General features: G+C 35.1%; 4 protein-coding genes, 1 long non-coding RNA gene and 2 pseudogenes across 5 annotated transcripts; 3 read left to right on the top strand and 4 right to left on the bottom strand.

Annotated features, from left to right (window-relative positions):
* The first annotated feature begins 1,050 nt into the window (after positions 1-1,050).
* On the top strand, positions 1,051-2,828 carry LOC143531615 (uncharacterized). The gene is made up of 2 exons (XM_077026876.1): positions 1,051-1,137; positions 2,154-2,828. The coding sequence occupies exons 1-2, from the start codon at positions 1,096-1,098 to the stop codon at positions 2,763-2,765; spliced, it is 654 nt and encodes a 217-aa protein (XP_076882991.1). The 5' UTR covers positions 1,051-1,095; the 3' UTR covers positions 2,766-2,828.
* A 2,255-nt stretch (positions 2,829-5,083) lies between these two features.
* On the top strand, positions 5,084-5,867 carry LOC143531614 (transcription factor MYB77 pseudogene; annotated as a pseudogene).
* A 3,179-nt stretch (positions 5,868-9,046) lies between these two features.
* Positions 9,047-9,535, bottom strand: LOC143531613 (uncharacterized). Its single transcript, XR_013135049.1, has 2 exons — positions 9,358-9,535; positions 9,047-9,241 (listed from the first exon to the last, which is right to left on the bottom strand). It is a non-coding gene; the product is annotated as an uncharacterized LOC143531613 (long non-coding RNA).
* Positions 9,536-12,864: 3,329 nt separating this feature from the next.
* Positions 12,865-13,704, bottom strand: LOC143531612 (RING-H2 finger protein ATL66-like). Its single transcript, XM_077026875.1, has one exon. It carries the CDS (start codon positions 13,591-13,593, stop codon positions 13,132-13,134), a length of 462 nt encoding a protein of 153 aa, XP_076882990.1. The 5' UTR covers positions 13,594-13,704; the 3' UTR covers positions 12,865-13,131.
* A 7,380-nt stretch (positions 13,705-21,084) lies between these two features.
* Positions 21,085-22,526, bottom strand: LOC143531611 (uncharacterized). Its single transcript, XM_077026874.1, has one exon. It carries the CDS (start codon positions 22,378-22,380, stop codon positions 21,427-21,429), a length of 954 nt encoding a protein of 317 aa, XP_076882989.1. The 5' UTR covers positions 22,381-22,526; the 3' UTR covers positions 21,085-21,426.
* Positions 22,527-28,686: 6,160 nt separating this feature from the next.
* On the bottom strand, positions 28,687-34,621 carry LOC143531641 (alcohol acyltransferase 9 pseudogene; annotated as a pseudogene).
* Positions 34,622-52,336: 17,715 nt separating this feature from the next.
* On the top strand, positions 52,337-58,397 carry LOC143531610 (large ribosomal subunit protein uL11c-like). Its single transcript, XM_077026873.1, has 4 exons — positions 52,337-52,708; positions 53,385-53,557; positions 53,648-53,711; positions 58,109-58,397. The coding sequence occupies exons 1-4, from the start codon at positions 52,474-52,476 to the stop codon at positions 58,315-58,317; spliced, it is 681 nt and encodes a 226-aa protein (XP_076882988.1). The 5' UTR covers positions 52,337-52,473; the 3' UTR covers positions 58,318-58,397.
* The last annotated feature ends 1,278 nt before the right edge of the window (positions 58,398-59,675 follow it).

Here is a 59,675-nt window from a genome sequence, read left to right as displayed (position 1 = left end):
GTTTATTTGAAATTTATTTTTTGAAAATGAATTTAAATTCGAAACAAATAAGAATTTTGGTGATTAGAATTTAGAATGATGATTCAATTTGAAAATTAAAAAACAAAAAACGCACTTAGGATTTGTTTGGTTTCTTTAATACCAATTCGAATAACATACAACTTTTGGTTGCAATGTATAGTCATCTTAGAGTGATTAAGAAGGTATAATTGGCCTTTTGTAAATTGACTATGATTTTTATCATTTTAATTTGCTAAATTAAGGGACATTTTGTCATCTTCATAACTTTTTTTTTTTTTTTTTTTTTTTTTTTTATAAATCTAACCAGAATTGTTGCAAACAAAAACAAAGATGCAATGTAGAAAATTTTTAACATTGGATGCTTTGAAAGCATCTTACATTATTATTCCCATTTAAAGTTTAAACAATAAATGCAAGAGATAGTTGCATACATTCTACACTTACTATCTAAACATCAGTTTTGTTGCAACAAGTTTATCTTATCTTTTAAAAGGCCAATAGCGTTAAAAAAAAAAAAGACCACTTACAAGAAGCAAGAAGTCCGAAACATATAAGGAAAGAAAAGTACAAAATAAAAACCAAACAGGAACCAACTTATAAAGGGAAATTCATAAAATTAAACTTACACCATTTACCCCAATCCAAGCTCGAGCGTTTGCTTTTATGCTTCACCCAACAAAAGAAGACCGATTTGATATCGTTTACCACTTTGGACACCGTAAAGGGGACACTATCAAAAATAAAACCGTTCCTTTATTTCCAAGTCATCCAACACGTTATAGCTGATACGGACATTCATCGAATCAAAATTAACCAGTTTTGGTATCTTAACCCGGTCGTGGATAATCGATCACAATCATATATGTATCTTATAGACCAAAAATGTAAGTAAGTAAAAATACAAGGACAATATTGTGAAGAAGTGGAAATAATAACAATTTATAATCTGTTAGCTAGTAAGGGTGTGGTTGGAACACTTTAGCGCCACAGATTCATTTCTTCTTCTTCTCCCAAATCTAAATAATATTATTAATTAATTAATGGTTGGAACGTGAATAATTGAAATCTAATCCAATGGTTATTTCGTTTAATTCACTCGTCGGCTTCACTTCCACGGTATCTTCATCTTCTTCTCTCTTATCTCCTCGTTTAATTTTTCATTTATTTTAGAACGAGTAACTAACTGTACAGTTAATTTGAGTAGTTGTAAGTTAGCTCAACAGGTGTCGGTACTGATTCAACTGTTTATCATGTTTGAATCTAGTTTAGTAATCGTACGCTTAATTTCAATAGTTGTAAGTTTTGCTATGGTGATTTGAGTCATCTTTGAACTTAGCACCGGTGATAGATTACGGCTCATAAAGGAGTGTAAATGAGCTTCAGCCGTCTCGCGAGCCTAAACGAGATTTATATTTAATATACATACTTGTATGATGATAACTAATATTACTATGTATATAATTATTATAAAACTTACTGAGTTATATATGTTAAATTATATTTAAAAATTAAAATTATAAATATTAATATATCTGCAAATAACTATAACATTATAAAAATAAAAAAATTAAATAGTTAATAAATAATAAGCGAGCCGGTCTGAGCTAATGCTTGAGCTTAAGAAACTACTCACAAGCCGAGCTCGAGCTTTAAATATAGAGCTCTAAATGAGCTCGAACCCAATCCCTCTGAAGTTAAAACGATCCAAAATCGAGCCATAACAAGCTCTGAATCGGGTGGGCTCGTTTACACCCCTAGGCTCATTAGTTCAACAGGTGTTGGTGATTGAACTATTTTTAGTGTTTGATTCTGAATCTGATTTGATGAATTTGTATGAGCTTCAAAACAGTTTATAAGCAATTTCCTGTAGGTGTTAAAACATCAATTTTTTACATTGATAAACACATCATAGTTCTTAGATCTACAGGCTGCTATTGAATTTAAATTTTCAACACATGTACAATCTATTGCAAACACAGCCTTTTTGAATAATAACATTTAAGCAGTAAGTATCAAAATCCAAAGTAATCTAGAAGTTTCATAAATTATCAAAGATCATGACTTCACTTCATCACTTGATATCTAATGTTGAAGACAGTTATAATGATGTAACATTTGAAAACTGTACACAGGCTAACCATCAAACCGCCCCACGAGTGTGCATAGGAGTTCCAATACTCAATCCCAAGCATTTTCCGACCCGTTCCAGAACCCCTCTTTTCAGTAAACCAACACTTTTAAAATGTGTAAAACCTCTTTTAGTTGCAAACAGTGACCGCGTTACAACAGAAACCAGTGACAAAACTTCAGATAATATTCAACCGTCACCTACTTCTGAAACCGAGCTTTCTGAACCGAAACAAGCCGCATCAAATGTAGACACAAACAGTTCTCCAAAACGATTGAAATTGACTGCACGAGAAAAACTAAAGGCAGCAAGGGTTCGTAACCGTGAGTCAGAACCAAAAGCCGATAAGAAACCAGAACTTGGGAGCAAAGTGCTAGAAGCGTTAAGGGAGACTGATAGAATCACAGGGAAAAAGAGATCCGGGCTTCCAGAAGCACCGACAAACATGTTGGATGACAGTAAACGAGGGATGCCGAAAAAAGGTTTGACCTTTGAGCTACCGGTTGGGTGGGATGTGTTTCTTATTATCACTTCTGTAGTTGTCATCAGCACCATAATGTTTACAACAACTTACATTGTTTGGAAAGTGGGTGCTATTCATTTTAATGAGTATTAGGATATTGTATCTTGTTTAAGTTAAAGCAGATTTTATACTTGAATTAATATAAGCTTCTTTTCATCTTTTGGTTCATAGATAAAATTATGGCTAAAACAGTTTGTATTTGGTACATGTATTTGATTTCATTAATATCAAACTTGTCAAAAAAATACACAAAACTTTAGTTTTTAATTAAATATGTGATTAGTGTTTAGTTTACAGAATGTCTGGATAGAAATTGGAAGATAATATTTTCTCATCCAGTCTGGATATTGTTAAGTTTCAAAGAACTTTGGCCTGGCAGTATTGGTGCCCGTGCTCTCTTACGTCCTAAGATCATGTACAGTGGATAGAACTCCTATGTGGCCGTTATGCGTTATGTGACGCCACGTCACCATTGGAGCTTTATGGCCAAAAAGGGTGTAGTGGATGAAGCCTTTCAAATCATTACCTCATTATTACTTTATTATTATTATTTATCAAAAAAATAATAATAATATACAATCTACCAATCACCTTCCACCCTACACCCCTCACCGGCGCTATGTGGGAAGCACACCCCCCCCCCCCCGGTGCCCCTAGCGCCCCACTAAGCGTGATCTCATGGTTGAGGGTTTGCTCTTATTAATAGAGTGTTAGATGGATTTAATAGGTGTAAATTATGAGCTGGCATTAATTAAAAATGTTAAATTGTTGACTATTTAGTCTATTTTATTCTTGGTATCTTTAAAAAAACTAATTTTTTTTGAAAAGGAACTTTTAATATTTGTACAAGAGGAGAAAAAGTCAAACATACAAATTAAATAAACATGTTAATTGATAATCAAGTAGTGTAATTATATATACAAATATTGTAATTATGTAATTACATCGTAGTGTAATTACACTATGTTGTATATGTAATTACACTACTTGATTCTCACAATTAACACGTTAATTTAGTTTGTATTTGATCAAAACCATTGTATAACACGATGAAAATGTGAGATTCCATGCATAGTTGCTATAGATCGAACCATTTAAATCAAAACAAATTGATTGGTTTGAATATATACGGTTTAGTTCTTGTATTGTCGGAAGCTCGGAACCGACCTTATATACCGAACTGACTATTTAACATTTGTTATTTTTATTTTAGGTATATGATGTTACATATAAGTATTATATATATGATTTATTATCTTTCTTACGCTAACGCTTTTGACCACAAATAGGAAATAAGTTTTTCTTTCCCTTTGCAAAACAAAAATAATACAGTATATATCAATATATGTAAACGTGCATCAACTAAACCCAACCAATATATAAATGCAAAAAAAGTATGATTACTTTGGGTGTCATATTGGTGTTTGGCCGTTATAACTTGCACAATCAGTTGCAACAAACATTAGGTAACTATCAGGAATATGCCTCTTGATTTTTTGTTATATTATTTATACATTTCGTGGAGTCTTCTTATTGGTTGTAGGTTCACATAAATTTATTTTCCATCTAGATTTTCTTGAACAATTTCAAACAACATTAAAACTAAAAATATATGTGCCTATAAAATTGTCTATTGGGGTTTTTATGAAATTTCTAATTGTGAATTGTGATTATTTTATGTGATATGCATAACTTGGTATTACCGGTTCAATCGACTGGTATAAACCGGTTTTTAAAACACTGATTCTATGAACATCCATTTTTATAAAACTTCTACATCTACTAGACTCAGCACATTTTGACTTACAAGAGTTCAAGCTGTTTCGAGCTCATTTTCTAAAACTCGAGCCCGGCACGTAAGTCGGTTTTTTAAGCTCAAGCGCTGCTTGTTTATCATTTGACAGAAAAAAAAAACCTTAAATGAGCCTAAGCTCAGCTTGAGCTTGAGCTCGAGCTCTTATATTACCTTAAACAAGCCAAAGCCCAGCACGAACTCAACCATGCAATGTGAAACTAATAAATAAAAGTCCAAAAAAGTTAAAACTTAAAAATACACAACTTATAAGATTTGTTAAGGCTCGCCTAGCCAAAACAAGCTTTTCATACAAGACTCGATAACTAAACGATCTTTATAAAACACTTAGACACGTTTCAAGCATTTTTATTAATCCGCTTGAATTGCTCACCAACACCTCAACTCATATACACCCCTACTTATTTGATGTATTTTTCTTTTTGGTCTTTTACATTAATTGATCAAGTCATATATATTATCGTTATGGATTTATTTTCAGTTTCAACTTATAAAAATAAATACGAACAAATAAATTAAATTACAAAACAGACGCACGAGAGAGAGCAGTTTATGGGTCATGCCAACTACTCTCCTTCCGAAAACGGTTAAACTTCTTCTTCTTCTTCTTCTTCTTCATAAACACCCACTCAACCGTTTCCACAACAAACTCCCATCTAAATCCAATGACGTCACCACTCTCCTCCGGCAAAACCACCAAAGGCTCATGGACTCCACAAGAGGACGCCACACTAGTCAAGATGATTAATCAGCACGGCCCCAAAAACTGGTCCTTAATCAGCTCCACCATCCCCGGCAGGTCCGGCAAGTCATGCCGCCTGCGGTGGTGCAACCAGCTCAGCCCCTCCGTCGAACACCGTCCGTTCACTCCCGAAGAGGATGACGTCATTGTGAAGGCTCATGCCGTGCATGGCAACAAGTGGTCCACTATCTCCAAGCTTCTTCCTGGCCGTACGGACAACGCGATTAAAAACTACTGGAACTCAACTCTCCGGCGACAGCGAGTTTCCGACGGAGATGAGGTTTTGAAACGGTCAACGAGTGAGTCAACGGTGAAGAGGCGGTGTTCGCGTGTGTCGGCGGACCACGGTAGTTGTGGTGGACCGGAGACGGTGCTCACGCTGTTGCCACCCGGGGAAGTTGTTGTAACTGAAAAGATGGGTGACGTGGAGGATGACGTGGATGAGAAGTCGACGGTTGAGATGGGGGACACGTGTCTGGTGACGGTTATGAAGCGTATGATAGCGAAGGAGGTGCGGGTTTATATTGATGAGTTACGGGCCCATGAAAAGGTTTGTTTTGATAATGGGCCTGGGTTTGGGCCGAAGGTTCATGATTGTGATCCGATCCAAAGTTTAGCCCCAAAAGGTTAGAGTCCGACACTTTTTATTAGGTGTTTTGGAGTTTGTTTTTTTGAATGACATTGGAAGTTGGACAAAGTTAAATTTTATTTTTATTTTGATGAAAATTTATATTTTGTTTTGTTTGTAAAGTCAGTTATTATGTTATTTAGGGTGAGAAAAAACTGAATCCTGACTGAAAAACGAAATGTTAACTGAAATTAACCATAACTGACAATACTGATTGGTTATGTTTAGGTGAATTCGGAAAACTGACCATTCAGGTTTGTTTACGGTAAACGTGTCTTCGTTAGCCGGCTTTACCAAAACCGAAATGAACATTGTATGTTTGTTTTTTACAAACTTTGTAAATCTATTGCTGTTATTTATATCTCTATTTTTAGCCTTTTATTGCTTCACACATTTCAATTTGTGTTGAGACAATGAGCCTGTAGCTTGGAACATTATAATTGAAACAATCTTCAACTAGACCAAAGGAAAATAAATTTAAACAAAGTACATTGGAGTATTGGACATTTATCCGAAACTGGCACCCTATGGTTAACCAACCATTTTGTTATGGATATGGTTATGGTTATGTTTAAGCCCTCATAACCTAACCAAACAGACTTTGTACACCCGACTCATAAATCGTGTCATTGCCATAAGCGCAAAGACAAACTTCATGAGAACTCAACTCAACTTTTTGTGGCATCTCTTCTATCCCATGTGGGATGATTTTCTACTTTCATATACTGTGTAGTTTTCACAAACCGAAGGTATGCAAATTGTGCATTAGCTATGATATTTACGAGATAATAGTAAAATGCGTGCGTTTGATTCACATAGAGCTGTTCAAAATACTCGTGGCTCGCTCGATAAAAGCTCGAATAAACTAGCTACAAAATTTGATTTCAAACGACTAGATCCGAGCTAGCACATTTTTGTAACCAAGCCTAATCTCGCCTTGGCTTGTTGGCTCGATCTTAGGCTCGTTTAACTTCGAAATCGTGCTCAAAGTTGATCCGAGATGCCTCGTTTAAATTCGAGGTTGATCTCAAACCCACGCCGGCTCGACTTGTTTGCAGCCCTAGATTCACATAAGTTTGTCTGATTAGGACCTTAAATTTGAAGGCATCCATATTTGATTTTACTGATACAATTTGATTTCTCTGTTACTTTTTGTAAACTCAAACTATATAGCTAAACGTGATTGTTTGTTAGAATTGAAACCGACTGACACGAAACATGTGAACGTTGTGTATGTTAGTGTCATGTGTCTTGTTGTGTCAGAAACCCGCCAACTTTTTAAGTCATACATAAAGTGAACAAAATTACATAAACTAAACCCAATATTCTTGTTTGAAAATGTCATATTGTGCGCTATGGGGTATTTGCTCGTCAAAACTGCATAAAATTTGTTGAAACGACAAACAACCAAAAGCATCTAACACCATTTAGACTTGGTATAAAGATCCGTTAGTTGTAGACTTGTATATCTAGCATTCCATACCAACCACTATTGTAAGTTTTCGCCACAACAAGCTAACAGATGCGTTAGTTGTAGACTCCCAACAGGTCACTCACTTGGATTCTTTCCACCAAGCACACTTAAATTTAAATGTGTATTTTCTCTTATTCACAACCATTGCAGTCGAAATTATTTTAAAGGTGTAATACATTTGTATAAATCATCTCTACTATCAACATCTCAACAGAGACTTGCTTAGAGTTTACATTTGTGATGATTCAGATGACCTGAGCGACCATACTTTCTAGTGTTAACAACTACATGAACACATATGAATTGAACTTGTTAACTATTACAGTTCCCAAATACAGACAACTCAGAAATAAAACAGACACGGCTGAATAACATTCTGGACTAATTATACCAGTTAGTGATACACCTGTCCTAATAAACTCAATTAAAGAAACTACACTTGTACAGAGTTGGTATCAATTTGATCAGCAAATGATATCGGTACCGAATAGATAATCGGTGGTTCTAGGAATGATGAGCAAATGATATCGGTACCGAACAAATAATTGTTAGTATCAATTTCATACCCCCACCTTATGAGATTTGAGGATCCATACTTTTTATCTTCAAATACCGTATACCGTATCAGTACCAAACCGGTGAGGTATCAAGAACTTTCAATTAAAGTACAAAAAACCCACACTATGATTTTTGAGATCGGAACTTCGCTCATCCCTAACAGCAACGTTTAGATGAGCTTAGTAACAATACCAAAATACATATATACCAGCAGTCACTACAAATGAGTGCTTATACCGATACCAAATAGCTTTGTATAAAACCGCTACTGAAAGCAAAAAATTTGAGAAAATACACTATACCAAATCAAAAATACCATACCGATCCCAAAACCTCAAAACATCAAAGGTAGCAATTTCAATACCAGTACCTGGTTCTATTTGATCATCCCTATATTTGGATCTAATTCAGTAAGAAATTTGAATTGTACAATATTAAAAAATTCACTATTTAAACTCCTGACCAACAGCGCACTCAAAATCGATCTTGTTAATCTAAACTTAAAAATTGATCAAAGAAAGTTTAAGAAAACAATCGTTTTTGGGGTTCTGGGGATGAGCAGATGATACCGGTTCCAAACAGAGAATTCTCATTACCAATTAATTACCACCATTTTAAGGTTGAGTATCGCTACTTTCAGTACATGTATTTTATTATTTTTCCCCTTCAAGTATCATACTGTATCAGTACAAAACCAGTACCATATTGAGAACTTTCAATACCAGAATACGTTTCCCATTCATGATGCATTCAGTACTTTCTAATCCTTAAGAGTAGAGATGACGAGAAATACCAAAAATTCATCATAAATGAGTCCATATACTGGTATCAAAAGATCTCAGTATAATACTGCTATGAAAAGCAAAAGTTAAATAAAATACTGGTACCATACCAAAGCACATACCACCAGTCCACCATTCAAATCAAAAATATTGGTACTAAATTGATATCAACACCACCAGTTTTGTTACGAGTACCGGGTCCATTTGCTCGTCCCAATATTCTGTTCTATATCAGTATGCAATTCAAACTATAAAATACTACACCAGCACACTAAAAAACAATCTTGTTCAAGCTCAACTCAAGAATATAACCTACTCTATGCACATAATAACAACCAACACATAAAAACATATAAATAAATAAATAAATATAAATAGGCAAAACCAACCGATTTAATAAAAACTCATATCACCAAAATCTGGTATCCAACAAGCAATTCAACTAAACAGTACGACAAATCAAAACACGAAACTAAAACAATATTATTAATAAAACAAAGGGATGATTACTTAGATCTCTGTCTCATCTTTCGACGCTTCCTCTTCAATCTCCTCATTCTCTTCTTCTTCCACTAAAACATCACAAATACAAATTCAACCAATTTCATTAAAATAAAATAAACTTATTAACACTGATATAATATGAAAGATAATAATAATAACAACAACCCAGTTCTTGAAAACATACCTTGGCTCTCATGGTGATCGGAAAACGTAAGTCGGGTCTTCTCTGGTTGGATTAAGGTTATGAAACACCAGCCGCCGGTGTGCAAATGTGAAAGTTGTCTGTGTGAGAGAGATATTTAGGGAACCCTAAATATTATTGGATTGATGGGTCTGGGCTTGTAGTTTGTTGGGTCACATTTTCATGTTGGGCTTTTTCATCCATTTTTATTTGAACGGTTAACGAATCATCTAAATCGTCTACCGCCTAAATTGAACACATCAGGATACACTCGACAACCCCTCATCCAAGACCAATGACAGTGAACACTCTCCTAAAGGTACGATAGTGCGGTAAGGTAAAACTTGTTCGGTTCAAAGATTCAATGTTTATCTCTTAAAACAAATACTACTTTTTTGACGTCTAACTTTCCAAAACTTATTAATCGGACAAAAAATAAAGACGGATCTTTTTTACAAAGTAAGCCACACGTTTCGTTTAAATTTTCACAAAGAACCGGTAGCTTGCTAGTGTAATGATTCAAAACGTTGGTGGAGGGTAACACAATTGAAACTGAGGGGGGTGTTTGGCCTAGCTTTTTTAACCAAACTTATAGCTTTTTTAGCTTTTTTTACAAAATAAGCTTAACTTGGTGTTTGGCTTAGCTTTTTAAGCTTATGCTTATTAGTTTATATAAGCTCATTTGAAAAGGCTTAATTGAAGATGGTTTTTTAGCTTATTTGTTAGATGCTTATTTGTTTAAAGGTATAAATTACTTATTTGTTCTCAAATGGTGGTGGATTAGTATTATTACTCTAACAAATTAAAAAATGTTGGATTTAACAACTTATTAAAACACATAATTAATTTATAAAATATAAGCTAATCCAAACACTTAAAAAGAGCTTATCAAATAATTAAAAAAAAAACTATAAGCTAATTTAATATATAAACATAAGCTTAAAAATAGAAGCTAGGCCAAACACCCCCTGAATCAAAGTAAACTATTGGAAGCTGAAGTGACACATGATGTATCATGTTCCTCAAATTTTGCTATATTAACTAGTGAAAATGAAATAACATTAGCACCTATTTTCCACAATTGAATGGAAATTTTTCACGTAAAGAACCTTAAGACTGGGACACCCACAATGGGTGGTCTAGTTTGAATTTGAATGATACGTGTACACGTAATAATCGGCCATCTACGCATACATGATATATGTTCGGTCATTTGACATCTTCGTCTATCAACATTAATTGAAAAGTAACTGGAATTTTCACGGATAGATTTATTCAGTATATATTATTACCAAAATGGCTTTTGTCTAATGATATTAAAATGTTAGATAAAGTCATAAAACTTATAAATTGTGAGAGTTAAAATCCCATGGATGACAAATAAAAAAAATATATCGTGCAAAAGAATTTAGTAATCAATTTATGCTTTTAAATTGATGTGTTTGCGAGAGTTGATTTATGCTTCCATTGTTGTTAGTTTTAGGGTGAGCAATAACTAAACCTGAACCGTATAATTGAACCGTAAAGACGTAAACCGAAACCGAACCGAAAACCGACGACACGAATTGAATTAACCGAACCGCAAAGAACTTTTCATTTTATTCATAGTTTTAAACTTTTTTTCTCTATTTCATGTATTATATGTATTAATAGTTTAATATTATTATTTTCATGTATTCATATCTCTATTTCATGTACTAATATCTCAATTTCATATATTTATATATTTATTTCATTTAGTTATACTTTCATTTCATGTATTTAAGCATTAATTTTATGTATTTTTAAGAAAATTTAGCTCAAGTTTAATATTGGTTATTAACTGAATCAAAACGACACTCTTTGCTTTAGTTAGTCTACTAAATAAATAAACTTAGTTATTTTCATGCCAGTTTACTATTATATTGCTGGTATAGCAATGTGGAATCATTCTGAAAAATAAATCACTCATACGTTTGAGAATAAAACGTGATGACACAGTTCACTCATTAAAGAGGAAACCCAATAACCCATCATAGTAAAACCTTCTCGCTCTACCCAATATAATTGCTTCATGCAAGACTCGAACTCACAATCTTCCATGAAGAAAATCATGGCTTACGACTGAACTAACTTGCCTTCGATGGTTTATTTTTGCTTTATGAAAATGTCTTATTTACATACATCGATACATAATACATAATTTAAAAAGTGTGGTTTTACTTTTTACTAGCCAGTTGTCCGCGCGATGCTGCGGTGTATGCACAACGTAATTGGTGTTAGTATGTTTGTAACCTCACAACGGTATGTACGTAACCCGACGGTGGTATGCATTTAACGTGGCATCGGACGTGTAGATGATGCTAGTAAGCGTGTCACATAACGTCTATATGTGAACAACTTGGTATGTCATCCACATAACTGATGTTTAAACGCGCGTAACTGGTGCCAACAAGCAAGAAGCAAAGATGAAATGTATAGTAATTTCAAATAAACTATTTTTTAACCCGATCCGTTTTGACGGACCAGTACCGACCCGAATTCCGTTTTGACATAAACCATTTCGATCTAAACTCATCCCAACATGAACTAAATTTACCCTTTTTGTATTAACATGTTCCAGTCTAACCCGTTCCAACACCATTAGCCGAACCTGTCCGACCAATCGCGATAATAAATGGTAATCGCGTAACATGTTAGTTTTTTAAAAAATAATAAACTATAGCAATACAATACTCAAGTTAAAGAGAATAAAATACTCGTTTTTATGGTGAAATTTTTTAGAAAAAATATTAAAGAGTTAAAAAGTTACGGTCGTTAAAGAGTCGTGGGGGTAGTTGGTTTAGAATTAGGGGGATATGTGTAACTATTTAATAAATTAACAAAACTTGATTGAAGTTGAAGGACCATTATTGTAACTTATTTTTGAATGAGCAAAGACTAATTTGCCCCTAAATTTTCAAAATTGTTTGCATTACTACTTGTATACATACAATAAGAGGGGTACCTCTTAAAATTCAAGAGGTCCCTAACTCTTATATTATATAGAGTAATAGATATTTATAACAATTAAAAGGAAAATACATTCTTTCCTTTTGAGTAAATTAAAGTGACTTTGATACCAACAATGTTGTTTTAGTACGAACATCTATACTGACATTGTCCCATGGTTGTGACTTGTGACACAAATAAATGAATAATGACCTTATAGCTAGTATAATATTTTGAGTGAGTACAACACGACCAATGAAATAATAATTAAGGAAGAAATTGAATGTCGTTACCCGCCTAGGTATATATATAGTGTTTGATACGCAGACATCTATAGCGACATTGTCCTATGACGTTGTGACATAATTCATGACCTGACTATCTTTAGAGCTAGTATAATAAACACGACCAATAAAATAAGAGTTAAGGAAAAAATTGAACACCGTTACCCTAGACTTGGTATATATTTACAAACGTCCGATTTAGCCGATTACATGAAATAATTATAGAAAACACTATAGCAATTAGCAAGTATAGATTCATATCATTGTACCCTTTTACATAGTGTCACTTTTTCTTTCTCCAATTTAGATAGGCCTTTGCTATTTTTATTATTTATTTATTTTAGTTGCTTTGGCCTACATAGTAGAATAATAACTTTAATAACAAAACCATGTCTTTTTTTCAAAACCAATAAAGTCACTTTAATTTATCCTTCATCTATTAAAATTATATATTACATTACATACATTGGATACTAACAAAATAACAAAAATAAAAAAAAAAAGTGAAACAGAATTAACCGAGTCAAACAGGTGAGTCAACCAGGATGCCCGCTCTACAAATCGGACAACTCGAGTGAGTCGTGAGCCACTTATCTATACACTCACAATGATAACCATGACAACAACTTGGCAAAACTTTCACTTTCTCCCCTTCTTCTATCACTCCAAGACATATACAGCACTCCGACTCTCCACCCGTCGATACCCGAGGGTGGAGAGTGATCGGGAGGCTCTCGATCACGGCCGCATCCAAACCATGCGGCCGTGAAAACGGTTGCACGTGTTGGGACAACGTGGTCGTATCGGATACGGCCGAAGAGGAAGATTGGCATATCCAATGAGCGTAGAGGAACAAAAGTGTTATTAACAAAATAACCGAAAATAGTACGATGATGAAGAAGAGTGTACGCCCATGTATTTGGAAGTTCTTGTCGTCGAGCTCGTCGTATCGCCATTGGAATGTTTGAGAGTCTTGTGTAGTCATTTTGACGTAGATTAATGTGGGACCAGATCACTTGATAGAGCTTTTTGTATCTTATTTAGAATTACTGGTTTAACCCAGACAAAAGGTATATTATATGGGAGTTTTAGAGAGTATTAGAAGTATTGTAGCTTTGACGGAGTTAAGTGTATGTGGCGAGTAGATGGTATGGATTGGGGAGGAGGAGAGTGGTATAAATAGTGATAACGAAGGGAGTTGTATAAATAATAAAGTGAAAGTGGGAAAAGAACAAAGAAGAAAGTGAAATGACAAGTTGCATAAAGTAAAGGGAGTGTAGGTGTAAATAATAACGAGAATAGCGTGAGTGTCACAATATGAGAAAGCCAACATGTGATCTTGAAAGTAACTCACATATGTCTTTACTCTCACCATCAACTACAATATGAATATCTAGTTAACTTAATATTTATCACACTTAAAACAACAAAATATAATTTTATTAAAATAATAAAACCTAAAGTCACGTCATTGTAATTTAATCATGGGTCCTCATTAACTTTTTATTCAAAAATACATGATAATTTATCTAAACACCGAATTATTATTTATCATATTTTTTAAATAACAATGTGTGTACAAACATATGACTGGCTAGGTTAAAAATGTGTCTCCACCTAGCCCCTCAACATGTTAACTTGTTAGTGTATATGGGGTTGCTTCTTCTTTGACACCCCTCTTTAACAATTGTGCAATGCTTGGCCGAAGTTTTGTGGGTGAGGTGCAGGGACGCCACCCCACAACACATGTTCTAAATGTTTGTGTCAATTATATGAGTGTCTCTTTTGAATATTTTTTTTATATTGAATGTTAACTGGTTTGAATTGATTTTCAAACGATATAAATATACATATTCTTCATGTGTTGTTTTACAAACGTTATTGAACTTGAAACTTTTATGATATGTCTCTACTCTCTCCATCATCGAAACGCTTTCTTAAGACAATATGTATACCTAATTAACGTATAATCTATTGCAATTAAGCTTACTTTATATCTCTTTCTTCTTATTCGCTTTCTTGTTATTGTTGGTTTTGTATTCAACGTTAGGCATTAATACAACATGTTCTACATGTGTTGTTTAACGGACAATATTAAACTTTAAGCTCTTTATTATGGTTTCTTAACTTTTGCTTTTAGGCTTCTATTAGTGTATAGTGAAACGTGATCTAATTGAGAATAATAATAATATGGTATGTAAGTTGTAGCTACTTTTGTATTTTGTATGTTAAAGTATCATCAAGTTAGGCGAATCTGAAGTGATTCGGTTAAAAGCAATTATGCCAAGATATTTTTGGTTTATAAAACATGTTTAAGCACTCATCCTTTTAGGACAAATATGCTTCCAAACATCATTTGAATTGGGTGACCGTTGAAAAAACATATATTTTTATTAGTTATAGTTATAAGTATTATAAATTTTTTTTAGTATTAATTAGTTATACTAACTAAATATTTTGTATCAATTGAATTTCTATTACAATGACATGGGACAATGGTTAAGACTTGAGATCTTTGATGTCTCGAGTTCCAATTGGACAATGGTTAAGACTTGAAATCTTTGATATCTCGAGTTCCAATTGGTTTCCCTTTTGATAGTTTTCATGTGCGAGTCAGGTATAGAGCGTCAACATCAGTATAAACGGTTGACATTTCGTCTCCGAAAGAGTCACTAAAGTATTGAGTTAGCTCCAAACGCTATTAAAAAAAACAAAATGTCGTGCGATAAATAAATAAAAACTAAAAAACTTTCAACCAATCAATAATGAGAGGGAGTAAAATGGAAAAGAATAAATAAACAAATAAACAAATACACACGAGATAACTATTAGTGATATGATACGTGTCAAATATTTGACGGAGTTTGGTGATGCATCCCCTATTGGCATACGGTCATTCAGTAGCTCACCACTATTGATGATTACCAATGTTTTTAGACTTGTCCCGAAAATTCATCTGAAAGCCTTAGCGGATCAAAGGTCGGACTGACTCGAAAAGACAGAACGGTGTTTGATTCGGACGACGCCATAAATAATTTAAATATATATTTATTTATATATATAAGGTATTGGATCATTTCAGAAGTTTTTTTACAGCGAGAAGTGCGAGAAGTGAAGGTGTAACTCCATTAATTCCTAATTTCACTCCAATTCTTATGCGTAGGTGCGTTATGTAGGTGCATATGTACGTGTGTAGGTACATATGTTTGTATATGTGTACATATGTTTGTATATTTGTATGTGTGTAGGTACATAGGTTTGAATGTGGCTCGGTACATTTATATGTTTGTAGGTATGTTTGAATGTTTAATTACGACATAAATACAACCAACCTACATATATGTATGTAACAACATATGAAAATGAGTGAAATTGGGGATTAATGAAGTTATACCTTCACTTCTCGCACTTCTCATTGTAATATCACTTCTCGCAAGATCCATCTCCATATATATAATTCATATACATATAAAAAATAATAATAACCAAAAATAAATAATAACAAATTTTAATATTTATTTATGTTTCATACATTATTTTTGAATTACATCACAATGAAAGAAGTATTAAACCAATCTAAAGCGGTCATATTAAACATTATTTAGTTGGCCGTTCCAAAAGATAATCTCATCTAAAGTGGTCATATCAGGAGTGTGGAACAACATAGTTAAATTTAATGAATACTTAAACATAAGTAATCTTTCAATTACAATTCTATAGAGGGTGTGGTGGGTGATGGTACATAGAAACCATATAATATTATTTGTAGTTTCATGACCTAATTAATGTAAAGGTTATTGACAGATTCTGCCGATAACTTGATATCAATTTTCAGTGGATTCCATGCTGATTTTATTGAATAAGTGGACACCTTTTGAGTTTTGCCCCTCGCTTTTATGATTTTCATTTCATTAATAATAAAATAATACCAAATAAATAATAAATCTTGCTAAAGAAATCGACCATCATATCAAACTATAGAAGGTATATAAATTACAAACAAACATATATATATAGAATATAACGTGTTTTATTAAGATCAACGATATATAGCTGAGTCAACCCTGACTCAAGCTCGATCGATTTTGCTTTAAAATTAGGCCAAACTCTTTCGGAATGAGCTATGAGTCCCGAACTCTTTAAACAACCTAAACACACGTACATATCATGTAAACTTATAAAAGAAGATTAAAATATAGTTTAGTTATGTCTTCTCAGCTTTTCTTTAAAATCAACCGTTGATTAGATATGTTTTGAGTCTCCTACAACATATTATTATGTTTCGGTGATGTCACAATCCAACTTATTTTGTGGGCCCGGCATTTTGCATGACGAAACAACTCAACTAGTGAACATGTGTTTCTCCTAGCTATCGTGTCATGTTGTGAGTGAACGTTAAAGCAACAATGTTTTTCTTTAATTAAATACAAATTCCTAGAGTTTCTTTACGACAAAATTATAATAATATATAAAAAGTTTACGGCCCATTTGATTTTGTTTTTGTTTGATTTCAAATCGTTAAAGCAATTAATATTAAGCAAGTTGAATTTAAAATATATATTAAACAATTTAAAATTTCAATATAACTAGAATAAAGTATAATTAATGATAAAAAAAGCTTTATCCAATAGTAACATACTTCCACCAGTGTTTTATTGACTTCACATGAAGTCCTTGTTTCAAGTTTTAAAGTCACTTAAATTTTATTAGTTCTACTCTTATTTTACTTTATTAGCTTATAGCTACTCTATTTTTTGCAACTTTACTACCCCCCAAAATATTAACGTTTGGATCTAATGCCCTAATAACTAAAGAAACATTGATCACGACATAGATCTTTTTATATTCTGGGATAGCCTTGCTTCCATTACAGATCCGTCAATGTATACAACTAGAGTTATGTTTTACTACTTAGGAGTTCCATAAATAGTTTTGGCTTAAGATTTATTTAACTAAAGAGCATCGGCTCTTTGAGACACTATATGTAAATAGGTTGTGTACACAACATTGAACAATGAATAACTCAATCCAGATTTTACATCCACACGAGGATCAAATTTCTGAAATGGAAATTGATTTATCCCGCTATTCATTTAAGAGTTAACGAAACGCACAGTATTTACAACACTTGAATTTGAAGATCAAGATTGAACTTTTATTAAGCGTTTTAAGAAGTATGTGATCTCAATGCAACGTTGACACGTTCAAGCAAACATAAGCAAGCATGAACAAAGTTAATTATTAGATGCGATATCTTGAATAAGTGTGCGATTATTGTGTGGTGAAATTGTCTGTAAAGAATATAGTGTGAGAAATGATCCTATTGTGATTGGTTGTGTGTCTTGATCAGGTTTGTAATAATCCAATACTTTGTTCGTTAAGATGGTTTGTTTTGGTTTCTGTTAAGATGAACTTTTGATTTGTATGCATTTTTTATTTATAATTATGATTACCTAAAATCCGTATGTGTTCAGTTTTTTAACTGTGCATGTACGTGCTGAGCTCAACCTGAGCCAAACAAGATCAACTTGATCGACTAAGAACCTCTACAGAACTGAAAAGCTTAAACTTGGCTCGTTTATAATTAACTCAAGCTCACTCACGGATCAGAGGCCATACAATTCGTTTTGGGCAAATTCAGTACAGAAGATTCATTGATACGACACTTGGATATGCACGATTGGTGGAAGAGAAGAGAAAAGAGATGAATACTCATAATGTTACATGTAATAGAATGTTTGGTGAATGGATTTTTATGGTATTTTCTTTCATAAAGTGGTTGATGGACGAGTGAATTAACATCTTTTATTCTCCTACTACTTATTATGTTTTCCAGATGTCACAACCCTCACTATTTTGGCGTCCCGACGTTTTGCATGATGAAACATGAGAACATGTGTTTCCGACTTTCCGTACGTATCGTGTCTCATTGTGAATTTATGCTAAAACAATATTTTTTTTTCATAGGGTTATTGGATTTTATTAATTTTAACTTTAACGTACATTTGCCGGATTTAATTTCAACTGAGAAAATGATATGGCTATGTTTTGATTAACCAATTCTTTATGCATGGTTAACTGTTTTTTAATGGTTGGTGATCTTTTAGTTGAAGTTAAATTTCCATTTATAGTTTATATTATAGGAAAAATCCATGATGTAATATAAGTTTTCAATCATAAACACGAGCAGACCTACACGGTAGGTACGTAACGGTTTACGGGAACCCATTAGTTTTGGATTTTTAGTAGAACACCTATGTATACCTAATAAAGCAAATTGATACACTTAGACCATGCGTAGTCAAAACTAGTTACATCGTGGCATTTTACACCATGTGATACCTAGTATGCTTTTAGGCATTTTACAAAGAGTGTGTGTAGTGGGAAAAATACCCCAAAACGCCTCTCTCTCACAAAACACTCAAAACTTGTATCTTAGCGTTTTCTACGAAACGCTTCTTCAAAACGCCAAACCCAAAACTAGGGAGGCGGTGTGGGCCAGCGTTTTGGGCTCAAAAATATTTAAAATGCCATCTATTATGGTCTTAGTTTTTTAATAATTTACCATATTTAATGCATGAGACATACCCATCAAAGCATGTAACATAAGAGCAAAGTTGTCCCGTATAAAATATGTTGCATGTGAATCTCAATATGTTTAAAAAATAGTTACAAAATTGCTCCTTAAACTTACTATCCTTTTGTAAATTTAAGAAATATTTACAAACTTAACCTTTTCTACTTTTAACTATATATTCCTTTTAACTTTATTGTTAACTCAACTTCTACCCACGATTTTCAAACGGTAATAATATTTTTATACATCCATGTTTTTTTAAACTCTACTCTCCATCATAGCATCTACCATCCGACCAGCAGAAGGCCAATATTGTATAGGTAAACTGCAATAGTCAAGCAAAGGCTAAGCAATATTGTACCATCAAGTTTTGTAGCACATGCATGCCACTTAAAACAGGTTAGCCGTTTCCTGTGTTGTGTTATTGTGCTAATGCCTTGTGTTCTAAAAGTTTAGGTATAAATTCTTGGTTTTATAGTTAGTTTACGGACTCATATACTATATCTACGCTTCATATTTATCTAGATATCAGGAGAAAGTTAAAGATTTGGCATTGCTAGACAAATGGGATTGTCCTAATTAAGTGAAAAGGTGTATGTAATTGTAGCATTTATATGCAAGTTTACAAAGCTCTTTTTATCTATATATATATATATATATGACTTTTGAGTTAAGATAAAATTCTAAAGAGTTGTTTTAACTGTCAGGAAAAAAATCCGGTCACCAACCCACTGGTATATGGATACACACCAATGGCAAATGTATGTGGATTCCTGTTTTTATGACATCGTTTTTTATTAGTTTTTTATTGTATTTTTGTTATGTGATTAACCTTATACGACTTAGAAATTTTTATGTTCAGGCCTATGAAATCGGACCATTTGAAAATAAACAATGAACCTTTCGAAAATTTTTTTGGAAAGTCACTGATCATTACAATAAACTTAGTTCCTTATTGTATACTCAAATAAACAAATCAAAACATTTAAATGTGGAAAAATTACCCGATTTCCCGTTCATGGATACTTATATATAGCTATCTACTCCGATGCAATTCTCTAAAAACGTTTGGTACTAAATTTTGAAACACTAAACGAGAACTATATAAAACGGATTAAGATAAGAAATGCAGAAGTTTATGAAATAGAAATGAAGTTATATATTTCTCTAATTTAGATCAGCCTTTGTTATATTCCGTTGGCCTATATACTAGAATAAGTTGAATTCACTCCCCGCGGCAAGATCACCTCCCTGTTAATAGGATCGGCGAGGACAGCCTTACACATGACAATCTTCTGTAAAGAACGGCACGCCTATAGTAAATCAAAGTAACCCAATCCCCTTTCGAAAGCAATACGCCCTTTTGTTTTAAGCAACCAGTTAAACAAGGGCCCTAGCTACTAATCCTACACCAACTCAATCTCAAATACGCCACCCTCAACCAACCAACCATTTGAGTAAACGCTCAACCACCCTTTTGAAGGTAGCGTGACTATAACTAAGCCTCAATTAACCTAAACTGTCATTCGACAAGCCCTCAAAACATTCGTTTAAGATTAGACGGTTATTCAAATGACAGTTTAGGTTAATTGGGGCTTAATTATAGTCACGCTACCTTCAAAATGGTGGATGAGTGTTTACAAATTACAAATGTAGGACTATAATTAAGCCCCAATTAACCTAAACTGTCATTCGACAAGCCCTCAAACATTCGTTTAAAATTAGGACTGCACAACAATACAATCATGATTCTAAATTATGAATCGTATTGAAACCCTACACAACAATACAATCATGATTCATGAATAACATTTATAATTTAGAATCTATAGTCCTGATTAAGGCGAAAAACAATTAGCTAGTCTCCACAAAAGATAAAAGAAGATGATCAAACCAAGAACACTAAATTAAGTACCTGAAATCTTAATAATTTAATTCAATTGGTAAAAAGAGTAGACATACCTTTTCAAACAATAAGACCAATATATGAAATTTTCACCTTCAATATCACTCAAACCCTAACCCTAACTCTTTGATGATACATTATAAATATTCGTTCATGACATCACAACCAGCAATATAATATCCAGATTCAAAGGAGGAAATTAATTAATTAATTAATTAATCCAACTTCTTTGTCTTCAATTATACTAGCTAGCTAGCTTCTTCAACTCCATATATTATCCAAACTCGAATCAAATTATTTTAATTTCAAATTCCACAACCAAAATTCTCTAACCTTCAAAAATCAAACGATGGATCTCCATAGTCCCATATACTAGGTGGCGGATACTCATCATCATTTGTCAATGACCAAAACGGGTCACCACCAACGGCGGTTGTCGGATCCGAAACCGAGTCTCCGACAATAGAAAGATTTGCTCCTAACGCACCCACCAACGAATTAATATTATTAGCATCCTCCTTCATGGGTTGATGATAATTTTCACATTGTTGTAACGATGTTCTTCTAGGGTTTGTGTCACTGTTCGGATCATACGAGGTTGGATTACTTGTGGACATCCTTAAAGTGGGGTCCTCAACAACAACATTAACATGACTGTCTTTATTCATGTAGGGCACGTACGGAGGTTGTTGCACAAGTTGTACGGCGTATTTTCCACCACAATTTGTGTTTTGTTGTACGGTAGGGTAAAATGGGTACGGCATATAATTAGCTAAAATGGGTATATTAGAAGGTGGTGTTTGAGAAGGCGAGAATGTGAGATTAAAAGCAGCCGGCCGTGGAAGTATCGGCCGGAGCGTCGTCGTTGCAGACGACGAAGTACCGCTACCAGTACCACTTCTACCTCCTGATGAGGTGGAAGTGATACTTGTACCAGCAGTCGCAGCGCCGGTGGAATTATTACTACCGTTGCTAGGCTGCTGGAGGTTAAGCTGAGCTCTGGAGCCGTAAAGGATAACGGCGGCTCGGTCGTACGCATGGGCCGCGTCTTTGGCTGTGGCGAACGTACCCAGCCACCGTCTGGTTCGTTTACGTGGCTCACGGATCTCAGCTACCCATTTTCCCCATGAGCGTTGTCTAACACCTCGGTACTTAAACTTAGCATTGTCAGGACCTCCTTTGCCTTTTGACTTTCTGTTATTGGTACGCGGCGGACTGCCGGTGGCGGTGGTGGCATGAGGTGGCGGAGATGGAGTGGTGGCAAGATTGGAATCGATGTTTGTGTCCATTTTACTTTAAAGAAAGAGATATGAGTAATAAGTTGGCGATAAAATCAAAGGCATAAGGTGGAAGAAAGAGAGTAAGTAAAGAGAGGTGGATAATGGCGGTTGGTGATTGTAAATGGTGGAAGAGGGCGGTGGTGTTAAGTAGTGTAAGTGTTGGTCAAATTTAGTTTTTTTTTTTTTTTTGAATGTTCAAGCTTTCCTTCTACTATTTACATTATACCGCCAGTGCCAGGAATCGAATCTTGGACCTCTCACCCAAAGGCCAAAGCCTTTACCATCCCACCAAAGTGATGATGGCGGTCAAATTTAGTTGGTGAAGGAAGGATTGTTGGATTGTTAAGAAAACATAGATAATGAGATTGGTGCATTTACTTATGTTTTGGATTGTATTATGTTACAGCTGTATAAGATAATCTGAATATTTTTGAAAATGCATGCTTTTCAAGAAACAATAATATGGGTTGATGTTGATCCCATGTGAAATGATAACGATTTTGTGAGTTTAGTCACCGCGTATATGCAAGTCTTGGCGGCTTATGATACCTTAGGCAACAAGAGTTTTACTATGATACAATAATATGTAATGAGTGTGTCCATATATGACCAAGACATAAAGTCTTAAATGATATAAATTTATTTTAGATGCTAATATATTATAAGTTGAATGGTTATTTTTTTGCATATCATTAATTTTTTCGATTTGTACACTATTACGTTTGTTATCATGAAGTATCACTTAGCTTTATGCTAATACTGCGTGCATATACTTTCAAGTAAAACATACATGACCCGTAGATCGAAGTTCAAGTCCTGAGTGGAATCAAACAAGTTAATTTTTGGTATGCACGTCTAATGCGTGTGTCAATCTGATTTTATTTATATATTTTAAACCACGACCCTCGCAACATATTTAATGTGTAGATAAGTTTTGTTGAGATTGTTTCCACAGTTAAAGGGTTAAAACAAGTTAATTTATCACACAGTATTTAGGACGTTACAAGAGTAAATACGATGTTTGTCATTGTTGGTGGAACGACGGTCGGTCCCGATAAAGTCCATTGCTAATACTAAATTAATATGATTTCAAATAAGATTATCAATGTAGCTAGACTTTTCACGTGTTTGTAAGTAGAACAAGTTGTTTTGAAAGATTTTCGCCCGTATTTTCAAACTTTTGTTTGTGAAAAAAGTTACCCATTAAGAGTGTCGCCGGTAACTATGTGCCAAGTGTCAAGTGTAAGTTTACAAATAAACATCTTACCTATAAACATGTTACACATGCCTCTTTGCGTTGGTAGAACTTGTGTAATGGTCTCGAAATCAAATGTTCCAGAAATTGGTTTGCATGGTTTGTCGCGTTTGTTTTGCTAAATTAGCGCACACGATATCCGATCAGCTACATGTACATCCAAAAGCATTTGTTGCCAATAAGATATAGTTAAAATTATTTAAACATTATTTTCTTATTTATTATATTTGAAACTATCAAACATAAATAAATACTAATTACGCACATATTCAACACGTACGTGTATATTCAAGAACCAAACTAACTAAGAATTCATGGGGGGGGGGGGGGGGGTAAATAAAAAGAATAAAAAAAGGTTTATTTAATCTTATATTGCATGTTAAGCATTCATAAATTAACCACTTTTTATGTAAGACATATCACTGAGTTTAAAACAAAAGTTAATGTTATTTATACAGGCTACAATAGTACAATATATATATGTGTAGTTCCCATGTTAGACAAAACCTCACAAAATGGAAATATATCGCTAGCCGCAACAGCATATACTACCTGCAAGAACCAAACTACACAACTGGCAACTGCAAAATCTGTGATCGCCATAACTTCATGGATTAGTTTAACTATGTTTGTTTGTCATTTTTGCACCATCCCAGCCATCCAGCCCCTATTTCAATTAAATAAATATAAAAACATTAATAATTGGAAGTGTTATGATTCAGGGACCAGGGTACACCTCACAGTACTTCGTTCGTAAGGCAATTGCACACAGATTCGCCACTTATTTTTATTATTTTTAAACAGAAAGTATTTAAAAATTAACTAAACTGTTGTACGTTTATAAATAGATATATCAGGGGTGCTGAAGTTTATGGCTTACGTCTGAAAGTCGGTTCCAGTGTGTAAGGAGCCACCAATTGGTCCAATGAAGCACACTCTCTTGTTTTACAAAGCCAAAACATCCTGAAACAGTTAAAATATCTTTGCATGTTAGAGATTAATATAATATCATATGATCATATCACACGGTTTCTTTTTCGGGGTTATTTGAGATTCAAGGTAGATTTATTGTATCGGTTTTAATAAAATTGTTGTCTATAATTTAATATTGATATCCTTTTATATATAACACAAACCGAACTACATCCGGATAATGGGTAAGCGAGCAACAAGCTGCGCCGCTATCCCCTTTTGAATCGCAAAGCCTATTCTACTAAATATAAATCCTTGGTTCCTCGGGCTCTGCGAGTCACTATGGACCACCTTCTGCACCCGCTCCAAGAAGTGAACCTCCTCGGGAGCTAGGGATCCAAAAATGTCGAAGGCAAATGGAATGAACACGTGTTGATTCTCCAAACACGATGTCTCATGCTTAGCAACCTTCTTAGACTCCGCTCTCAAAACCTCCTGTCCCGGTACGAAGCCACTGTCTCTCAGCCCCACCAACGGGGACGCCCCAGTGAGGTCAACACACGCATGCTTACCCCCTGCCCAGCCAAACATAAGAACATCCGCAGGACGCAGGGTAGATCTTCCCTCACGCGGATCAGTCAAAAAGTTAACAGGTGCCTCTTTCTTGGCTGAGATCCCGGCACGTCTAAGCACATCCCATAACACATCTCTAACCCAGTCATGACGATACTTGAATCCCGGCAATTCCTTACAGTGGAGGGCATGCCCACCGAATCTATCCAAACAAACTTTTTTACAAATGGGGCATAATTTATCTGGAGGGAAAAGGGGAATCATAAGCCGGTATTTAAGGATGGCTCTGTATTCAACTGCCGACATCCGTTGCCCAAGATCTTCAATGGGCACAACAGTCAAAAAATCCTGGGCATGAGCTCTCTTGAGACAAGCTAAAACTGCCTTTTGTCTCGGGGTCATATCGAATCTCTCCTCCAAATCATGTACGTGTTTACCATAAAGGGCACTCGCCAAGGTTTGTTGAGGTAGGGGTAGTGCAAAGTGCAAACGTGCCGAGCTCATTTAAAACTCTATTTTCAAAGTTCGAGCTCGTCTCGTGAATATATTTTCAAGCTCGAGTTCAGCTAGGGTTTGGCTCGTTTACTATTTATTAATTATTTTTATATACTTATATTTATATGCCTTTTTTAATTAATTTTATGTATAAAATAATATTTGTATTCAGTTATTTTTCTTACAACATGATATATATTGATTAATAATGATTAAATATATATATTACAAAATTATATAAATGATAGCCTCGTTTAGGCCCACGAAACAGCTCGAACTTGATAAATAAAACTTGGGTTCGTTTATTAAACGAGCTTACTTTGCTTATTCGCGAGCTGATCTCGAGTAGCTCACGAATGCCTATGCTCATTTGCACCCTAAGTAGCGGAGTATATATGTACATCTTTTAAACATTAAAAATGATAATAACCGCGTGCCGATATCACAATATTTAATTGTAAGCAAAGATATATGTATTTCCAAGGAGAGAAAGGATTTTGGTTTTGAAGATAATTCTTTAATACATGTACATCTACTATTTTCACTGAAATAGGTAATGTATTCTTCACTGCATTTACCAAAAACGTAGTTTGAAGGTTTTTGAGCTTTTCAAATTTTTGGGAACTGATCATTGATTGAATTCAGTCTTATCGTATTACTTTTTATTTCTTGGTACTTAGTTATCTTGGTCAAACTTATTTATCAAGTCTTTTAAATAATAATAATTAGGCTGCCCATTGACTTTTAGCGGCCACAGGTGTTAACCCCACGTCGGGTATCGCCTTTTACCTTGTTGCTGGCGTTAAAAGGTGTTAAACATTACAACGGAGTGGAAGGATGTGGCTTAATGGAGCGGGCGGTAACTAATTATTAAATGAAGCGGCTTTTTTTTTTTTTTGGGGGGGGGTATAGGTTCGTGGCAACGGCTTTTCACATAAAAGGGTATAAAACCGGCGGCAACATACCACAACAACCGGCGGTGCTATACCACAGTGACCGGCGCTAGAAAAGAGGAAAACTAAGGGACACATTAACAAAGTGGACAAACATTAGACATAGATTTTCCCCTTATAGCCCTATTGTAAGAGCTCTTATGTGGGTGATTCTTATTAAGTATTCGTGGACGACGATTATAATTGTCGACAATTAAACGGTTATAATAGTGAGAACTGAGAAGTAGGGAAAACCACTTCAATGGTAACTCAATTAGACTAATATAATCTTGTTTTCTTGAATCTTGATGGCACTAAAATCAACAATCCATGTGCAAAATGTAACCCATTTGTGACAATCATGTTTCTCGTTTAAGTGAGGGACACTCTAATTGGTATATACTATTAAAGATAAGTCTATACAAATTTTATAATTCATAGTAGACATAAGGTTGGCAAAAAACGATTGTCTATACAAATTTTATAAATTGACAAAAGTTTAATTGAGTATTGTTTATTTTCAAGTCGGTTTTCAAACAAGTTTTAGGTTTGGCTTCGAGTAATAGGCATCAAAACATGTAACATTTAACAACCTATGGGTATATACATATAATGATTAACATGTACTCAACGATTATAAAACCACGTATGAAACACGGTTTTTATTGACAAATACAAGGCTTAAATTATTAAAACTCTTCCAATACTCAAGTATGTCATAAGGAAATTATAGCGACATACTTTACACCAAAAAAGTCCTTAGAACAATATAGCACAAGATATATGATGGGCTTAAAATGGGCCTAAATCGAGCTCAAGCTAAGTAAATCGACTAAATCCCCTGGATCTTGATGGGTTTAATTTGGGCCTTAAAATCTGAATGATTTACATGCATTTTAGAAATTTATTTGGTTGGACTCCGTGGACTCACGGAAAGAGCATAAAGGCAAGATTATGAAACACCATTTAGGTGGTGTTTATTTCTCTCTAAAAGCTTTTATCCACTTCTTTTGTTTACGTCACACAGACCATGCGTAGACGTTGCGGTCAGTAAAGAAGTTATGACTGTTAGTGGATTTGATTATATAATTCAAATTGAATATTGTCAAGCAATATAACTTGCAATTGCTGTTTATTTTTTTTAGTTTAGATTAAAGTATCTTTTCCCCTGGAATATTTTTTACTTTTTAACACATTTTGTGGTGACGTTGCATAAAAAAGATCTCATGATGGGGAATGTTGCGTGAAAGATTCTATAATGAACATGGAAGAACAAGACATGCTCCATTAAATGCTTTAACAACAAACGGATTCTCCAAGGCTGTCCCTAATTTCTTCCAATGATCTAAGAGCATCACTAGTCCTCTAACAGGAAATACGAACACTTTTAATTTATAAATGAGAAAGATGTATGAAAGCTTACAACTTGACTAAATAGGTTCTATGTTCTTGACTATTGAGTATAGTTTTGATCAACCACCCGGTTTTGCTTTCCAGTAAGATTATCTATCCTTAAATGTTGATTCTAATCTTATGAATTATATGTGAGTGTGGGAAATTATTCGATGGAGTTGTTAAAGTTTGTAACGACGAACTTTGAATCAAACTGAATATTCTCGATATACGCATAATTGAAGTGTTTTTAAACGATCAACACTTAAAGAAGGAATTATTTGAGTGTCTAAAGTGTAGCAGCCTTGAATATGTTCCTTATGATTTACGTCTATAAAATCGACAAGATATAGTAGTTATAAATGACAGTTTTGATGCCTTTGATTTTTCATTGAAAATAAAAATTGATTATTAAAAGCCGAAACACGGGCTTGTCGATAATAAAAGGGTTTATGATCGATAGAGACTCAAATAGTACCTATAATATTGAGTTTTAAATTGAAACATCTAAAGTAAGACTTGACTAGGAACACTGAATTAAGAAGACGTTATTATTTAAAAGTGTCAATTTAAAATGTAACACGTTATTATTATAAACACTATTGTATCCAAGTGTAAGTATTATAATATTGTCAAATTGGATGCAAAGAATTTCATTATGAACCTTGATGGTTGATATATCAATATCTAGAGACTTCTTAATTTTGATTCCCATATGTCATTATCTATTAATTAACCATAGATTAGTCTTCACTCTTATCTAATCCCAAGTGTCAATATATTTGCATCTTTTTTAAAGAAACAAAATCTCTTAAAAAAAGCACGTTGACATGAATTAGAATCAAACAATAAATAAAACTTAGACAAACCAACTAAAAATTTTATAAAAAATTAAATTAGCAAAAAGTCAAGTCTTGTTTCATTGGACGGCTGTGAGCAAATCAAGATATTTGTCAACGGCTAAGGACGGCACAGCTACCATCACCTTCAATGAACGGCTGTGATCATGTACAGGTAGCAGAATACAATACCTATCGGTACACACCGGCCCCACATGAACTGGCCTATCTATTCCAAAGTCAACCCTCTCTAGTTCCAGCTTTGACCATTGTGATAATATAAGTACACCAACCGGGTCGGGTACGCAACCCGGTCCGTTCAGACTAACGGAATTAACCACCTTTTTTATATAATTGTCGTTGACTCGGTTCTTGGCTTTGTTGATTAGTTCGGCCGCGTAGGCGAGACCTTTTTCCGTAAGGTCACGTGCCGTGGTTTGTGCGCACCCGAGTACGATTGCGTTACCGTAGAATCATACAGGTAGTCTCGGTTTGACTCGGGTGCGTATATCGATGCTGAATAGTAACTTAAGGGTTTGATTTGGTGGGAAGTTTAATGCTATGGCCCAACTTCTCCAAATGTGGGCCGATAACGCCTCAAACGTCGTGACCGATAATAATGTCGGTTGACTCGTACCGGTGATAAAGCTTTTTAATTTTTTTAGTCTACATTCATCAAATGTGACCGAGGTGGGAGTGAGTTGGTTCGGGTCAAACCGGGTCATAAAATCGCAACGGTCGGTAACTCTGTTAAACTCCACGTGTTCGATTGGTTCAAATTTAATTGGAGTCGGATCAAGAAGTTGTCTTTGCCAAACTGGCTTCGGAGGCTTCTGTTTGAAAACCGAAGCCCTAAAAGCCAGTTTGGTAAATAAATTAAGAAACTCAAGACTTCCGACTCCGTCACAAATGCAATGACTGAAGCCGACACCGAGCGCCGCCGCTCCGTCAGCTAGCCACGTCAGCTGCACCACAAGCGGCGGCGCGCCTTTTAACACATCATCCACTTGCAAAGCCAAAAGGCGCCGCCACTCGGTGACATAACGCGGCGCGTTTTCAAAATCGGCTGCATTAAAATCAGCCGTGGCTTCGACAAATACGGCTCCTTGTCCTCGACAAACAACTTCGAGGCAGGAGCCATCGGCTCGAGCCCTGACTCTCCCAGCTAATGGGTAATAAGGGACCAGGGCTTGAGCCAAAGCGGTTTTCACACGAGCGGTAATGTCTTCTTTTTCAACCTCATTAAATGTTTGAGGTCGATAAATTAGCAAATATTCAATTGTGAACCGTAAAAAGAGTTGTGAGTCGACGGCCGAAAGCTTGAGAATATGCGAGTGAGTTGGATCAGATGGCGCAAAAGTAGCTACTTTCACTTGTACGCTAGCAGCTGAACTACCCATGGTGGTTCTTTTTTTTATTTTTTTAACAACGTTTTCTTTCGAGTCTACCTGTGACTGGATTTTAAATGTCCCCAGTAATTTAACGTTTTAGGTTAACCGGGTGCATATGTGTGTGAGGGGTGGATAGTTAAGGAGGATGTTGGTTGAGGAAATGAGTAAGGAGGTATAGATTGATATAAAGAGAATTGTGTGTGGGTTTTAAGGGAAAGTGTGACACCACAAATCCTGTGACCACTGCAAAACATTTTTGCAAGATTCTCCTGGCATAACTTTAGAAATTTAAAAAAAATTACAAAACAAAAAAAATGAATGACAGCTCGGATTATTGCCTTTTGTCTGTTCGGCGGTGGGCGATGCATACTGTTTTAAATTTCCTTTTTTTTATTTATATTTTTTTCATTTATGATAATAATAATAATAATATGTTAAGATATTGATTTTATTAGGTGAATTCCAAATAATTGATATAATCTATTAGTTGATGTATAATGGCAAACAGACGGTTGGTATTAATTATTTTAATTAAAACAATTTGTTAGGTTTGCCTCATTTTTTTTATTGTTGTAGATAGTCTACTACAATGCTGCTTATATCTAAAATTTATGTCTAAAATAATTCCTTAAAAAAAACATGGTTTCGTGATTACTTGCAATATGAGGGAGCATCTAAAGCACCAGTGGTGAAGCTTGGGCGAGTTCGTCGAAGGGGCCGAACTCAAAATGTATTATAATAATCATAAACTAGGGGGGACGGCCTCAAATTTTCAGTATAAAACAAGTAAATTTACACTACGTGTACAAAATTTCGGACGAAAAAAGGGTGGATTTACATTACCGCGCAAAAAACATGGAGGATCGGGCCACCCCTGTCCCTAAGGAAGCTTTGCCCCTGTAAAGTACCCCTAATCAATGTTTAATCTCATAAAAATTTGAGAACTTCTAAATTTACTAAATTGATTGTTAATTAAATACATATGTGTGTTATCTAGGGATCCATAGCGTTAGTTTAGAATTTTTGTTAGGAAGCGTATAAGCATACAATGTAAATTTAAGTTTCTAGGCGTTACTAACTTTCTAAGTTTTCATGATTCTTTTTATGATTTTCTTTCTTCTGTTTATGTTTCTTTTATCAATACTTATTGCTATTGGTAGTTCTCTATTTTTTTTAATGCTACATGTGTTTCTATGTTGAAAAAATTTTAAATTTTTCGAAACCTAGGATTTTAATGGAGTAGTAACATTATCTAATGAAAGTTAAGAAACATTAGTCTAATCACCTATCCTAAACTCTTGTTTATATAGTTTGGTTTGTATAGTATGGCATATATACACTTACGTGTAATGGCCAATAGGTTCATTCGAAAAGATAAAATATTACGAAAACAAAATGAACAAATTTATATTGATTAAATTTTTGAATTGGTAATTCATATTTTATAAAACTCACATACAAATGTCTATTTAACTAATTTGTTCGTATTTTTTTATTCCTACTCGGTTTTGTACCACAATATTTATTTAAAATTAATAATAAAAACAGTAAATTCAGTTCTCCTGCTTTGTTTGTTATTTTCATTTGTCTTGTATACGTTGAAATAAATCTTTGGAGAGAAAATTATTAGAACGGTTAACAAAATCTTTGAAAATCTTTTCCTAATTTGTTTGATACTTTAATTTGCCTTTCATAAATAAAAAACAAAACTTATGACATGCAATTACTTCAAGAACAACAAAGTCTTTGAAAAAAGGTACTTGAAAAAGAAAATAATAATAACTTATAGACTTACAAGCAAATTATTTTCTTTTATTTATATCTAAAAAACCGAAAAATATTCAGGGGGGAAGATTTCATGTGCAAGCGCAGGACACTCTGCTACATGACGTATACGTTAGACCAAATTTGACTAGCTTCTTATGGATTTTGTCCGAGTTGGTAATTCGGTATTACTGCAAACCAACTACCAACATAGTATAACTGGTTTCCCGTAGTTCAAAAATATAATATAATAATTAATGGTAGACTCAAGATTTTGTTTACACCAGGACGATCAATAAAAAGATAGAAACGAGCCGAACCTTATCAAGCAAATGTCAAGCGCAAGCCTTAAATAAAACTTGTTTAGTTATCGATCATGAGCTTGAGCTTGAGCCTTGTATCAGTTGTATGGAGGATCATTTAGGTTCATCAAGCCTTAGTGAGTGTAATGCATTTTAAAGTTTTTAACTCTTCTGGGCTTTTGGTGTATTAACTTCACACTATACAACTGAGCATTGGCTCGTTTAAGGCCCTACACATGAACTCGAGCCGAGCTTAGGCTAATTAACATTTTTCAAAATGCATAAAAATATTAACAAATAAACATAAATTAATTGATAAATCATAAACGACTAGAGTATAAGCCTGAAAAAAACAAATCACGAGCCGAGTTTTTGTAAGTCATAAGTTGTAACAATCTGAGCTCGAGTTTAGTCGAGCTCTAACTTAACTCGGCTCATATACACCTCTAGTATCACGTGGATTCAAACCCCCACTAGTTGTAATTTGTAAATTAAAACAAAGACCACTAAATATTGTGAGTTCAATAGTGTGGTTTTATTTTTAATTCAAAAATCTCATTCTCAATTAACGTAACAATTTCAAATTAATATTAGCCATGTTTGAAACAAAATCTTAAAAAGAATATTTCCAGATTAACCAGATGTGATAAAGTTGACAATAGATTTGGTTTAGGTGGGGTAATATATATCCATTTAACTTTTCTATATCCATATTTAGATATTTATCATGTTAATTTCAAATGATTATAACAAAAGATAAAATGACTAATGAAAATATTCATTTGATATTAAGTTTGATATTAGTTTAATGGTATTTTGGTATGCTAAATATGCCCTATTCTGTAAAGGTTGAGGTTTCGAGTGCGGTTATAACTTCCGAAGCAGAATTACTCAATTAAGAGTTAATTCAATAATTATGTGACTTTGTATATGTGTGTTTTTTTAAATTTTTTAAATGTCTATCCATCGCTTGTTGTATACCCATGCTCTTATTTAATTGTTTTGGTTATCTATACGTGTAAAAGATTTAATAATAATTTTTATTTAAGTCAGTGATTTATAAAGATCATTAACAATTTCGCCCTCAATGATACAAAACTAAAAAAAATATTGAAAGGTAGTATTGTATTAAACATAAGCAACAAGCGGCATAACCAAGGGGTTTAAGTTGGATCGTTGGCCCGTTAACAACTTATATTTCTTTCTTGTTTCACTATGATAATGAAACTCAACCTACTACACCTCTCATGAAACCATCATTTATAGATTAACAAAATGATTTTTTGGTCATTTCCTTGAACTATTTAAAGATGCGTAGAGTCGTTAAGTTCTTATTATCCGATGAGAAAACACGGGTGTGAACAAAAGAATTTTGAAGAGGGGACAAGTGTCCATTAACACCCACCATTGTATCGGACACAATTGCATCATACAACCTATGGATTTGACATTCTTTGAAAAACTGTCCAGTTACATATACACATTTAATCGTTGAAAAGCTGGGTTTAATTTTAATAATCCTATTTTGCAGTTAGCCGATAGTTATCGATTGAAAATATGTTTCGATCATCTAAATATGCGAACTTATTATTATTAATCATTATTATTATTATTATTATTATTATTATTATTATTATTATCCAATTTTACTCATATGATTTTTTATTAACAACCATATCTAACTGTTTCATGATTATGTTTACTGTTGGATTTTATGGACGTTTCGGGTCAAGTCAACGTGACCGACCCGAACGTGATCCGGATAGAGTTACACCGGGGGTAACGAGATAATGGCCTAATTAAAGGTTAATTAGGCCCGACACATAAAATGATTATATAGACACGGTTATGGACTGGACTTTGTTTGGTTGGGCTCAAGCCCAAGATGATTAATTGTTAAACCCTAAATTAATTATCTATAAATACATACCCTTTATCTATTTATAGAAACTAATAAAATATCACAAAACCCTAGCTGCCACTTGATTCCGGCGCCCGGCGCCGAAATCCGGCCACCCGATTTTCCGGCGAGCTATTCCGGCCGCCGTGGACATCACCCAGCCACCCTCGCACCTCCCATCTGCAACTACAAACATCACCGCAGCCCCCCCCCCACGAGCTACAGTGATGTTTAAACTCTAGACCCGATTTTCCGGTGAGCTGTATCATCTTCTCCGGCGAGTTCTTCTCTCCGGCGAACTAGGTTTGTTTTTGTTTTGGTTGCTGCTGGGGTCGTGTTGATAAGGGAATCATCTAGTGATTGTTGCCGTCCATTACTGCTGCTCTTATACACACCGGAAACCGCCGCCGCCGCCACTGTTCGCAGCCGCCGCCGCCGCTGCTCACAGCCACAGTCGCCGCCGGACTTCCATTTGGGTGATTGTTCTTGTGTCATCATCTAGTGTTCTCGTTTACTCCTCGGTGTGTCTTCCCGGTTATAGTTAACCGAGGTATATCGATAACCCACTATGGTTGTTTATTATTTGCTAATCGTACTCGTATCGTATATAATCGGATCCGGGTTCGGGTTTCGGTTTATGGTTCGTTTTAACTCGTTTATATCCGCTGCGTTTTTGATGTTCGTTTACATATACATATTAATATGGATTAAAATTAGTCAAAACGACACTTAATATATAAAACGGGTTTAAATAGTTTAAACCGTTTTTGTCTCGGACCACCGTTGAAACCCATCAGTGGTATCAGAGCCGCGGTTACAACGTACGAGTCGATACCGGTTCGTTTAAAACCGGATCTCCATCTTAAACTTTAAATCGTTTAAAATTTATAGATCTAGAATTATTTTCGGGTGATTTTGGATTGGTCAAAGTTTTGTTTATTTTATTTGACCAAGTCAAAACGACCCGAAATTCGTTTATTGTGAATATGTAAATCCGGCCCCGACCTATGTGATTGATTGGTTGTGTTTGGTGTTTGAGCTTGTTTTGGCCATACGGTTGGTTCAAAAGTTGTAAAAAGGTTATTATTTAATTTTCGGTTTTCTTTTTGGCCATAAAGATGGTTCAAATTTGTAATAGGACATATTATTGTTAGTTTATAATTTTGTAATTAAGAAGACGCGAAGATAACCGAGGACGAGCTCATGGACACCTTGGAGTTAGTGGGAGTTCGGACAAGATGACGGGATGCACGGAGAAGTCCATCCTTGTGGTTGTTTGTTTTGTGAACCCCTTGACCCGATCGGTCTCCCTAATTGGCTCTAGCGAGACCGATCACCTTTTGGCCATAAGGATTTACATATTATTGTTATTTGCTATTTGTGGTTGCTTGGATTGTTTATAATAGGATTATAATATCACCAACCTAATACCAAATAAATTGGAAAATAAACATTTTATTAACCGAATTTTGTTTTGCAAATTAAAAGCGTTTTGATTTCCAAAACTAATAAATTATTATAACTTAAAATTAGTTAGTCGTATCACTACAAACTTAGTTTTAATAGGTTATTTAAAACTAAGTGTACTAAGAGATGAAAGGGTTCATCTATGCGTCGCGGTAATAAATACAGTAAAATTTAACTTTTACTCTATTTGGTAATTTTAAAAATTTATCCCAATTTAAAACCAATAGTTTATGCCAATCCTACTACAAGTCACACTTGAGGCATACTGCGAAATTTCGAGTATTTGGAGCTACAGCACCGTACTTGTTTTCTAGCCTATCCCATCAAGGTGAAAGTGCTTCGTTGACACATCCGGCACCTTCACACGTCACGGTACTAGGACAACTATTATTTTACTCTCCTGTTATGTGCTAAAGCTGTCTGGAGACTTAAAATGGGCAAAGATGAGGCTAAACGTATCTATACAGACAATCGTTGTCTCTATAGGCCTCATAACCGAGAGTTATGCTTTATTCACAATTGGCAATGGTTGTCAGTCTGCCTAATCACTTATTAATGTTGTGTGCTACAGCTGCCTTTAATAACTGGAAGCCAGATTCTCATACTCCTAATTAATTAATGTTATTGGGTCATTAATAATAGGACTACAACATCGAAAATACTAATTAAATTTACTTTTGCTAAATTAATCAGATGTCGTCAAACGAAATTTCACCCTACGCCCTTAAGACTATCCTTGAGAAGGATAAACTGAATTGTACCAACTTCATCGAATGGCACCGCAACTTAAGACTTGTTCTAACCATGGCAAAGCGCCTGTATGTTCTCGATGGACCTGTTCCAACCGAGCCTGAAAACAACACAGCCGCTGCACGAAAGGTTATTGACAAGCATAAGGATGACTCGGCTGAGGTCTCCTGTATTATGCTAGCCACCATGACTTCTGAGCTTGCTAAAGGCTTGGAAGACTTTGGTGCCTATGAAATGCTTGAGCAACTCAAGGGCATGTTCCAGAAACAAGCCCGTCAAGAATGTTTCGACACCATGAAACAACTCATCAGTTGCAAGATGGCAGAGGGGTCTCCCGTCAGTGCTCATGTTCTAAAGATGAAGGAGCACATCGATCAGCTCAAGAAACTTGATTATCCCATGCCCGATGAGATGGCATCGGATTTCATTCTCAACTCTCTCTCCAACTCATACGACCAGTTCGTAATGAATTTCAACATGAATGGTTGGGTGAAGACAGTGCCGGAGCTTCATAACATGCTCAAGACGGCTGAGATGAACATTCCTTCTAGGACCAATCAAGTTCTGATGATTCGATCTGCTGGTGTCAAGAAGCCAAAACCAAAGAATCGGGGTTTTAAGGGAAAAGGCAAGAAGAAAGTTACTGTTGCTGCCCATGTTGCCACCAACACTAACAAAGTGGTTGCAAAGAAAAAGCCGCCGCCCTTTGAGGAGCGCAAGTGCTTCAAATGCAACCAAATGGGGCACTGGATGAGAAACTGCCCCGAGCACCTTGCTGAGATCAGAAAGAAGAGAGCCAATGGTGAAGGCTCTTCTGGAGGTATTTCCATATACGTTATTGAACTTTTCACTGTCTCTAGCAACACATGGGTATTTGATACCGGATGCGGTTACCACATCGTTAATGTCTTGCAGGAGCCTGAGAAGTGGAGGAAACTGAATAAAGGCAGCATGGAACTCATCGTTGGAGATGGGAAAAGAGTACCAGTTCTGGCAACTGGAGTATTTCATTTTACTTGTCCATCTGGCCTAGTTTTTCCTTTAAATAATTGTTTGTATGCTCCTGGCTTGACCAGAAACATCATTTCAGTTTCGTTGTTATTTGAACAATGATTTAAGTATGTTCTTAATGGCATGGCTATTTTTGCTTACTTAAATGATATCTTTTATTTTGAGGCTAAACCTCGAAATGGTATTTATGAGATTGATGTTCAACCTGACAATAACGTAAATCATCTTTCAAAACGTATCAAGACTAGTGTCAACGATACTTTTCTATGGCATTGCCGACTTGGCCACATAAGCAAGGCAAGAGTTAAAAGACTCCAATCCGAAGGTATTCTTGAATACTCAGGACTGGACTCTTTTAACACTTGTGAATCTTGCTTAGCTGGCAAACTCGCCAAAGACTCCTTCACTAATAAAAGTGAACGAGCAAGTGATCTATTAGGACTCATACATACTGATGTATGTGGACCTTTTAGAACCATGACTAGAAACCATGAAAGATACTTCGTTTCTTTTATCGACGATTATAGTCGATACGCTTATGTGTATCTTATGAAACACAAGCACGAAACTTTTGAAAAGTTCAAAGAGTTTCAAAGCGAAGTGGAAAACCAACTTGACAAAATCATTAAGATACTTCGATCAGATCGAGGTGGAGAGTATCTCAGCACAGAGTTCATCACTCATCTAAAAGAGCATGGAATTGTTTCACAGCTCACTCCACTTGGCACACCCCAACTTAATGGCGTGAGCGAGAGGAGAAACCGAACCTTGCTAAACATGGTTCGATCGATGATGTGTAGAACCAACTTGCCTCACTCCTTTTGGGGTTACGCCCTTATGACCGCCGCTCGCATTGTCAATCTAGCTCCAACTAAGAAGATAGACAAGACTCCATATGAGATATGGCATAAGGGAAAGAAACCCAAGTTGTCTTATCTTAGAGTATGGGGATGTGATGCTTATATCACAAGTGAGTCTGATGACAAACTTGATCCCCGCGGCGGAAAAGTTATTTTCGTCGGATACTACTACAAGAGCGGTTATTACTTCTTTCATCCCTATACAAATACGATTTTTGTCAGGAGGAAAGGCTACTTTCTTGAAGAAGAATTTCTTAGTCAAGGAACTAGAAGTAACATTGTTGATCTTGAAGAAATTCAAGAACCACAACCAACTGCTGAGGAAGTTGGAGAGTCTGATCAACAAGTTGTTGTTGCTGATACATCAGACGTGAACACAAGCGTTCGTAGAAGTAGTAGGACTCCCGTACCAAATGCTAGATACTTATGTCATCTAGATGGTGCCGAAGTCTTATTAGTAGCCGAGTCTGGGGACGAGCCTACTAACTACAAGTCTGCTATCTTGGATCCGGAATCCAAGAAATGGCAAGATGCCATGAATGCTGTGATGCAGTCCATGCATGATAACCAAGTTTGGAACTTGGTTGAGCTACCCCCCGATTGTCGGGCAGTAGGGAGCAAATGGATTTTCAAGAAGAAAACCGACATGCATGGAAATGTGCAAACCTACAAAGCACGGCTAGTCGCGAAAGGTTTCACTCAAACTCAAGGTGTTGACTATGATGAAACTTTTTCGCCCGTTGCTATGACTAAGTCAATTAGGATATTGCTTGCCATTGCTGCATACTATGATTATGAGATATGGCAAATGGATGTCAAAACCGATTTCCTTAATGGACATCTTTCTGAAGATGTCTATATGGTTCAGCCTGAAGGTTTTTTCAATCCAAAATATCCTAATAAGGTTTGCAAATTGAACAAGTCCATTTATGGACTTAAGCAGGCATCTCGAAGCTGGAATCTTCACTTTGACGAGAAAATCAAAGAGTTTGGTTTTGTCAAAAACGAAGATGAACCTTGTGTTTACAGAAAGGCTAGTGGGAGCACTATATCATTCCTCATTTTGTATGTGGATGATATACTGATCATTGGAAACGACATTCCTATGCTTAAACAAGTTAAGCTATGGTTGGAATCTTGTTTTGCAATGAAAGATCTTGGAGAAGCCGCTTATATTCTGGGAATAAAAATCTATAGAGATAGATCTAAGCGGATTCTAGGGCTTAGTCAAAGTACTTACATAGACAAAGTAATGGCACACTTCTCAATGGAAAACTCCAAGAAAGGAGCTGTTCCAATGACTAAGGGAACCGTGTTGAGCAAATCGCAATCTCCGGCAACGGACATTGAATCTAAGCGTATGCAAGCATTTCCATATGCTTCAGCGGTTGGCTCTATCATGTATGCTATGTTATGTACTAGACCTGACGTCTCGTATGCCTTAAGCATGACCAGTCGTTTTCAACAGAGTCCTGGCATTGCCCATTGGACTGCTGTGAAGAACATTCTAAGGTACTTGAATAGGACCAAAGACATGTTCTTGGTGTTTGGGGGAGTGGAAGAGGAGCTCACTGTAAAGTGTTACACTGATGCTAGCTTCCAGACTGACCGAGATGATTCTCGCTCACAGTCAGGTTTCGTTTTCACTCTCAATGGAGGAGCTATTTATTGGAAGAGCTCCAAGCAGAGTGTAGTAGCGGATTCTACCACCGAATCTGAATATATAGCTGCATCGGATGCTGCTAAAGAGGCTGCTTGGATGAAGAAGTTCATCACCGATCTCGATATAGTTCCGAGTATTCACAAACCAATCGAGATATTCTGTGATAACACAGGTGCTATTGCTCAAGCCAAAGAGCCAAGGTCTCATCACAGAACCAAGCACATTCTAAGAAAGTTCCATCTTATTCGGGAAATATTGGAACGAGGTGACATCGTGATAAGCAAAGTAGACACAGATCGAAATCTAGCCGACCCGTTCACTAAGCCAATGACTCAGGACAAACATGATCAGCATAGAGATGCTATCGGGCTTAGACTTGCTAGTGATTTATTTTGATTTAGTATTTGGATGTATGAACGTTTTATCAGTTGTACTTTTCTGTTCACTTTTGATTTAATGGTTAAATGCAAACGTTGAATAATACAACTGTGTTCATTTTAATACGTTTAATCCATGAACATTGTATTCTAAATTATCCGTAGTCGGTCAGACTCGTGGGAGCGATTCTGAATTAAGACTATTCTGACTTTGGACTCAAGTAGTTGACTTCCAAACTCACAGACCTCATGATGAATGACGTTGGATGTAACTCGCATCAAATCATCTTCATGGATCTTAATCATAAGATGTTTTGATAATAGTATGCTCATTTAGTATCCTTAGACCTGAGATACATAATAGAACTTTCGTTTACCGAGGAATACTCTTTGATCATGTCAACCGCTGTTGCGTAACTGCTAGCCATAAAGGCATTGGTTGGGAATGTTCTGGAGTTCAGTGGGAGTTGTATGTAGTCAAGATGGGATTCTGTACTCTTACATTTGAATGTAACAGTTAGACATATTGGCGCCCTCGTTGATTCAAACTGGTGAAGTGTGAGGCCTCACCCAAACTAACTGTGTGTTTGATTGGACCACTTTGACTGTATATCGAGAATTACAATAATTGAACGCCATATGAGAATGATATGATCCATGTCTCATAGTTCATTTAATGTCTTACACAGAAAGGATAGATGACAACGATTACTATAAATTCATTATCTTGCAATAAGGTATTCCAAGATACTTTGGTTATGGATTTAAAAATTGTCATATTCGGTTGGGGACAGCTATGTGTAGCTAGAACGCCTCTGGCTGTCATTGTTGTGATACTTGACCCAAATACGTCCAAGTGGGAGACTGTTGGATTTTATGGACGTTTCGGGTCAAGTCAACGTGACCGACCCGAACGTGATCCGGATAGAGTTACACCGGGGGTAACGAGATAATGGCCTAATTAAAGGTTAATTAGGCCCGACACATAAAATAATTATATAGACACGATTATGGACTAGACTTTGTTTGGTTGGGCTCAAGCCCAAGATGATTAATTGTTAAACCCTAAATTAATTATCTATAAATACATACCCTTTATCTATTTATAGAAACTAATAAAATATCACAAAACCCTAGCTGCCACTTGATTCCGGCGCCCGGCGCCGAAATCTGGCCACCCGATTTTCCGGCGAGCTATTCCGGCCGCCGTGGACATCACCCAGCCACCCTCGCACCTCCCATCTGCAACTACAAACATCACCGCAGCCCCCCCCCCCCCCCCACGAGCTACAGTGATGTTTAAACCCTAGACCCGATTTTCCGGTGAGCTGTATCATCTTCTCCGGCGAGTTCTTCTCTCCGGCGAACTAGGTTTGTTTTTGTTTTGGTTGCTGCTGGGGTCGTGTTGATAAGGGAATCATCTAGTGATTGTTGCCGTCCATTACTGCTGCTCTTATACACACCGGAAACCGCCGACGCCGCTGCCCACAGCCGCCGCCGCCGCCACTGTTCGCAGCCGCCGCCGCCGCTGCTCACAGACACCGTCGCCGCCGGACTTCCATTTGGGTGATTGTTCTTGTGTCATCATTTAGTGTTCTCGTTTACTCCTCGGTGTGTCTTCCCAGTTCTAGTTAACCGAGGTATATCGATAACTCACTATGGTTGTTTATTATTTGCTAATCGTACTCGTATCGTATGTAATCGGATCCGAGTTCGGGTTTCGGTTTATGGTTCGTTTTAACTCGTTTATATCCGCTGCGTTTTTGATGTTCGTTTACATATACATATTAACATGGATTAAAATTAGTCAAAACGACACTTAATATATAAAACTGGTTTAAATAGTTTAAACCGTTTTTGTTTCGGACCATCGTTGAAACCCATCATTTACATGTTGTAAATCTAATTGCAATTCAAAGACTAAAGTCTACCTATAAAACAAATTTAAAAACATATAATTGTGGTTTTATAAGCCTATGGATTGCATGTAATTTTCAACGGAGGAAAATTAATATGAGGTTTAGATACCATATCTTGCACAGTAAAGTGAACAAAACTGGTGGGCAAAAATTCAATTTGATCCAGAGGTAAGATGGTGTAATCAGTGACCACGGGCTCCACAATATTATTCTTTGGGACCCACCACCACCTGTAGCCTTGTACTGTTGCGTCATTTTGAATTTCTTCTATTATATTAATGTTTCCGTTAAAAATATTGTTTTTTTATTTCATAAATAGACGTATTGTACAAGTTAAATAACAAGACAAATTAAGTTTGGCTTGTGGATTTTAGGATGGGCAAAAAATTTGAGTTGATGGGTCTTTCAGTATATTTTATTTATGTGAATTTGTATATTTCATGTTATATTACAAATCGCTATAAAATAATACAATGCTTTTCGTTTTAAATCAACTTATAAAGGTGTCCATAAAAGATAACATAAAATCTCTTAGATGTACAAGAGTACAATAGGCAAACTTTCTTCAATAATATAAAGTTAATTACACAATAGATCTTTTATATTTGACCTAACTCCGGTCCTTGTGTCAAAACATATAAAACTATATGTCGTTTTCGTTTTGTAACAAACTGATTTCTAATACTAACCTCCATTAGAAAGCCAGCTAAGAAAAAAAAGTTATGTCAAGTTAGACAACAACGATCCTAAGGGCGGACGTGGTGAACTTGTAAGTATGGTATGGAAGGGAAAGAAAAATGGAAAAAAATTATTTTCAATATGCGGATGCTGTAGAGCGAAAGTCGTGGGGACTATAAAATTAGGGATTGTTTGGCAATATTATTTTGAACCACTAAGAGGTCAGACTGATTAAGAGGTAGCATCTAAGTTGGTTATAACATTTTCCATTAAATGGCTCATTAAATCATTTAGATGTGGTTTCAAATTAACAAAACATATTTTATCTTTGGCTCATCTAGAGATATTGTTTTAATGTAATCATTAAGAGACTACTAACAACTCATAATTAACCGAACCGCATTAGGCTATTATACACACATTATATAACTAATAGCATAATTACATTTACAAAAAATGACTTGAAACAACCACGCCACGATGTGTTACTTATATATAAGGATTAAAAAAAACAAAAAAATGATTTTTTAAATCTAATTCATAACTAAAAGATAAACAGGGCTACTAGTGCCATGCATGTCTTGTTTTATATTACACATTCTTGTTAATTAATCAAATATGATATGATTGTTTATATAAATTAAAATCGGCTAAGAAAGGGCATAATACTTTATATACCTATTACTAATCTTCAAAATAGCCCATTGGAACCTTAAATGGCCAACAGTTTATACCACTACTGAAACCAAACCAATCATAATGAATCTGTATGGGAATGCATGGTGATGGTAGACCAATTCCTATTAGAGAAGTTCTTCATCAAAAGAAGAAATGGCACAACAATTTGTAACACAAAATACCAATGTTATTTTGTCCAAGAGGATCAAGACAACACTGACCAACTACATACTCTTCATGATCAACATGAAATAAAACATTAAAGATCATCTTACATTCATTAACAAAACAAAATTTCACTCATAAGGTTGGAAAACTGATCATTATTGTAGGATTGAGGCATCTCATTCTAGTAGATCGCGTTATCATAGTAATCAAAGAGGTTTTGGCTGTTACTTCATATGATATGAGCGGTGGCAAATTAGCCGATTAGTAAGATTAGATTAGATTTCACTTACGGGAATATACAAATATTAATGGAAATCAATGCCCTAATGCTAAATAGAAAAAGATATGTCTAACGTAAGGTATACATTAAAGCTCTTAAAAATCAGGTTTATAAAATTTAGAGGCTTAAACCATTTATTTCACATACTCAGACAGACTATGTGAGAGAAGGAGGAGTGGAGGACATCTTAACTTGTGTTCTCTCACGGTTAAAGATGCAATTCAAACAAGTGGTGACACAACTAGGTTTTCTAAGCAACCATTAGAGATCGTACGTCTTATGATATAGACCAATCCGCCAATGTGGAGTGTTATGAATCACCGACTTTAATTCAATACAAAGTTATCATAAGAGAAAAAGAAAAAACATTTAATAGAAATGTCGTTCGGAACATGCAGTGTTGGTCCTATATATTGGTCTTGTCTTATCGTCACATGTTAAAAAATTTGTTACAAGAAAAGGACTCGTATATATCAAATCTAATGAAAATGCGTATATTGTACAGCTGACATATAAAGTTGTACAGTTAAACATCTTAGTCAATGTCTTTTGAAAGTTTGAGAACGTACGATTGCATTCGTCAATGCTCCAAAAGTCCCCGTCACAGCTTCTGCTTAAGCACAAAATATTTTTTTGTATTATTTTCTAAATATATTATAGTTTTTAACTTTAATTCGTTATTTTGATTATAATAACATATTAGTTGTAGCCTTGTAGGGTACTAGAATGGTTTGGATGTTTCGTTGCTGGCTTTCATTAATGCCGAGATAAATACGGGTTCATATAATTTTGTCAGATTTTAAAACGGAATATAACTCATTTTCAATGGACCACGTTTTTTATTTTCATTTTTATATATATTTTATACTAGAATTAATATTTACGCTTATATTATACTCCTATTTTAACAATGTTTTACTGTCTATAATGTGTTTAAAAAAAATAAGAACTTTGCTATTACCTATCCAGTACTACTTTACATATTAACACATATTAGCACAGGAGACAAATGCCATTAAAGTGACTGATGATCACATTATTATTGGTTTACTCGATTATATAAGACCATCCATAGTGACATATACTTGCTTGGCTTAGATGATTACCGATTGGGTTACTTGTCATCAAGTCCTTTAATTAAGTGGGTCATGTTTAGGCCTACATGTTTAAATTAATACTTATTATTATCTTTATAATGTGTTTATGTAATCAATAACCAAGCAGGTGGTTTACGGAAACCTTTATAAAATGAAAGAGCAACTAGAATCGAGTTTCATAATATAATAATAATAATAATAATAATAATAATAATAATAATAATAATAATAATAATAATAATAATAATAATAAACTCATTTTTTGACACTAAGTAATTAGAATTAAATTGTGCAATTTTTAAAAAAATATTTGGACTAAAAACTAATGGGTCACTATCCATGTATTTAATTGGGCCATTCTCAATTCTCATTGAGCTTTAAATTTTTTTATAATCTTTTTATTTAGACATTTAGTACAAATAATAAAAAAAAATGTTATTTACTAAAATCTTCATAGGAAATGGTTCAACTTTTTTTAAATACAAATACGTTCGATCTTCAAAAAAGATGGGTTCGTTCGAAAATATCATACTATACGTTTTACTAAAAACGTGTTAAAATTTGGTGTAGTGCAAAACCGACAGCCAAAGCCTAGCTCCACCCCTGTCATCAATCTTCAATTACTTGTCCTTTCATAAGTTTTTCCTTTTGGAAAAGAAAAATGATTAGTACATTCAAGACTAAGAAAGTATTATTTGGAATGTACTGCTAAAGTCAAACATAAAGTCAACTGGAGTTATGGGTTGCTGTCGATGTGTTCGGTCACCACTGTATGTCGGTAGAAACCAGTATTGATAAAATTTAGAATTGACAAGATTTGCTAGCCTATAATGTTTTAGGTGATACATTCTCTTTATTATCTTTTAAAGTATGTTAGAAACCATTAAGATTTTAGTTAGGGGTGTTAGGGATTCTTTATTTTGGTCTCTTGAAAAAGTCATAAGATACAAAGTTGTAACTTATCCATTTTTTTTAACTCAAATCATACGGACACTCAAAAGTGAAACATCATTTAACTTTTTAAAAGGTTAAAAAGTCATAAGTAGGTGATAAGGAATCCTAAGCACCTCATTCCTAAAAGGACTTTAAGTTGTGAGGATAGAATTTTTTAATAGACCTTTTTTTTTGAGCGACCAACTAAGTAATGCCAGATACTACGTACGCGGCCCCTATTGGCTAAAGGTAACCCGAGCCGGCCACTAGTCCGGACGGACGGAGCCCCTAGCAGTCCATCTATTGAGGGATTCACCGGATAAAACCCGACCCCCACGCCCGCCAAATGGCACGACAACGAGAGGCCGATAAAACCGGGTGAGATCAGAACTTGAACCCTGACATGTCAGGGTCATCCCTCATATCTCCCATATAAATTGGTGATAGTGAGGTTTGAACTCCCTACCTCTCACTTATAAAGTGAGTGCTCTACCATTGAGCCATATTCAAATTATTTTAATAGACATTTTAGTTTCTTTGAACTAATATTGTAGTTCATATCAACAAAACAATTATTGAAATATTTCAATTAATTTCAACTTTTGAGATCTTAGTTCTTCAACAAATAAACGTTGTATATATATATTTTACCTGTTGGGTTTATGAAGGCTCGATTTTCTTATTGGATCCGTATTAGAAGACAATTAAAGCGGTAGCGAATGGAAGACAAAGGTTAGCCCTTCTCTTCTTTTTTACTTCTTTTTATTTTAGCCCCATAATTACCTTTCTCGGGGATGAAGTAATAAACGCTATTCTTGCATTATAAATATGACACCTTCTAGTTGTAACTGCTCATCACGAGAGCATAGAAAAATAATACTATATTTTAGTTGTAGCTTATAGACACCTAAATTATGGTTTCCTTGACCAAGATTTTTGGTTAAAACATGCTTTCGTAAGGTCAAATAAACCTTTTTAAACTAAAAACATGAAGCAAATTACAACTTGCATGATTAATATTATACAAAGACAATATGATTGATATGAATGCAACATGAAAATATAATATTAACAACAACTTTATAATGTAATGATTAAGTTGAAAAAATATGGTATAATAATAATCTTATTCGTGTAGAAGGAAAATCCAAAGGCAATAAAGGAAGGTGGCAAAAACTTGCACCAAATCAAAGTCGTGATTCGTGCTAGATAGGGAAAGAAGAATGAGCTGCTGGCCTGGTTTACCTTCATCACAAGTTTAGTCAAATAGACCTGACCCTACGGACCGTCCAATGAACTCTTATTTGTGAAAGGTGACCCCACTTGTGACAGGGTTGAAAAAGGTCACCAAATATAAAAAAAGAAATGGATATGTTTGTTAATTTGTGTTATATAATATTCAGAAAATAATAAAGGTGTTTAACCGGTTTTGATGGTGATTGTACTTGTAGGGAGGGTGTCGGTGGGAATGAATATTTTTAAAGTCATGCCCGGAGAAGAAGATGCAGGAGATGGTGGTCGACGGTCGTGGTCGAAGAAGGGAAAACTACCGGATAATGCAGTAGTAAGGATGAGAAGGAAGCTGGGTCTAATAGGGAAAACGTGATATGCGAAACATGTGAGATGAGTAATGGGTCGAGCAGGGTCATCTCAATATTTTTGAGAGCTCAAAGCGCATAATAATATTGAAGACCTTTCATAAGAACATCTGTTTTCGATTCACTTACTCCTATCACCTATGTCATATATGTGTATGCTAAATGCAAACCACAAACCTTATCATTAAACAATCCCAAAACCAAATATACATACATACAATTTGTTACAATATAAAATTTTGGGTAGATAAATAGGTGTCTAAGGTCATTGCTTTATTTCCGGGGCCGACCAAATGATTTTGGAAAATGAGGTTTTATGGTTCTTTCAAGGGAAAAGATAGCGCAGGAAATTAGGGACGGGCTTGGTTGGTACTGGTACTGATCCCAAAACATAGAAATATTTGGTACCGGTACTGCACCGATACCGAAAACTAAAAACTTGGTACCGAAAATGCTCATCCTTACTTGGAAATGGTCTCAAACTCAAACTCTTCACGACCAAGTATAAGATTATTTTTAAAATTAAGATTTCACATGCATGAGAGTGACGAGTATGGATGCTTATTTTATCGAACCATACTATAAACATTTTCTTTTATTCTTCATTTTTCTTTTAATTTAGATAATAGAAATATCTAATATTATGTTTTTGTTTTTTACCTTCTATTTTAAATAATAAAATTATACAAAAATTAAAGTGACTAGAAATATATATGTAAATCTCAACCGGTAACGTTTAAAAAACTAATTGATAGATATTAGGTCGGGTATGAGACATATATTTATAAATCGACTATATAACAAACACATAATTTAATTTAATGCTTTTAAAAATGCAATCTCACTTGCCACATTAAAAAACCAGACATAATCACTGGAATAACTTATAGCCAATTATCTCAAACACCATAATTGAGCAAAAGATATATTTATATACCATAGCGGCCATTAAATTGTAAAATAAAATATTTATAGGTTTTAATACGCAAGTTGATAAGCTAATAGATTATCTAACTCAGCAGGTGCATAAAATCTTAGTTATTCATTTAATACAACATAAAAAAGTTATCTATAATATATACATAAAAAAACCTAAACTAAAAGTTAGAAGTAGAAATTACGATGAAAACATGTTTTCGTTTACACATTTTTAGTAAGGGTCAGGCTAAACGTACCCACTGGTTGCTTGTCATACCCCTCTTTGGAAAAACCAACTTTCATATTACACCTTTAAATAATATAATTACCAAATTAGCACAAAATTAAGGATTTCATATATTTTTTCTACAAGTTGTGTTTTTTTTTTTAATTTTGGGTTAATATGAACCTTAATATATTTGCATGAACCCTTTTAGACAAACTTTAATATATTTGCATATAACAATATTACTTATGGTAGTTGGAATGATTAAACTATAACAAACCGACAACATTGAATACGAGTATTAGTTAAAAACAAAACAAAACTGACATGCCGAATGGTTAACAAGACTAGGTTCGCCTGTAGTTTCGTCATGAGTTAAAAAGTTATTTCGTGAATAAAGTTTCGTTATTTAATAAACAAGGATGTGACAATGATATATATTCGTGATTTCATCTTTTGTTTTGTTAGAAAGAGTAGATTCATATTTAAGACAGTTTTTAAAATATTGCCATGTGTTACAGATGGAAAAGGCATAGTCAAAGTTGTAACATCAACTTTTGTAACTTTTGTCTCTATCAAAGATATGAGAAATCTTATATAGGAATTAGGAAATCAAATTTTATCTAGTTACTATTTATAGCGCATGTTTGGTAGTTTATTAAAAAGAAAGACAAGCATGAATCTAAGTTATATATCTTTCAGAATAAAGTGTACATATTGAGCTCATTAAATATAACATTTAGTAACGAAAAACACATCCTAGAAAGAATGAATGCATGCATCAGGATGCACATAGTTGGCTTTCAACCGAATATACTGGTTAAATGGGACTTGTTTAACCAGGTGTGAATTTTCTTAACCATCACATATTTGTTTTGATTGCGGTGCTGAGAATTGAAGTAATGTTTTTTAAGATGAACTAAACCATATGCATGCCTTTAAGTTATACTCCCTCCGTCTCATTATAAGTGTCCTAGTTTGATTTTTCAATTCTTTCTTGTTTAACTTTGACCGATAATATTTTTGTTTGTGTTATATAATATTTGATGTAAAATATATGAATGGATTGGGTTTCAAATGTATTTTACATTGATATAACTTTCATCAAGTATTATATGACACGAACAAAAAATATTTACGGTCAAGGTTGCAGAAAAAGACTTGAAAAGTCAAACTAAGACACTTATAATAGGACAGAGGGAGTAGTTAATATATATTTATTTTGAGTTCGCTTGATTTATAATATTAAATGTTGTCGTAGAGACTTTTCGGTGCTAATATATATGGTCTTATTAACCTTGTGTAGCATTTCGTTCATCATTTCACATTCATGGCAAAATATAACAACACTATTAGATGTGAATGCTACTTTAAGATTTACAGCAAATATATAGTCTGAGTCATTTTTATCTAACTTAAAATAATTGGTAATGATAATATTTGTTTTTTTTTTATACCTGGATCTTTAGAACATAACCAATAACATGTTTTATAAGCTTACGTGAACGGCGAACCCAACCCGAGTTCACGACCAATTTATTACTGGATCTTATGAAATATTTTCAGTTGGTGTAGCCGTGTGGGCCAAACTTAGGCCCATCAGAGTGTAAAAAGCCCTTCAATAGCTTACGACCACTTTATTAGTGGATCTTATGAAAAACTTTTAGTAGGTGTGGCCGTATGGGCCAATCTTAGGCCCACAAGAGTAAAAAGTAAAACCACCCATAATATTTCTTTCATAATATAATCTCTCATACATGACGATAATTCAACTACATACAATGACTTATATATTGTTGAAATGTATGTTATTCACCATATACATTTGTTTTTGGAATACATGTAATTCATATATCAAACAAGTAAATACCGTGCTAATATGCAGTTTATATTAAGGGGGTGTTTGGGTTTCCTTATTTTTACTTATATAAAAACTTATTAACTTTTATAAGTTAAAATAGTGTTTGGGTAATATGACTTACTAAATCTTTTAGAGAACAAAAAACGAGTTTTTCATAAGTTAGGATAGAATAACTTATGAAAAACTCCTTATATAAGGTATAAGGAGGTGCATAAATCCCAAAGACCCAAACACTCGCTTTCTCTTGATTCTATATAATAAAACTATAACAAAAAGTACATTTATAAAATATAAATTTATCATCGAGTCCATTTGTAATGAAGAAAATAACATATATTAGTATACCACCAGTGGCGGACCCAGGATTTTTTGCCAATGGGGTCCCATATTTTCGGTGTTCAAATTTTTCGGGTCGGTCGTTGTTCAGGTCGGGTCGAGGCGAAGAACATAATAAAAAACAATATCATAATAAAACTTCCTTTTCAATCATCACTACCTGAACGGGTCAAAATGGGTCGGGTTGACACATAAACACTTTGTTTTCCCTTTCTTAAACATTTTTGAGATAGAACCTAGATCCACCCTTTCATAAGCATGTGTTGAAAACCATTAACTTAAACTAGTGAAAAATAAAACTGATATTTTAAAGTGTTTGAATGTTTCTAAAGAAAACCATGCATAAAGTTGAAAACAATGATATGTATTTTAGAGGTGTTTGAATGTTTCCAAAGTTATCATTGCAACATTAGCAATCAAATGATTGATTAACACTAAAAATTAACACAAAAAACCAAAAACTGAGCCTTGTAAGACTTGAACCCATGACCTTTCAAAGATAAAACAAGGGACTTTCCACCAGACCACATCAACATTAATAGTATGGGTTCCAAGTATTAAATCTTATGGGGTCCTCAAAATATTTAATATACCACTTCTAATAAATTTTTAAAAAACATTGGTGTCCCGGGACCCCGATCCACACTATGTGGGTCCGCCCCTGTATACCACTCTTATTACTTACCATAAACAGTTAACCATTAAATACTCATTATATAATACATATTAAATTATGTATAAAGTTCTTTTGAGACTTCCTGCATGGCTGAGTGGTCCCGGTTCACTAATATGGGAGCATACAATTGTTTTAGGATTCTAACTTGGGCAAAGTAAGTATGCAGATAGTAAGTCTTTTTGAGGCCCTCGATAACCAATTACACTTAAGTCGGTCCAAAAAAGTAGAGTAACTTCTTATACCAACACATTTAATTGGCATTTCCATTTTGGTGGGGGTGATAACATGGTAATGATGTAAAATAGAAGGTCAAGAGCTTTATCTTTGTAGAGTGTAACATTTAGCTATTAAAAAAAAAACTAACACATTGCATTATAATCCGATAAAAGTCTAATTTTTATATAAAAAACTATGACAGATTCTAGAAAATTCAAAGATCACAAATCACATGATAACTGTTTTATAACACCGTCTATATTGTGACTTATCACATATAACTTATGGGTGGGCTGGCGAGTCTAATCATTTAAAATAAATACATAAACTACTAAATGATTTAAATAGCTTGACGGGTGATAAATAATAATTTAGCTTGACGGGTGATAACCAAGTTGTAAACATATTAATTTAGTTGATGAACTGTAAACAATAAACTAAATGAGTTAAACATGTCAAACTAAACATGCTCTGTTAAACTCGGGCTCTTTACGGGCTCGTATAAAATTGGACCAAAAGTGGTTCAGCCCATTTAAGCAGATAAGGTAACCAACCAGACACACTTGGACTGTTGGACTGTATCTAATCTCTTCAGAGTCATCTTCTCCAGTTTGCTTACCAACTTAAGAAAAAATATGGCTTCTTCTTTATCCACATATCACTCAGTTTCTTCACATGTATCCAATCAAAATCAGACCCATAATCTATCATCTTCATTCCTATCATCTCCTTCAACAATTCCATTATCTTCCAGTTCAAACATTTCGTTGCAATTTGGTTGCAATAACAAGCAATTATGTTCTGTAATTCCCAGAAGTGTTACTATCAGAGCCATGGATCCTCCTAAACCTGGTGGAAAAGCCAAAAAAGGTATTATATTAATATGTTAGATATAGTATATTAGTTAGAATTTATTTTCATTATTTATTATACATTAGATAGAAGAATATTAGTTAAGTTTTGTTGTGATTTGATAAGGTTTCTTTTGTAGTTATTGTTATTATATTTCAAGATATTAGGGGTGCGAATTTCTGACACATGAAAACCAATTCGAACTTAACACGAAATGGGTCTGTTTCAGGTCGAGCCCGCAAACCCGTTTAGCTTAATGGGTCGGGTTCACGGGTTGACCCGTTTAACCCATTTGTTTTTTTGTGTTGTATTTTAAAAATGTGTTTTGTGTAATTAACTAAATTAGGTGGGGTTGTTATGCCAAAATTTATGTAGAAGTAGTAGAACTAAAAAGAAAGATGACATAAGTTTTTTTTGTTGCAAAAGTGTAAATTTTTAATATTAATACGGGAAAAAAATAAAAAAATTAAAAATCAAAAAACTTTTCATACTCGGGTTTACTGTCTTACGCGATATCTAGATTCGGGTAATGTCCAGGTTCGTGTTAGGTTAGATCCGCGAACACAATCCATTTAAAATAATTAGGCTCTATTGTAATTTGATTAGTTTTATTTTAAGATGATTTTTATTGTATCTCTATACAGATAGACTAGCAATAAACAGCATGTAACAATTTTTATTATTTTGCGTACAGTGACCGGAATGATTAAGTTGGCACTAGAAGCAGGGAAGGCTACACCAGCGCCACCAGTTGGTCCAGCGTTGGGTTCTAAAGGTGTAAACATTATGGCGTTTTGTAAGGATTACAATGCCAGGACTGCTGATAAAGCCAGTTATATTATCCCCGTCGAAATCACTGTCTATGATGTCAGTTTCATCTGTCTTTCGTGTTAAGTTTTATCCGAATTTGTTGATTTCGCTGTTTTCAATAAGTGTGTGGTTCTTTAAAATTTTCAGGATAAATGTTTCACATTTGTGTTGAAGACTCCTCCTGCTTCTGTCTTGCTTCTTAAAGGTGCAGGTATTATTTTTATGATACATTAAAATCAATTAAACATTTTTACCAATTTTTTATAACACACTTATAAAAAACATATACATGATCAGTTAAAAAAGTAATAACAATTCATAAAATATACTTAGAAATTAAAAAAAAAGGTAATGCCATTCCACAAATATGATAAGCAACAGAGTAAATTACGGTTTTGGTTCTTCCTATTTGCCTTCTTTAACAACAATTTTAGTCCTAAAAAGAATCTTTTAACAAATAAGAGCCTAAAGGTTAATTTTATCACCGTTTTGGTCTAGATGCTAACCCGATTACATTTTTCTGTTAAATAAAGGTCATGTGTCGCCCCTCACACGATGGGCAGTTTAGTCATGAAGTTAAATATCTTTTAAAAAACACATTGTAAAATTTATGTAGGGGACTAGGTGTCAATTAAAATTACTAGCTAAATGTCACATTATAAATAATTATATATATATATATATCTCGATTCATTACTTATTACTATTGTAATAATATATAGCATTATAACCTTTGTTTACTATAACCATAAACGTTTTCTCAAAGGGACAAATAGTGAAAGAAGGTATATTTCGTTACTTTATTATGTCAAAGACCAATTACATATATACAAGAGATATCCCATCTATTTAGGGATATACCTAACAAACAAATATTCTTCTCTAATAAATCGATATACATGCCAAATATACTAATATCGAATAGACCCCCGCAGTCAAAGCTGGAGGTTCACGAAGGCTGAGACTGGTACGAAAATCTTCAAATAAAGCTTTCGGAAGACCCTTCGCAAATATGCCAGCAATTTGATAACGGGATGGGACGTGTAAAACGCGTACGAGACCCCGTTGAACTTGTTCACGAACAAAGTGAATGTCAAGTTCAATGTGTTTTGTTCGTTGATGTTGCACTGGGTTACCCGATAAATAAATGGAACTCATGTTATCACAATATACCAAAGAAGCCTGTGTAACAGGTCTATGTAGTTCCAGAAGGAGGTTTCAAATCCAGCAGATTTCGGCAACTACATTTGCAATACCTCGGTATTCGGCTTCGGCACTGGATCGGGAGATGGTTGATTGGCGTTTTGAGGACCAAGCTAGCAAGTTGTTGCCGAAGTATACGCAATATCCCGACGTGGACCGACGAGTGTCCGGACACCCTGCCCAGTCGGCATCAGTGTAGGCCCGTAAAGAGGTCGAAGTTAGCGGTCCAAGAGTGAGCCCGAGATGAGAAGTGCCTCGAAGATATCGTATAATACGTTTCAAGCTATCCCAATGCCGAAGACGCGAGGAATGCATATGCATGCAAACCTGTTGAACCGCGTAAGAGATGTCCGGTCTCGTAAAGGTGAAATGGGTTTTGAGCGACGAGAGTAAGTAAGAATGGGCGGGGAGGTAGTAACCGAACGAGGTTCGTAGTGTTGTGGAATCGGTTCGTTTGAAGTGTGAGCTGGGTTTCGGGGTGAATTGTGATTGGTGGATGGCGGTGTGCTAGAGGGGATGTTGGGTGTAGTGTTGTGTATCGGGGTGATGGGTGGGGTAGACATATTAGTCGGTTTAGCATTGAGTGGGGGTTGAGAAGATGGTGTGTGAGAAGTGTCTTGGATGTTTGACCAGAGGCTAGGGTGAGGCGGTTCAAACAGAAAGGTGTACGGGTCGGGTGTCGGGTGTGGAGTGTTGAAATAGGGGAAGGTGGCTTCGTCAAAGATTACATGTCGGGACGTAATCATTTGACGGGTTTTGAGATCAAAACATCGGTATCCGCGATGGTTGGGTGGATACCCAAGAAACACACATGCGTTCGACCGGTATTCAAGTTTGTGTATTGTGGTGGATGGTTTGAGAGGGTAGCAAAGGCACCCAAACACTCGAAGATGAGTGTAAGATGGTTGACGGTTGTATAGAATATTGGTGGGGTTGTTAAGGTTATTTGGTCTATTTGGTAGGATGTTTAGGAGATATGTGGCGGTTTCAAGGGCATAGTGCCAATAAGTGTTGGGTAGGTTGGATTGTGCAAGAAGGGTGCGAACCATGTTGTTGATGGTGCGGATTTTTACCATTTTGTGAGGATGTATGAGGGCACGATAGACGAAACGTCATACCATGTTGGTCAAAGAATTGGTGAAATTGATTATTTATATATTCTTTGCCATTGTCGCATTGTAGTTGTTTAATGCGTGTGCCGAACTGTGTGTTAATTAGGTTATAAAATTTTTGAAATATTGAGAAAACTTGTGATTTTCTACTAATTGGGAATGTCCATATAAAATCAGAAAAATAATCAATAAATAGAACATAGTAGCGGTGACCCCGGAACTCAAGATTGGTGAGGTTCAAAGGTCATTGTGAACAATCTCAAAAGGTAAATAAGTGCGATTACAAGAACTAATAAAAGGGAGTTTCACACTTTTCCCAAAAACACACGATTCGCAGACACGTTTATTGGACTTAGAAAAGGAAATAAATGAGGACTTCTTGAGAGACTGCAAAGGACATGAGCCCGGGTGACCAAGACGTTGATGCCACAGTGTTTGTGAGATCGCCACATTTGCTGATGGAGACTTGATTTTTGATAGCATTTGTGGCGTCAGAAGATACAAATCACCGGTACTGTTGCATCGAAGGATAGGGGTCCGCATCTTGAGGTCCTTCACAGAAAAACCGAAAGGGTCAAATTCAATAGAAACTCAATTGTCTATGACTAAACGTCTAACAGATAAGAGATTATGGATTAAATTAGAGGCGTAGAGGACATTGGTTAATTTAAGGGGCGGAAACGGTGGGGGTAAAGTTTGATTTCCTTGCCCAAGAATCGGAACAGTAGTTCCGTTTCCAACGATAATATTACGATGAGTGCCCTTAGTAAAGTAAGACGTGAAGTTACCTGGTTGGTTGGTCATATGGGTGGTTGCTCCGCTATCCATAGCCCATGGAGTATCCGGTGGGTTGAGTGACATTGTATATAGAGCCTGTTCAATTCGGTCGGGGCATAACCAGCTGCATACGCCAGATTAGGTCGTGGGCCGAGAATACCCGGAGTTTGACTACCAGTGGACCGAGGCGTGGTTGGGTATGTGCACGGTGGTTGAGCAGACCATTGAGTTGTATGTGAACCGTGTCCCCACGATGGCTGGAAAACCCACTGCCCTTGAACCGAAGAAAACGGTTGTGGGGGCTGCTGTTGGTGGTTGCGTCTGGGTGGGACACGACCGCCATATCGTCCACGGCCGCGTCCTCGGGACTTGCCCTGGCCTCTGCCACGGTCAGTTTGTGAGTCAGAGATGAATTGCTGGTCTGGCTTGATGGTTTGGGTCTCGGCTTTTTGAGAGGTTGCGGCGTGAAGTGCGGTTCCCGCGGTCTGTGATGCATGAAGGGTCATGTTGGTCTTTCGATCATACTCACGCATAAGTTTGGAGCGTGCCTCGTGAAACGAGGGAAGTGGTTGAAGATTCGAGATCAACATAGCAATCCCTTCGTATTGCTCGTTTAACCCGGTGACGAGTTGTTGTACCATCTTTTCATCCGTGAGGGGTGCCTCCACGTTAGCGAGTTGATCGCATATGACCTTCACCTACTGGCAATAAGCAGCCATGTTTTCAAAATTATCGAGACGGGTGTTATTTAGTTTCTGAGTGAGGTATATGGCTCTTGAGGATTTGTTGTCTTGGAATAAGGTCTCGAGTGTGGTCCAAGCTTCACGGGCAGTTGTGTTCGGTTTAAGAATTGTGTTGAGAAGGACACGGGAGATGGTGCCATAGATCCATTGGAGGACTATGGCATCCAACCGATCCCATAGGTCAGCAGCAGCAAGGGCAGTCGCGATTTCCTCGCCAGTCCGTTTTTCCGAGGATGAGGAGGTGGCAGCAGGGGTGGGTTTTGGTAGAAGGTGATCGGAGACTTGATACGCTCGGCAGTGTATCTTGAACAATTCCGACCACGAAGTGTATTGGCCGGTTTCGTTGTCGAGGGTGATAGGGATGGCTTGTTTGATGTTAGAAACGGTGATAGCGGGGTGAAGTTTGGAATCCATTACAGAGGTGATAGAGAAAGGATCGAAGGGGGGTGGGTTACCGCCGGCGAAGATGAAGGAGGTGAGGGATGGCGGCGGTAGTTTTAGGCTGATGATACCATGAAAGAAGGTATATTTCGTTGCTTCATTATGTCAGAGACCAATTACATATATACAAGAGATATCCTATCTATTTAGGGATATACCTAACAAACAAATATTCTTCTCTAATAAATCGATATACATGCCAAATATACTAATATCTAATAAATAGTATCACCAAAACGTAGCTAGACCCGCCCTTTTTGACACCTCTAGTAACCTGCAACAATGTCCTCAGTCTTCATATGTTACATGTTATTCTTTTTTTTTTGTCTCAGGAGCGGAGAAAGGTTCCAAGGACCCGCAGAGGGAAAAAGTGGGGAAAGTTACAATCGAACAGTTACGAGCAATTGCAACAGAAAAGCTACCTGATTTGAACTACACAACCATCGAATCCGCAATGAGGATCATAGCAGGAACTGCTGCTAATATGGGCATCGATGTCGATCCTCCAGTTCTTGAACGCAAAGTTAAACAAATCCTATAATTTTCTTTTCCTGATGCATTGATTCAGGTGCCATTTATGCTGCAAATATGATGTCTATTTGTTGTATTATTTCTATTAATTAGTTTCACATTATGTTATAAATATATATATGTTTGTTTAAAAACACGATGTATAGATTGCCAAGAATTGCTTTTTTGTTCTTTCATGTATAGTGTATTGGCCATTAAAGACTATTTTATGGTCATACGGATATTGTCGTAATTAAGACCGGGCATTGCTCCGATCGCATTCGCTTGACGGAAACTTAGTGACCAAGCTTTAAAACACCAATCGTTTCCTCAATCTTTAATTTTGGAGGCAGAGATAGACAGAGATGGAGATAGATGTAGAAATTGAGATGAAGAGGAGAAATAGACAAATATTCTACGGCTAAACGATCTTCTTTGGATAATTCGTCTATTCTGACAATAGCTATAATATCTTGAAATTCTTTGTGACGTTGTAAAGTTTGCTTAACCTGTTGTAAGGTTGCATAATTTCTTCACCGACGTCCGACGATTCAGGATAGTAGCATAGTTGATATTGAATCTAAAGAATCTACTGATACCTAGATACCTTTAGTGGCTAATCTTTTTGATAATACTACGGTAGTAGCATCTAAAAGTGCAAATGTCGTCAGGGTCAGTCAAACGAAAATAAATGTGAACAAAAAACAAAACAAATAACTTTGAAATAACTTAAAAAAAACAAAACCATGTGTGTTAATGTGTAAAATATTTTTTCTCTAAATGAGCCTCAATAATTTTTTCTACATGAGTCTCACATAATTTCCTAATTACATTTATAGTTTCTTAACTTTAAATTTTATATATATCTTCATACTCTTTCTAGAAAATAATGTATTTTTATTTTAATCTTTTTATATTTGAAATTAATTTTTTCAAAACATATTCATGACATATAATGTCGAAGTTGATGAAATAAGGTTAATTGGTAATTTAACCTTTTTATTGAATTATAAATATGATCCCTTTTAATTCTGTTGATGTACTAGCAAAAAAAAATGACTTAAAAAGATATATATTGATTGAATCAATTGATTGGTGACAACAATAACGATATTAATTTAATCGAATACTAAATTGACAAGGCTAGATTTAAATAAAGTATATTGGATGGTGAATGGGGAAGAGACCAAGGGTTGAATTAATATATATCAATACAAAACCTGACAACATGTTAAATTTAACACAAAATGCAGATCAGATAAAACCTAATCAATATTCCATCCAATTGCCATGCAAATTGCACAAACACCATGAATAAATATTTATATAAACATCTAATTTCATTGTATATCTTTAGTAATTTATCAAAGAATCTACAAATCAAATTCA

Source organism: Bidens hawaiensis, unplaced genomic scaffold (assembly GCF_021521415.1).
Source record: "Bidens hawaiensis isolate Kalapana, Puna unplaced genomic scaffold, B.hawaiensis_p1.1 tig00009196_1, whole genome shotgun sequence".
In the NCBI taxonomy this organism is placed as follows: Eukaryota; Viridiplantae; Streptophyta; class Magnoliopsida; order Asterales; family Asteraceae; genus Bidens; species Bidens hawaiensis.
The sequence above is the reverse complement of the archived record's forward strand: the minus strand, read 5'-3'. Positions and strand labels throughout refer to the sequence as shown.

Excerpts from the sequence above, each read along its gene's own strand:
- LOC143531610 (XM_077026873.1), top strand. The coding sequence starts at position 52,474 with ATGGCTTCTTCTTTATCCACATATCACTCAGTTTCTTCACATGTATCC. Across the intron at positions 52,709-53,384 it reads TGGTGGAAAAGCCAAAAAAG|TGACCGGAATGATTAAGTTG; the intron begins GTATTATATTAA and ends TTTTGCGTACAG. Across the intron at positions 53,558-53,647 it reads TCGAAATCACTGTCTATGAT|GATAAATGTTTCACATTTGT; the intron begins GTCAGTTTCATC and ends TAAAATTTTCAG.
- LOC143531615 (XM_077026876.1), top strand. The coding sequence starts at position 1,096 with ATGGTTATTTCGTTTAATTCACTCGTCGGCTTCACTTCCACG. Across the intron at positions 1,138-2,153 it reads TCGTCGGCTTCACTTCCACG|GCTAACCATCAAACCGCCCC; the intron begins GTATCTTCATCT and ends AACTGTACACAG.
- LOC143531611 (XM_077026874.1), bottom strand. The coding sequence starts at position 22,380 with ATGGACACAAACATCGATTCCAATCTTGCCACCACTCCATCTCCGCCA.
- LOC143531612 (XM_077026875.1), bottom strand. The coding sequence starts at position 13,593 with ATGACTACACAAGACTCTCAAACATTCCAATGGCGATACGACGAGCTC.